This window comes from Hippopotamus amphibius, chromosome 4, assembly GCF_030028045.1.
Source record: "Hippopotamus amphibius kiboko isolate mHipAmp2 chromosome 4, mHipAmp2.hap2, whole genome shotgun sequence".
NCBI classification, from domain to species: domain Eukaryota; kingdom Metazoa; phylum Chordata; class Mammalia; order Artiodactyla; family Hippopotamidae; genus Hippopotamus; species Hippopotamus amphibius.
In genome coordinates this window covers 113,069,274-113,140,763 of record NC_080189.1, presented here as the reverse complement: position 1 = coordinate 113,140,763, position 71,490 = coordinate 113,069,274, and the positions used below count along the sequence as shown (strand labels likewise).

Here is a 71,490-nt window from a genome sequence, read left to right as displayed (position 1 = left end):
GTGTTTCTCCATCACCTGCAGCGTCTTCAGAAATGAATCACACTTCGGTTCTCTGAGCTAGATCCACACATTTTCGATGCCCGCATCCGCCGATACCAAAATGAATGTTCCAACAGCGGAGCTTCCGTGAGAAAGTTTATGATACCAATGTCTTGATTTTAAAAATGGTGACATCGGAAGCAGTTCTCCCTCGTAGAAATGAGTGTGAAAGCTCCTAAGCTTGGCAGACTCACAAATACAGAGAACAAATAAGTGGTTACCAGGTTGGGGGGGCGATATAGGGGGAGGGGATTTTTTTAAAGGGTTATTACGGGATTATATAAAGATCATGTGTGTGACACGTTTGAAAATTGTAAAGTACTATAGAATATAAAAAATCTTTCATTTAATAAAAAAACTTTTTAACTCCTTTGGGATTAAAATATACACACAACTGTACATGAAATAGATAACCAACAAGGACCTACTGTATAGCACAGGGAACCACACTCAATATTTTGTAATAACCTATAATGGAAAAGAATCTAAAAGAGAATATACACATATACACATATATATGTATATACATATATATATAACTGAATAAATTTGCTGTATACCTGACAGTAACACAACATTGTAAATCAACTATATTTCAATAAAAAAATTTTTTTAAGTACCTCTAGGGGAAAAAAAAAAAACCTTCTGCGCTTAGAAACCAGTATAAATTTTCATGGAGCAAAAGAGTTGAAAATGGACCCAAATTCAATCACGATCTAGTGCATTACACAGGCAGCATCTCACGACTTCCTATCCTTGTCATCTTCTTGTCTTCTAATTAACAATAGAATCAGATGCAATATTATTTATAAATATCTTCTTCAAGCTTATGGGATCTAATATACCACCAAGTTATGATGAGCTAGAGTATCCTTTACACGTAAGACCAGTGCACGTTCCAGCAGGTAACTGCCCCCGGAGCACACTACACACACCACGGCACTCTGCATGGAGGGACAGGAGTGAAGCTCAGCGCTACGGATTCTGGCCTCTGACCTGAACATGCTGACCTCTGAGGACATGCTCCCCTATCAAATCAGGATGGTTCACGCACACGCTGACGTGATCCGAAAACACGAGCCCATTCTCACGGTAACTTCTTCATCACCATGTAGATGAATTTCTAACCAGTGTGACTGACATGCGTGGTCAGAATGCTTTCTAGAATGATTCTGCTACTGAGAGTGTGGTTGTGGCCTGATGTCCCTAGGCTGAGGTTTCTGGAGTTTCCATTCGTGGTCTGGGCCGTGATGATCTGATTAAGCAGCACATCTGCGAAGGGTTTGAGGTGAAGGAAAAAGGGAACTGGAATGGTTCTCACCTCATCAATTCTGACCACATCCTCCCTCTCCAATTACCCCCAAGAGGGGGGAAGAGAAAAGAGAGCAGGAGTAGAATAAATGGAGGGAAGAAACAGAATGGAAGGAAAAAAGAAAGGGGGGTGGGGGGAGGCTTGAGGGAAGCCTCAAAGTGACTTATTCTCCGAAAGAGAAGCCCAGAGCCTGTCTCCAAAGACCCAGAGCTTTGCTTTATCTTAATTTCTGCTTCCCTTCCTTCTTTTCTTCCCCAATCTATCTCCTAAGTATAAACTTTTAAATGACGGTCATCTGCAATCACTGTTCACTAAGTAAATATCTCAGCATTCAAAATGGGCTCTTTAGCAGCAATAAGATTATGTGAAACTATGTTTTACGTGCACAGTGTCCTGATGCCCTTGTTATAATGGTGGCATATTTGAAAATAAAAGGTTTCAAATACAGTACGGAAGATCCTCAAAAAATTAAAAATAGGACTACCATATCATCCAGCAATCCACTTCTGAAAATGAATCCAAAGGAAATTAAAACACTAACTCAAAAAGATATCTGCACCCCTATATTCATAGCCATTTACAGTAGTCAAGACATGAAAACAACCTAAGTGTCTATCAATGGATTAATGGATAAAGCAGTTGTGAGATAGATAGATGATAGATAGATAGATGATAGATAGATAGATGATAGATAGATAGATGATAGATAGATAGATAATAGATGATAGATAGATAGATGATAGATAGATGATAGATGATAGAAAGATAGATGACATGATAGATAATAGATAGATAGATGATAGATAGATAGATATAGATATAGATATATAGATATATAGATGATTACTATCATCATTTTTTTTAAACAACCATGAAACTCCTACCATTTTTGGACCTTAAAGGCACTATGCTAAGTGAAATGTCATACAGACAAATACTGTATGATCTCACTTATATGTGGAATCTAAACAAACAAACAAACAAAAACAAAAACAAACTCATAGAAAAAGAGATCAGACTTATGGTTACCAGAGATGAAGGTGGAAGAAAAAGGAATTGGTCCAAAGGTACAAACTTCCAGTTACAAGATAAATAAGTACGAGTGCTGTCACTTACGTGATGACTTCAGTTAATACTGCTGTATGATATACACCAAAGTTTTTAAGACAGTGAATCTTAAGGGTTCTCATGACAAGGAGAAAACTGTTTTCCTTCTTCCTTTTCTTCTTCCTTTTCTTCTTATTGTATCTCCAGGAGAAGACGGATGTTAGCCGAATCCACTGTGGTCATCGTTTCACAATATATGTAAATCAAACCATCATGCTGTATGCCTTAAACACTGATGTGTGTCAATTACTTCTCAATAAAACAGGGGGAGCTCTTTCAAATAACAAATTTTCTTTAGTTTTTTAAATAAAGACATAATACCACTCTGTTGCGTCTATTATCTTTCAAATAAAGGATATATCTAAGTGCATTACAATCTCACTGGGGCAGGAACCCGGTGGAAGTGACAGGTGGGAAGGAAGAGGCAATTGCACGTCCAGGAGAAAAGATGTAATAAACAGAAGACTGTTCACTCCAACAGCACTCGAGCATTTCAAAGTATTTTACCATCTCCCTGAGCGACAGGTACACGTTATACCCACAATGGGGCACAGATTCTCAGAATTACCACTGCCATCCCATCCACTAGTTCCCTTTTTCACTTCAGGAAATAGCTGACAGGGAAATTTGCGTAACTTGCCCAAGGGCCACCCAGGACTGAGTTGGATGCAAAATTCACTTGTCCTCACAGCTTCGTGCTATTCCTGCCTCTTGACCACCAGCCAGGGCTAGCCTTTCCAATGCCACTTGAAGCCACATGGTGACTTCACAGAGTCCCTGCAGTGACAGAAAAAAGTAGCCCAACCGTGGAAAATGCAATCAACCAGTTGGCTTCATCGTCCTACCTCCAGACAACTAGTTTGACTCGCCTGAGTCAGTCGAACGGACTAATTTTTTTTCAACCCATGAAACAACACAGACTCGCTTTTTTGGCACTACGGCGACAGTCAGAGTGAGTCATGGGAAAAGAAAGTATAGCACAGTGTTCAAAACGGCAGGTGACCAGAATATTGCTGTTTCAGATCGTTGTCATTGGATTCTCACTTAGCTGTTTACCCATTCACTGAAAAACATACATCGAATTTATAACGTGTTCGCAGAACATGCTGGGAAGGGGTATCTATCTGCAGAGAAGCAGTAGACACATGTTAGTTTTAGTCACTCGTGCGTTTACTCATTTGCTTTCACTGCACTCCTACTACGTGCCAGAGACTGATGCTGTGTGGTGTTCAGAAATAAATAAATATGGCCCCTGCCATCCTGGATTTTGCAGTATAAAAGGATACTTACATATAAATTGGCAGGATTTTTTAAAAGGCTAAAAATGGAGAGTTCTAAAGCCTCTGTATGCCATTGTGGGGTCACAGGAGAGTGCTTGACCCAACAGTGGGTTCTGGGGAAGAAGCACAAGGAGAGATCAGTGTCTCATCAGGAACCTCTAGGAGAGTCGGGCGCGGGGGGACAGAAGACGTGAAGATTTGTAAAAGAGAGACAAGTTCTAATCCCATCTGGGCAACCAAAGAAACAGACCCACATAGGGAACAAGCCAAGATGGGGTTCTACAAATTCTAAATTCTCTTATGGGTCAGCACGTGAGGGAAATGAGCATGAGAAGAGTAACATCAGAGTCTTGGGTAGGAAAGAAGTGGGGGCATGGGGAGGAAAACTACACTTTGTTTATTGCCGTGTGTAAAGCAATGTGCTGGGAGCCTTACAGACGTCATCTCTCTTAGTCTTCGCCACAATCCTACAAACTGGGTATCTTCACCCCTATTTTACAGATATTTCCCAGGATTTCCAGTGAGCTTTACCAGTTTACGAAGCACTTTCACATGCACTCTATCCTCTTCATCCTCACATTCCTGCTCAGTAAGTAGGAAAGGGATCCTCATGTTATGCAAGAAGAAACTCAGGCCTTAGAACCCCAGCAGCTTGCCAAGGGACAGGGGCAGAACCACTGTGCTTTTTCCATTTTTTTAATTTATTTATTTTTAAAAGTTCACTTTATTGAAGTATAGTTGATTTACAATGTTGTGTTAATTTCTGCTGTACAACCAAGTGATTCAGTTATACTATAAACACATTCTTTTTCATATTCTTTTCCATTATGGTTCATCATAGGAGACTGAATTGTGCTATCCAGTAGAACCTTGTTGTTATTCCATTCTATATCTTTTTCCACTTTTTGATAGCCTTACACAGCTGGCCATAGTGCCAACTCAATACCCTCACTCTCTCCCCAGCTTGAGTTCACTTGTTATCTCTGTTACTCGGTCATTCATCCAATTATCTGAAATCCAGTTGATAGAAACTCAAATTTGTAACAGCAGCCTCCAAACAGCTCGTGCAAGGTTTGGAAAATTCAGCTTCATGGTAGGAGAGGCAAGTGATGAGTGCCAACCCTACAGACGGCTTGGGGGGCACACCGTTATGCCCCGTTAACTTGAAAAGAAGACCCAGTCTGAAGGTCTTGTGGGGTCTACACAGCCCAAGTGAAGCCACACAGCCCCAAGAGCCTGCGAAAGTATTGAGAGAATCCATTGCAGATCAGCCTGGAAAAAACCCAAATTGTGATTGCCCAAGTCTCAACAAAACTTAAAAAAAAAAGCAAGTCTCGCTTGGCAACTGTATGGAGACCACACCTTGTGCTGCGTGCACATACCTGGGCTTCATCATTCTTGCACAAGGGATTTCAGAACGGCCAATAAAACACTTCAAGATAAAGCTCCTTCAACTTTGAGCACTGTTTTAAAAGTCCCCAGGCAAAGCAGGCTCTGAATTTCTCCAAAACTATAATTTAGCAGCTGTAGCAAACAAGCTAGTGGTTTGATAAGCTACAGCCTACTGCCAACCGAAATCCCAGCAACATAATTTTCCATTAAATATCTCAGCCGTGTAGGTATTTACCCAGTGAAATCCACCCCCCACCCCAAGTGCTACTATCAATGCAAGAAGCATGAAATTTCAAGAAACCATACAACACGATGCCATTCATCTCTGCCTCTGGATGGAATCACTATCTAATTAAGGGTTGCTCTTTTCTCAGAGATCACCCAAATCCAGAAGAAGCCTGCGCTATTCGGTCTCCTCCAACATGTGACTTACTCAATCTCAACAGCATTCAAGCCCAAGCCCAGACTATAAACAACTCTGCTGAAAAATAAACACCACCTCAGGCAACAGGCCAAAACTACGAAAAAAAATTAGTATAAATCTACTGGGGGGAAAAAGGCAAAACAAACTCTGTTCCTGTCTCTCTCCATAGCTTTACCCAAAAAAAAAATCTATCCCTCTAGAAAGAGCCTAACGATTGAACTGAGATTACCCATAGCTCCTGCTTCTAGCGCGTGAAAGGAAGGCAATCATTTTGCTTCCTTGAGCTTCACTTTCCTTGTGTGTAAAATAGGGATCATGAGAGCTGGGTCCTATTTACCCCACAACGAAGTATGGAAGAGTAGCAAGATACTGTCAGTAAAAGTACCTTGATCTCCTCTGAGATAGGGTACTATGTAAATTTCAAGTGCATTATTACCACATTTTAGCACACATGAAATCTGACCAATAAAGGACTGGTCATCATAGGGTGAAAACAGAACAGGATACAGCGCGGGGAGAGCGGAAATCCAAGCTCCGTGTGATTCAAGCGAAAAAGGAGAACTTACATCTGACCAACAGAAGAGCCCAGTGAGAGAAGAGAAATGTGTGTATCCAAGGAGAAAAGTCGATGTCAGGACATCCTGACCCAGTTCTTGGAAATCAGTCACTAGATCAGAAGTGAAAATAAGGTGAACTGGATGTTTATTCAAGAAGCTCCTACAATCCCAACTCCTCTATGAAAAACTTGGAGAAAAGCTAGCAAATTGCCCCCACATCCACCCTGTCTGCTCTAGGGGCTCTTCCAGAACTCACCATTATACAGTTTGCACTTTCCTCTGGACTTACACTTTAATGGGAATGCTTTTATTTAAAAATTCCAGTTTCTTTATTTGATACATATCTTACATATATTCATATTTCTGCCATTTTCTGCTTTTCCTTCATATAGCTCTATTCCAATATTGTCATTTTCTAGTATCGTTCAGGCAAAGACCATGTTCAAGCAAAAGGATTTTTACCAACATGGGTCACTCGTTAATTTACTTGACCAACGTACATTGAGCACCTAATATGTACCTGAAAGAAGTTAGCAGAACGAGTAAGATGGACAGATATGTGATGCGCGATTTGACCCTGATTATGACCTTACTAGTTCTATTTTCCTTTGAAATGACAATATACTACCCCATTCATCTGTTAAAAGATAAAATAGCAATATACCTGCACAGTCACATCAGAACCATCCCAAACACAACCCAAATGCTCTAGTGCTGATGCCCCACGTCAGCGATACGTCCCTATGATTATACGGGGACAAATATAACTGAGGTTATACCTCCATATTTGTATTTCTCCATCTCTGGACCTTCCTGAATTTTAGGATAACTGGAATCATACAAAGTATTCAAGAAAACGAATGTGGGCAGTGGTATCTATTTTGTTCTCAAGACTCTTCCGGTGTAGCCTGGAGCGTCTCGATGCCTGAACACCTCCTGGTTACTCAATAAGTATCTTGTGGATTGATTCTTTGGTGACTCATGACTCCAGCAATACTCCTAGGTCACTTCCCGGGCTGGTAAGTGACAGCTCAGGGTCAAGGTTTCTGTCCGTTTGCCTTGGATTGTTTTCCCTGGTTGATGAACTTTCTCTTGCCCACACAGGAGCACAGATGCTGTTTTTCTGCCTGTTCACATTCTCTCGGGCTCTCCCTGCTCCGTATTCCCATAGAATTTTGCCAGCCTAAAGAGCCACTTGTCATTCGCAAACTGGGCAGGTTTCACGTGTGCTCGCTCTGATGTGTGGACTCTGCAGAGATTACAAGGAGACCAGTGTCAGCTCAGGACTCTAGAGCTATGCTTTTCAAGCTTGGGTCTTTGTGGCCCCAGGAGTGAGGGCTGTAAGGCAGAGAAGTCACTGAGAGTAGGATTTGAAAACAATCATTTTCCCTCAAAAAATGACTCTATTTTTCCACTTATGTAACAAACATATTATTCAATCATTACCTAGTTAGTTATGTTTCCCCTGTACCTATAAGCTAAAGAAATTGATGCAATTCACTGAAACTTTAAAAATAAAATGTTTGTATGAAATATTAAAACATTCAGAAAATGGAAACTGGGAGGTAGACTAGATTTCTTTGAGTTCCAAGTAGTTAGTTTCTTTCCCTTTGTATCTGTAGTGTCAGCCTTATTGTAAGAAAACATAAAAATAGGAAGTATTAACAAGACTAGTATACCAAAATTCCAAATCAAATAGAATAAACTCCAATGTTTTCAATGATATAAAAATTCACATTCTTATATGTGTGTCTTCTTTGGTTCCTTGGAAAACCTCATAGCCTCTCTCTTGTTTAATATAGAAGAGAGTTTGCATTTTAGGCAAATAAATATTTATGTTTGGTTCTGTGTCCACTTTGAAGCAGTTTTTTAAAATTACTATATAACATTCCTCAATGGATCCTGTGAAAAATCGTTTTGCAGTACCCACACTCCTCATTGGAAATATTGCATTGATTTGGTTTGTCTCAGCACAGCTCCTGTAAAGATCTGTGTGTCTCCTTAATGCACTGCAAAATTGACAATTTCCAGACTGACCAGCGAGCAACCAATCCTATCACGTGGGCTCATTTGATTCAATCACTAAAACAGCCTAAATACCCAAGGCATGGACTGAAACACAATAGAGCCACTTATTGGTAAGTAATCTGAATTAACTTCCAACGTTCCCTGCGTTGGTCTGTGTAGACGGAGCAAGAGAGTAAACCTCACCTACGTCTGCTTACACATGTTAGGCAGCACATACAGGAAAACAAAACCGAGACAAGATGTTGTCCTCCTTTCTTGACGTGTAGCACTTTTTTGTGTATCTGGATGTCACAGCAGGTAAGAACCTAGGAGCGAAATGGAATGTTCCTGAAGATTTTCTCTGGGAATCTTAGCTCTACCTTCATCCAAGTAGTCTCTCGCTGGCAGAAACTTTGAAAGCAAAGCTGTTAGCTGCCCCTCAGCTTTGTTTTCAAGCCTTGGGTAGAAAGGTGTACCACAGAAAATGCCTATTTTCTGTACATGGGACCCAGCTGGTCTCACGCCTGTGGAACTATGATTAAGTGATGCTTGAACTACCCTCTTAGTAAATGTTCCTACTGCAAAGCACTGCAGAGAAAAGCAACCTGCTTGCAAACACTGTGGGCGGCCCAGAGGCCGAGGTGGCTGAAAGGCAGGAAGGCAAAGGGTGATCTGGAGTGGGGAGCCCTTCACTGTATCCTAGAACAACCCCGGACAGCATGCAAATACCGTCCAAACGCATTGTCTCCATTCAAAAAGCGTGTATTCCGTGCAAGGATTGAATAACTTTCATTGGCTCCCTAACAGCATTTGCCTCTAGAGACCTTTTCACCATTTAAAAATCTCAATAAGTAACCACAAAAATACTACCAAGAGCAGGGACTAACGGCGGCACCCGGGCTGACGGGAGTGTTTTCATCTGTGGCACTGCCCCTAGGGAAGCAAAGAGAGCCCATGTCTCTGCCTATTACCCAGAGGAGGAAAGGAGCCAAGTGGAGATGGATTTGGATGAGTTCTTTCTGAGATGTTGGCGATATAAACCAGGTGCGCTTAGAAGCCTGCAGAGCGCGGACGGCCAGAGAAGCATTTCAACCGAAATGGAGGCGTCCGTTCAAATCACGCTGATCCCAAACGCAACGCGAGATGGTTTTTTGTTTGTTTGTTTCCTTTTTGGAGTTTCCAAGGAGAGTCTAATGGATTCCTTTTAAATCGTTTTTCTCTTCTACAACTTCTGTGGATACGATTCAAGGTAGAAATAAAGCTTTGCTCTTTAAGAGTCCCACAATCAGAAATTGTGCAACCCAACAAAACATCTGATAGAAATGTGTTTAGAAATGCTGTGCTCGGGAATTCCCTGGTGGTCCAGTGGTTAAGACTTTGTCTTCCAATGCAGGGGGTGAGGATTCGATCCCTGGTCGGGGAGGTAAGATCCCACATGACTCACAGCCAAAAAAACCAAAACATAAAAATAGAAGCAATATTGTAACAAATTCAATACAGACTTTAAAAATGGTCCACATCAAAAATAAATATTTTTTTAAAAAAAGAAATGCTATGCTCTACACCAGTATATGTGTCAAAATATCACTCAACAAAATATGACATTAGAATAATTTCTGAAAGAGACTCGGATGCTTAGAGAACGAACTTATGGTTACCAGTTTACCAGTGGAGAGGGTAGGGGGAGAGTAGATTGGGAGTTTGGGACTGACAGGTATCCACTGCCGTATTTAAAACAGATAACCAACAAAGTCCTACTGTAGAGTGCAGGGAACTCTGCTCAATATTTGGTAATAACCTCAATGGGAAAAAGAATTTGTATATGTATAACTGAATCACTTTGCTGTACACCTGAAACGAACACAACATTGTTAATCAACTAAATAAAAATTTTTTAACTTTTAAAAAAGATTTAAAGTAAAAAAAAATTAAACAAATTCAGAAAACTGCAAAAAAAAATTTATGAATGTTTTTCTGCAAACTATGAAGTAGAATTCTAAATTCTAAACACTCATTTTGCAAGCTTTTATTTATTTATTTATTTTTGCTGTGTTGGATCTTCATTGCAGCATGCGGGCCTCTCATTGCGGTTGGCTTCTCTTGTTGCAGAGCACAGGCTCTAGGCACGTGGGCTCACTAGTTGTGGCACATGGGCTTAGTAGTTCCACAGCATGTGGGATCTTCCCGGACCAGGGATCAAACCCACGTCCCCTGCATTGCCAGGCGGATTCCAAACCACTGTACCACCAGGGAAGTCCCTATTCAGCACTCTTCCATTCCTTGCTCTCCACGAGGCTTTAGGGATGAAACACATTCTCTGCTTTGAAAGAGCTCACCATCTAATGCAGAAGGCAAGAAGCAATCACTGTGTTTGATAAACGCTTTGACACAGGTAAACTTAAGGTACTGCTGGAGCCAGTAAAAGGGGTCTCCAACCAGATCTGGGTGGAGGGGGAGTTGTAGCGAAGGTTTTCTAGATGAGAGAACACCTGAGTCGAGCAAAGGGGTCAGCAGAGACATCAAAGTTGATGACAGGCAGCTTGAAGCGCTGAAACATGGCCCACAGGCTAAGTGGTGACTGTTGGGCTGAGGACATGAGCCCAGACCAGATAACACCTTCGCCATGGCATCCTGTGAAGCGGGGATGCTATCTGAAGACAATGGGGAGCTGGTGAAAGTTTAACAGGGAAGGACCACAGTCGTATTTGCTCTGTATAAAGCTCACTCTGGCAGCAATTTGGAGATAATTGAAGTGAAACAGATGAGAGACAGGGAGACTTGTCAGAACACTGTTGGAAAAATCCAAGTTAAAAAAAAGAAAGTGAGGAGGGTTTGAAGGGACGCCACGAGGGTAGTTCTTCAGGTAATAGCAACAGGGCTTTATGACCAATGAGAGGTGAATAAGGAGGAATCGTGGACGGCTGCCAGGCTTCCGGTTTGGGTGGCAGGGTGGCTCACGGTACCATTCGCCAAAATAAGGAAATCCAGTTCCTTCCTTCTGCCTGTGACTCCTTCTGACCTCTAGATGATCCCATTTCTCAAAGCTTCGGCCAGGCACCGGGGAGTTCTGCCCTCAGCGGGCGATGCCCGTCCACGCCGTTCAGACAACGTGGATAGACACCTTCTTTCTCCAAAAGGTGAGAACCAGGAAGAAGTTCTAACCGGGAAAGGCAGGAACCTGGGCATAAAGCAACCCACCAAACTGTCATCGAGGTATATTAGCAGAAGTTAGCAGGAGCCATATGAAACACTGTGACCAAAAAGGAAGGCTTTACTACCGAGACATTTGCCCTCATCGTGAAGATGCAACTGTTTCCAGAGGCTGGATTCCAAACTCACTGATGCCTTTGCCAAAATAAAGACAAATGTGTGTCTTTCCATTAGATATCCAGGCAGGGTGTATGTAATTAAGAGAAAATAGGCCATGAAATAAATTTATTCAATAAGACTGTATATGCCTTAGAAAACACAACGTATCTCGCTTGAGAAAGGTTGGTGCTATTTGAGAGCACAAACTCTTTGAAGATTCCCACTCATCAGGTTTTTTTTAATTTAAATTTCCATTGTTTATAGAATTTTTTTTTTAATTATTTGGCCACACCGCGGGGCATGTGGGATCTCAGTTTCCCAACCAGGGATGGAACCCGCGCCCCCTGCAGTAGAAACGCAGAGTCTCAACCACCAGACCGCCAGGGAAGTCCCGCATCAGTTTTTATTATGCTAAGGAATTCTGTCACGATCTGAATTCATTTCGTTAAAATGTCTAGATCCACCTCGGATATTCTGGTTTGGGAATTGTGCACTTGAAATGATGATGGCACCGCACATTAAGGTAAAAGATTTGGGGAAAAGAAATGTTTCCCCTGAAACCGTCACATTCTTCTCACTGGGAAGGAAGATACTTGGACCTGGCTGGCAGCAGTGTTTGGGAGGATTAATGAGTGTTTGCAGAGCCCTCCCAGGTCTGCAGATGAAAGACATCCTAGGAGCACAGCCTCTAATTGATGTTTGTTATTTTGCATGTTTCACTAAAGGACTTTTCTACATATAAATGAACGCTCATCCCAAAGCTTTTGAGAAGGACACAGGATTGAAGAGTCTCAAGTGTGGTCTTCCACCAACATGGTTTTTTTCATCAGTAATTTCAAACATGGCAATTTCACACTCAGCAGTGATTATCTCCCCTTAGGAAGAATATTGACTTCAGGTGCTGTGATTTTTTTTTTTTTAGGCTGAGTCTATTTACAGCCAAAACAACCATTTAATTCCATTTCTTTGGAAGAAAATCAAATACATAGATAAACAAATAAATAAACCCAAGCCTTCAAAGGGCTAAATGATTTACTTTCCAGTCTATTTTTAAGCTGTACTGAAATAGTTTTGTTGTTCTTGTACATTAGAGATAAACAGGTGATCAAACATCTGGTTGTCAAAGTGAATATTTGGTTTGGCTTTATTTTCCAATAAGTTGTTTTCATAATCCAAAGGTTCAAGGAAGAATCAACTCAGTTCATTCAAGTCCCAAGACAGGCACTTATGTCACTTTTAACTTAGCAAGAAGCTACCCACCAGCACCTAACTCATTGCCCCCTTTGGTCAAATGTCTGTGCATCCCGGGTTAGAAAGAGAGTTCGGAGCTGTGGCAGACCTGGCCACAAAGGCAACCTGCCCCAAATCTAAAGGGAGAAGAACTGACTCCTTGCTTTTCCCAGTCCCAAGCAACCTAACAATCTTCCTTCTCCATCCTTCCTTTTCTCCCCAACAGTTCATATTAGTATTTAGGCCTGAAGATGAATTCAAACCCACCACATCTTTAGCCTTCAAACCCACCGCATCTTTAGCCGAGCCAGAGGAATAAGTGTCCACATCAGCAGATAAAAATTAAAGGGCAGTAGGTAATTACAGATTAAACATTACACCTGTCTAGATTTTCTTGATCGTGTCGATTACTAAAGAAGCAGAGACACTCAATGAGGAATGGAATTCGGCCACCATTACACAGATCTTTCCAAATCTAATTTCACCAACCAAGCCTCAGGCTGGGTCTCCTAGAGCTGACCATTTCGAAAGAGATTGGACTTTAGGAAATGTCTCTGGGAAATTCATGACTTTATCTGTCATGTCTCTGTCTCAAAAGAAAGCAGCTGAGGTTGAGTTTGGGCTCGTGGCGGACTCATCTCTAAGTTAAAACGAGAACACCAGTCACCTTGATTCCAACCAGCGCGGGCCTGGGCTTTCATGAAGCCCATGGTGCTTCCTTGCTGATGAAGATTCGGGAATACGAGAAATGGAGGCAAAGGTTAGCCTGTCGCACTAAAAACTCTCTGAGGTCCTTTCATACACACCGCCTCCACCTGCACCCCCTTGCCTGCAATCCAGAAAGCAAAACATCCCTGAGGTCTTACCTCTGTTAAGCGTTCCCCCTTCCAAACTCCCTCTGGGGTCTTTTCAACATGATTTTGCCTTCAAAAAAGATTTGTTTTGTAATTATGTTGATTTGTATTGTATTTTAGATTCCACATGTAAGTGACATCATATGGTATTTGTCTTTCTCTGACTTACTTCACTTGATATGGTAATCTCTAGGTCCATCCCTGTTGCTGGAAATGGCATCATTTCATTCTTTTGGATGGCTGTACAGAAGAAATTAACACATTGTAAACCAACTATACTTCAATAAAATTAAAAAAAAAAAAGATGCAGGGATCTGAACAAGCAAAGCCACCCCCCCTTAAAAAAAAAGTTTGGTGGAGGGGGTCATTGCACACCATGCCTTTCCCTGGACACTGCGCTCCCTCTGCAGATGGCCTGAGTCTGGAGCCAGAATTTGGCTCCAGACAGAGTTTTATCCCAAACTGGAGGTGAGCTGGGGGGACATCAGAACCAGCATGGATCACTCGTGAGGCTGGGCGTGCACACACAACACAGCAGAGGCAACATGAGGCCGTCTGAGGAATCCAAGCACGTGCAGCTCCATCGCGAAATCAGATTTTTTTTAAATAAAATTAACCGAAGGGCAGAGCAATGATCATCTGTTATCAAGTATGCCAGTGACACTAAAAGCTTTGTATCAGGCCAGCGTGAGGAGTGACTGCTGGTCAGCTGGAACTTCTGGTTAGCTAAGGCTGGACTCACGTCGCCCCGGGAGCTTTGCCTCTTATCTCTTCTCCGGCTCTCCTTTTTAGAAATGAAAGAAAGTGTATCTGGCTTGTGTGCAAGTCGCATGTACAGTCTAGGGAGATGGAGAATTCATTTTGTTTTTCCAAAAGCAGCGGGAATCATAGGGGCCACTTCCTAGCCACCCTAGGATCCTCGCTGATCTAGTCAGTTATAGCTGGTTACCGGGGTGAAGATGTTATTTGGGGTTTGTTTGTTTGTTGCTCTAATACTTTGGGGTTGATTTTTAACTACCAAAAATGGGGTTGACTTTTTACTAAATAATCTTCAAGCGGTAGACTGTCAGAGGCACAAAAATGGAAAAAGTGAGCCTCGGGAAGGAGTGGAGATTGAGAGAAAGCTCAGCCTCCCGGGTGCCCACGTGGCTCTCCTTTCTTTACCAATTATTACCCTCATGGACTTGAGCAAGCCGTGTTGCTCCCTTAGCCCTTAATTTTCTCATCTGTGAAATGAACATATTAGAGCAAGGGATCCCTAAAGCCTTCCCAAGCTAGGGTTCCCAATACACCTTCAAGAGAGGAGACGTTTTACTCTCGCTCATCTCCACGAGCCTCCAGACGGATGTTGCCCTGACTGACCAGACCATCTGAAGATCTTAAATAAGTCACCACAGCTAGATCCCCTGGAAAAGAAAGTTGGTTTTAGGTCAAAGTCCTCGGAAAACCCCTGACATTCAAACTGAGACATGCAAGCCCACATGCGTCTGTGAATTCTCTCCATGTTGAACATATAGGGAGGTCAAAACCCGGCCTTAGCCTCTTTGCCTGAAACCAAGACTCTGCGTGTCGGAGTCAGAACAGGCCCGCCCCAAAATAAGGGCCTCCCCGCAAACCCAGATCAGGTCTGGGTCCCCATCAGCCCCGTCACACATTTACACGGCGACATGGTGTGATGGGAGACACCTTGGCTCTGAAGCCAGAAGTCTGGGTTTTGAAGCCCAGTGTTCCACTTCGGGTGTGACTTTGGGTAAATGACTTAATCTCTCTGCCTCTGAGCTTCCTCTTGCAGATGCTCATGACTACCTTTCAGAATGATGGTGAAGCCTGAATGAAATGAAGAGCCACATCCCATGCCTCGTACATACCAGACACTCAACAAATTGTGACCATTGACATTTTGGCAAGCAGCTTGGGGGTCTCAGGAATGGTTTATGCAAATCCTCAGAAAAGGCTGGAGGGAAACCAGCTTGCACCGGCCAGGGAGAGGGGTCCAATTTACCCCACAGGCCTCCTTTTTATGAGGGTAGGAAAGAATTTCTACTCCTCAGGGGAGATGAAGAAACAGAAGGGGGCAAGGTTCTCTTTGTCAAGGGACGAAGCTGACTCGTTCCTTCTGGCTGGAGGGAAGGGATGGCCCCAGAAGAACGTTAGGAATGAAGGCAACCAGCTCAGGAAGTGACACTGCAGTCTCCCTGCAGTAATAACAATGTGGGGGCGGGGGGAGAAGCACACGCATGTGAGGTTCAAATAATCCCGAGGACCACTATCTACACACGATGGGACAGACCAGCTGGAGGACGCAGGGCCCCGACTTCCCTCCTAGGCACTGATCTGCCTTCCTACTTAAAAGGGAGCAGAATGGAAAAAAACACCCTGGAAACTGATCCCAGGACCGTCAGCACCCTATTGGCTCATGCCTGAACTGCCACCTTCCAATCCCCAAACCAGAAAGGTGATGCCTGGAAGGGTCCTTTCGTTACTAGTGTCAGCCTCCGCAAACATAAACAACAGATTCCACCTTGGGTCAAGCAGCACCTGAAGGAGAGGAGAAAAATCCAGAAGGGAAGGCCCACGTCCACTGTCCTCCTGTTGAGTCTCCAGGACGTCAAGACAGGGTCCCGCCAAAGACTGGTCTCTCCAGGCATTCAGGGGCTTCACCTTTTGGTGGGGAGCCCAAAAGAAAGAAAAACCAGAAGAGCAAATGTTCCCTATACTTTGGTGCTGCCTTCTCTCTGTGTGACTGTCTATCATTAAGATAATGGATTAGAGGATCATATCATTAAGCTGAAAAGAGAGGTCATTATTTGTTACACCATCTCCCTTTAAAGAGAATCCTTAGAACAAAGAGCAATGACTAAAAGTAATTAGGCTGGGCACTCAGCTGCTGCAGACGTATTGTGGGTGACCCTGTGCTGTGCTGTAGGGTCTGCCAGACAGACCCAAGGCCAGCTCCCAGCAGGCGACAAATGAAATGGATTATTTTGTCATCAGATACACCAGAGTAGGAGTCAAGAGGCCTTTGGGTTCCATCCAGCTAGGTGGAAAATTTGCCATGAAACTTGAAGAAAACACTCCTTCCTTGGGGCCCTGGTTGGCTCATCTGACAATGAAAAGGTTGGACTAAAATGACTCTTTAGATCCCAAAGTTAGTGTTGGCCAAGGTCCTGGGCTGTAGAGTCCTAAAGCTGCATCTGGTTAAGCCCTGACTCTGTCCCTTAACAGCCATATGACCTTGGCAATCTCTATAAAATGAGATGACAAAAATATCTACCTCGTAGGATTTGGGGGACATTCAAAAATCAACGTACCAAAGGTTGTGTGTGAGCACCAGGGTGGGAGGAAAGAGAGGGTCCCTGTCTTTGATGACTTTTCAATCAGTAAATGGAACTAGAATGAGCCCATTTGGTAGAAATAAATGTCCACTGAAGGAATAATGTAGGTTTATGCACCTGTGTGATTTGAGTCCATACATTTCTTTATACGCACTCATTCTTAACTAATAATAGCTGCAATATCCTAAAGAATCAACATTAATAGTTATATGAAAGCTCGTACCTGAGCATCTGACATGTGGTGGGCCCTCGAATAAGTAGGTCAGCATTTGTGGAGAGATTAATGCATCAGAGCTAGGTGCTTAAGAAGGCAAAGATTATAGGGCTTGGGGCCAGATGCTGCCAGCTTGAAAAAAACAAGAAGGAAAAGAAATAGAAGAGAAGAGGGAAAAGAATTCTGGGCAAGGTGAAGGGAATTGAGGCAGTAAAATGGTAGCAGGAGATAAAAGAAGGGGAGCGTGTCTGCCTGGCTGGGGTGGAAAACACACGCCAGTCGACAGGAGGGTGGATAGGCTTCATTTCCAGGACCAGCTCCAGAGGACGGCCAGTGGGCGCCTGGAATCCCATCCTAAGAGCATCCTGCATCCTTCTTTGGGCTCCGGGAAGGGAGGCGGGATGGACCAGCACTGCCAGCCATGAGCAGTGCAGGCTGGTACCAGCCCTTCCTGGGCCAGGATACAGCTGCTGGTGGATGTTCTTGGGGCACATGCGGAAAGAGAGAAGGGCACCCAAAGACTCAGCAGTCCAGGGGCAAAGGGGTGCAGACTAAGACAAGATCAAAACCATTCCCCAGGAGAACAGACTACATAGCACAGGGAGCTCTACTCAGTGCTCTGTGGTGACCTAAATGGGAAGGAAATCCAAGGAAGAGGGACATATGTATATGCGTGGCTGATTCACTTTGCGGTGCAGCAGAAACCAACACAACACTGTAAAGCAACTATACTCCAATAAAAAAATTAAAAATTAAAAAAAAAATTTAAACCACTCCCCAGGGAGAGGACAGGGGAGTTACTGTTTCACGGGTGTAGAGTTTCACTTGCACAAGTTCTGGAGACGGATGATGGTGATGGTTGTACATCATGAATGCATTTAATACCGCTTAAAAATGGTTACGACGGTAAATTTTACTTTAGGTGTGTTTTACCATAAAGCACAGTCTCTCCTCGGGACCGGAGAGGAAAGCAGCCCCAGCGGGGCAGACGGACGATCGTGAAGCCACTCTTGCCCCATCCCGGGCCCCTGTGGTCTCCATGGGCCACGGGACAAGCTTTTCTGCTGGAAGAAGACAGCCACTGGAGTCGGGGAGGCTGGGACCATAGGTCTCCACAGCTGTGGAAGGAGGAGAGACCTACTTACATTCAACACTTAGGATCTAACGGGGAAGAAGCAGACTTGAAAGGCAATAAGTCTTGACAATCATATCAGAGTAGTAGAATTATGGTTAATTTTCATATATTCTCTATATTTTTAATGGTAACAATAAACCTGTACAGCTCTCATAATAAGAAACAAGCTTTTTTTTTTTCTTATTTTAACCTTCTGGCTGTCGCACCGAATTTAACGCTTCTTCAGATTCAAAGTCAACCACCGTATCCACGTCAAGGACAAGCCCTGAACCAGGACTGCCCATCAGATGTGGAAGAGTCTCTATGGCTTTATTAGGGTCAGGTTGCCTCCCCCCCACCCCCCAACTCCTGACTTCCTGAAAACCCTCCAGAGCTTGGGGCATCTGCAAAACAATCCCAACAGCTTTTGATAAAAAACACCATCAGGAATTTCCTGCCTCTAACACTCGCCTTCTCTTTTGTTTTTTGGATAGATACTTGTGCTTGTGACATCAAACCAGACTGTAAATCCCTTGAGGACAGAAACTGCCTTGTCCCTCTTCTAAGCACCCTTGGCATTGGGCACATGGAAAATTTGTTAAATGATGACTGTTCTCTGTCTGTCCCCGGCCATTCCCTGGCCCCGCTTTCCCCCCAGGTGTCCTTTGCACCTGCTGGGATGCAGCACCGTTTCTTGTTGTTGTAGAGAGAGACACAGAGATACATTTTGCTGACCTCTGCCTAAGCAGGGGCCCTCACCTGTCGCTTCCCTGGGGCCTTGGTGTTTGGAAGCACAACCTCTGTGAATGCCAAGAGGTGACTCCAAACCCATAGTGAGTCACCCTGGGGCTGGGGGCCGGCTGGTGTGGTCCACTTAACAATCATACTTAATGCTTAAACCGCCGCTTCTACGAGCCTCTTCAAAGGCTTTGATGATCATTAGCTAATTAAGGCACAGCCCTGCCCTAGTGACTACAGTTATAATTCCCACTTTACTGATGGGGAAACTGAGGCAGATTTTAGGGGAGCTGCCGCAGGCCAGAGTCAGTTTTCCAGCCAAAATTAGAAGTTGCAGATACCGATTTCTGGCTTGAAGCTGCTCTACCCCACTCCTCTCTTATTCTAAATCCATGGTTCCTGAGGAAGTGGGTGGACAGGCCTTTGCACAGGAACTGTGTCTACAATTTTTGAGGGGCGAGTGTAATTATTCCTTCAAAACTTCTGTCACTCTCCGGGCTGAAGTCGCATTCAGCTTCCAAAGGGAATGACAAACAAACAAACAAAGAGAAAAAAAATGGGCTTGCCATGGGTTTTTATTTCCTACGATACATACTTTCTGAGCAAACATGAAATGCTTATGGCAGTTTAGAGCGAATTAAATACTGTTACCCACTTCGGGCCACTCAGCAGCTTCCTCCCAGCAGAAAAAGATGTGAGAGAGACAGAAAAAGAAAGAGAAAGGAGACGTAACGAAACTGGAAGCTCTGGGAATCCTCAGTTGGTAACAGAAATCATAATTGGCCACAGCCAAGTGACATCACGTAGCAAGTGACCAGGAGGGTTACTACGTCTGGTCTTCAATGTTAAGACGCTAAGCAGGAAATTTTGATTGACTTGTTGGGCAGAGAACTAAATGACTCAAACTATCCAAAAGAAAACCCAAGGCTCCTGATGTCTGAGCGCAGACTCCAATTATTAGCTCAAAATAAAACCATGCACTTCATCCAACCTAGCGTGTTTGGGGTTTTTTATTAATACCAGGACTGGAAGCAAATATTTGAGATTCTTATAAAGGAGAAGTACCTGTCTCTGGGCCCTCTGGTCTATGGAAAGGGACTAAATACCAAAGCCCAGGGCATCCAGAGTACAGGAAAGATGTGGTGGGGTCCTGAAGGACCCCTTCTGGAGAGCCCCTCCTGCTCAGAGTCTGTAGGGACCAGAGGGTGGAGGTCATCAGGAGAGTGCGCTGAGGACATGTCACACGTAGCACACATGAAGCCACAGAGATAAGGAGGAAAGAGCAGGGGACCTGACCAAAAGAAAGGACACGAGCTGAAGAAAAGGATGTCTCTTGACTTTTAAATAAGACGATGTTCTGTTGCTCTAAAACGCACGCGGGACTCGAAGATAACAGGCCAACCCCAAAGCCTGTGAGGTACATACTTCTTGTGTTCCAAAAATGAGAAAACTGTTTCTGTGCTGCAGGAAACTCTCAAAAGTGGGCACAGCCCTTAACATTTGCAGCTTATAAGTACTTCAGTTTTAACTCCCTGAGACATGCAGCCAAATTCACCCCTCGCTCATTAGCCTTATGGCTAAAAACATATTTTAGGACAAAACTAAGATCTTCCTCTTGGGGGTCAGCACAACACGGTTCCCAAGCAGATGCCAGGAGAACAATAACTCCTTCATATTTAAGTCACAAATTCCGTCCTTAGACATGAATGAGAGGTGAGTTCACGCCAAATAAGGAATTGAAGGATTTTTTTTTTTTTTTGGTTTGGTCTGTTTTTATGGAATTAACTATTGGAATTAAAGTAATTAAATGCTATTAGCTTAACAGTTCTTGATTATTATAATAGTCCAGGCTTGAACCGGGTAAACTCAAGGTGGATTTCAGATCCCACGGATATTTGGCCTTGAGCTCTGTTTCATTTCTTGCAGAGGTGAAAGGAGCTAAGAAATAAACGCTGGGTGACTTGAAACAGACCAGGATTCAGCTTTTCCCAAACCCAAAGAGCAGTGGATATAAACATATGCTTATGGTACCTGTGCTCGGCCTTTTTCATCCCAAAGCCCCTGAACAGAGACAAGAAGGGGTACGATCAGAAAAGGAAGAGGATGTAGGAGGGAGAAATACGCAAGGAGCGTATGTTCCCAGGATCCTCTCCTATAGAAAGTGGCTGTGAGGCATAGCGTGGCTGTGAAACAGGTAAAATTTTATTTCTCACATCTAGAGTTGCCAGATAAAATACAGACACCTAGTTAAACTCGAATTCCAGATATCCCAGCTATTGGATAGGTCAATACTCATCACTGATCTGAAATTCACCTTTAAGTGGGAATGCTTTATTTTTATTTGCTAAATCTGGCAATCCCAATCACAGCAAAAGGTTTTTTGCTATGTAAAAAATGTGAAAAATCCAAGAAGAGGAATATAAGCACATTGTTTAGAGATATGAAAGTAGTACCAAAACAGCTTAAAAAGTTTAAGTGGTTTCCTCTGGGAGACAGAAATTGAGGTGAGGAAAGTTTGAACTGCCGGTTTTCTTAAGCCTTGGCAGTAGTGTTTGAATTTTTCATCTATGTATTTATATAACTTTGACACAAATTAAAATTGCTTTTGAAAAAAGAAATGACCTGTAATAACCTAAATGGGAAAAGAATTTGAAAAAGAATAGATACTTGTACATGTATAACTGAATCACTTTGCTGTACACCTGAAACTAACACAACGTTGTTGATCAACTGTACTCCAATATAAAATAAAAATTAAATTGGAAGAAAAAGAAAAGACCACCATTAATTTTACTTTAACTCATTTTTCCTCATCCAAAAAAAAAAAAATGGTATGACAAGGTTCAAGGCCATATGAGCAAAAGGTTAAAAAAATTGAAATAAAAAGAGAGACAGAGAAAGGCCTCCCACTCTTTCCCAGTTCCGTGGCCAGGTGAACGCAGGCCTCCAGCCTAGAGAACCCCCAGCGTGGTAGTGCTCAAGGCTTGTAGACAAAGTCGGTAGGAGACAGGTGGATTTTTGCTGTGGTGGGAGTGGGAATTCAGAATTTAGCCACTAATGATTGGGCTCTTACTACATGCCAAGCACTGCATGAAGAACGGGAGCCCATGATCACCTCTCATCCTCACGGCCACCCTGCAAGACATTGCAGAATCAAAGCCAGTGGAGGCCAAGTGACTTGCCAGAGACCACCCGGGTGGCAGGTGATGGAGCCGGGGTCGAAACCCAAACCTGTCTGACCCCAAACCCGTGCACTCAACCAAAATGGTCCATCATCTCCCTGGTATGATGCTGGGTGCAAGATGCTGGCAACAGCCCTGCCTAGTACTCAGGGAGCTGAAGCTCCTCACGCCCACGGGGACCATGAGACTGACCTTGCAGCATCCTCTCTCTTCTCCGTCTCCTATGGTCAGGGTTCTGATGGCCTGGGATCCTGGTGCTTTGTCTCACAATGACCCCACCCAGGAAGAGAGCGCACCCCGATAGCTTTTCCACAAGACTCTCCTCCCAGACTGGGCTTCCACACTGGGTGCCTCCTGCAATGGATAAAGGAATCTAAGTATCCCCCCTCCCCGCCCCCGCCAAGAGATGCCTTGTCATGGCCCTCTAGAAAGCCTGGAATGTTTGGGAAACATCCCCAAAAAGTTACAACATCCCATGTACATGCCTGCTTGTTTCCCACTGGAGAGTGGAGGGGCTGGGAGAGAAGTTACAACCATCATCGGGGAGTGAGGAAGGATTTGCCCCCCCCAAACCACTCCATTACCTCCAAGGCCAGGGTGCCGTTCAAAGCCAGGAGAGAAGGCTGGGGCTTGTTGTTCTGTGCCTGGGACTTTTCAAGGTTATGCTTCTAGAGCAAACAAGTCTAGGGCAGCCCAAGACAACGCAGACATCTAACAGCTGCCACTCAAATTAACACCTTTCTTCTCAGCTTTGATTCCCTTCAAGCCACACCCGAACACGATGCAATTATCTCCACAGATCTGCGTTTTGGGGGATCATTCTGCTACCTTCCTCTTTGTTGGTCCGGATTCAGGGCTGGAGAGAGAAAGAGCCCTATGATGGGGGCGATGGTGGTTGCCACGGCTCATTGTATGACTATCATTTGCTGAAAGCCCAACTGCGCATTCAGCAGGGCTGTAACTGCCCAGAACAGGTGGGGAATGCCCCCTGGTCATTCTCAGGGAAGCCAGCGAGGGCTGCCCTCTGCCAGCATCAGATAATGGCGAAGATGATAAGTTTGAGCTCCCTGGGCCCGAGCCTCCTCCAGTATTTGATCCCAGTAGGGATCTGATTCCCTCCTAATAGCAGTTCTCTTTGATGTCTGAGATTCTCCTGAGGATAAGGGAGGTGACCACAGGCTCCTGGCCTGACTCACGTTTGACTTTCTTGCAGCTCTTGAGAATGACTCCTGTCCTGATGGCCTCCTCATCCCGCGGCCTCTTTCCCAGGGTCTGCAGGGAAATTACTAGCGCCATTTTCAACACGCAAACATCAATAAGGCTTTCTCTTTTTTTTTTTTAAATGGCAACTTTTTTTCAAAATAAATTTATTTATTTATTTATTTATTTATTGGCTGTGTTGGGTCTCAGTTGCTGCGAGGGCTTTCTCTAGCTGTGGAGAGCAGGGGCTGCTCTTCGTTGTGGTGTGCGGGCTTCTCATCGCAGTGGCTTCTCTTGCCACAGAGCACTGGCTCTAGGTACATGGGCTTCAGTAGTTGTGGCATGTGGGCTCAATAGTTGTGGCTCGCGGGCTCTAGAGCACAGGCTCAGTAGTTGTGGCTCAGGGGCTTAGTTCCTCCGCGGCATGTGGGATCTTCCCGGACCAGGGATCAAACCCGTGTCCCCTGCATTGGCAGGTGGATTCTTGACCACTGTGCCACCAGAGGAGCCCAAGCCTTTCTCTTTTTTTTAAGTTAAGGACGTTAAGTCTTTAGCCACCCAATAGGAGACCACGGTTTCAAGGAGCCGAAGGGGCAGAATGTTGTGACGTTTCTGGCTTACAGACGCTCTGCGGGTCCCTGCTCTCCTCTGCTGTTGAACAGAATTTCTGTGTGGGTCCCACTGACCCGTCAGGTATCGTGCAGCCTGGGGGGTAAATGCAATACCCTATTTCACATTCGATCACAAACATTTACGAGCCACCAACCTGGAGGCCTCCATCTCTCTCTCTGGCAGGTAAGTGAGAGCTGGCTTGCCCATCCTGGGAAGGAGGCTGAGGCTGGTGGAGCTGAGCCCCAGCTCAGGGAGCTGCGCCTACGGGCCTGTCAGGTCGCTTGTTGAGTCACTGAAAATCCCCAAACCATCAAGCTGAGTCGGGAACTGTAAGAAGAAAACAGACTTCCAGGAGCTCCCCTGACTGGCATCAGAGACTGGTCAGCGGCCCCAGTGTGACTGTGCAGTCAGAAGGGGTTTATTCCAAGTGCTCAAGGTCTGGACCAGAAAAACATCCTCGCGTTAGTCAAATTCACACACACACACACACACCCACCCCTTGGGACAATCGAGAGCTTGCATATGAAAACAAGATCAGATCACAGGGTCTGCTGAGCCCTGGTGGGATGAACTGCAGGAACAGAGCATGGAACACCAGCTCAGAGGGCACCCTGCACCTCCGCCCAGCTGGGCCCCCCACACAACCAGGGACCCTCATCCAACAAGTGACCCGGTATCCCCCAGGAGGAAGGTCACTGCCTTGGGAAAAGTCAGGAAGGTGAGATGGACCAAGAGGGCGGTGGGGGTGGGGAGAGAGCAGCGCTAGACCACGGGGCACATTCCAGCAGGTCTGAATCTGACCCCTGGGACGATAGGATTCTCCCGCCCCTGCGTCCTCCTTCCAGAACCTCATCCTTCCAGATTCGGAAACTTCTAAAGTAGGGGAGACTCCAACGGCCCAGAAAATTCTGGACAAGCGCACACCCACCACCCTGAGATCTCTACTTCTTTACCCCCTGCAAACACCGCCCAGCTCCCAGCTCCCTCCTCCCTCCTGTGGGCAAGCAGCAGCTGCCAGCCCTCTGCCCAGGGAGGGGAGAGAGGCGCTGGGGCCCCGTCCCAGCAGGTGCCTGGGCCTCGCCTTTTCTCCTGGGGCAAGAAGCAAACGCAGGTGCCTCCTGCCACTCCTTCTGTCCTCCCAGTGGGAGTGGGTGGCTAGGGAGGGGTCCCAGCCGCTCCCTCTGGCCCCCCCAGGCCTGGAGGCCTAGGGAGGGCCCTTTCCTACCAACTCTTTCCTCAGAGTAGAAGGCTGGGGCCTGGAACCCAAACCTCACCCTCCCTTCCTCCTTTCCCACCAGCCCCGGCACCTCCACGGAGCTTTAGGACTCCTTGTAACATCTGCTTTCTGCACGACCCAAGTCTCTTCCTCAAATCTGCCCCCAGCCAGCGCCTGGGCTGGGGCCACCCTGCAGGAGACGGCCCTGGCCCCGAGAAGCTGACAGGCCGAAGAGCTCACAATTTGGCTACTTAGGTTTACAACCTGCCCTAAAGCTCTGGCTTGATCTCTGAGTCCTGCTTCTAGATCTTATCTGACCCCGGACAGAACAGGACTCTGGAGAGCACATCTATTCTCCCCCATATTTGGTTCCCTCACTGGGAAGGAGGGAGGGGAGAAGATTCCTCAAGGTGGAGGGTGGAAGATGACCATTAGGTCTTTTCTAGACGTTCCTCAAGGAGAACCTCAGGTCCAGAATCGATGTGTATGGCTAAGCTGGAAAGGATGACGTCAGGAGAATGAATGACACATCGAGGGCCCTTCCTGGAAACGGCCACCGTGCATGTCCATGGACCCCCGCCTCTCGTCCCTGTGTATTCAGGGCTGCCGATAGGACTCCCAGACAGACTGAGGCCAACCCATCATAGGACGATTCACCACCACCAATCCATCCCAGTCGCTCCGGAGAAGGGACACTGCTTCGTGACCCGGGAAGGGTGGGAAGGGTGGTGATTCCCCGGGAGGGAACAGTTCAGGGAAGCTGTGTTCTAAGGAAACTAGAGGCAACCAGGAAGGGCTAAACCTCCCTCATGGGCCTTCCAGAAGGAATCCCCCAGAGAAAAGGCAAAGGTGGTGGAGAAAGTGGTCCAAGGAAGGCCCCCCTGAGGCTGGAAGAAGGGCCACAGGAGGTGAGATGTGGTCAAGAGGGATGACAGAAGTGGCCTAGCCCAGAAAACCCACCCAAAAAACAGTGCCGAGGTTTACAAATAATTATAATCTTTGAAAGACCAAAAATGGTTCTAATTTTGGGGAGAAAGGAAGTTGGAGAAGCAGAAAAGGAAACGAGAAGCAGGGCAGGATGGGATTGGGTGGAACGTGTGATGGAGAAGGAAAAGTGATACAGACACGGTGCGGGAGACGCAGCCAACATGCTGCCCTTCGTGCCTCAGGCGCGTCTCAGGGCCCTCCTGTCCTGGACGGGGACGAGCTCACACCCTGTCCAGCTGGTCTGACCTTGAGCTGAAGGCCTCCGGCTCCTTTCTGCTGAAAATACAGTCACTAGGTGTTTGGGTAAAGGGGACATTTTCCCAGAAGCAGTCGACCAGGGTTTGGGGGTTCTTCCCGAAGATGATCCCTCATTATTAAGCCCCAGGCTGTGTCCCTTCTTCCGAGATCCGCCCGTGAAGCAGTGAGAATTCCTACTTTATGGAGGTACGATGTCCTTGGTCTTCCTCTTCATCCGACCCACCTTTCTCAGCCCAGCAGCCTTGACAATCAGTTTTCTCATGAAGGTTCCATAAATCAAGCTGAGAACTGACCAATGCACCGTTTTACAGAAGGGCAAACTGAGGCACTTAGGCATGCAGGCACCCCAGCAAAGAAGACCCCCTTCTCCAGCAGCCCTCACGTGACCGGGAGTCTCTAGAGCCCAGTGCCCGGGGGAAAGAACATCGATGTCCCTGTCATTCCTGCTGGGAGAAGGGGAATGTCTAAAGTTGGGTCAATCCTGGCTAAGCTACTAAAGTCCTTCCTGAAAGGAGTAACAGTCAGACACCACCATCTTCTAGAAAGGCTGTTTCTTGTCTCCCGTGAAATTCCTTAAGAGCAATAGAACTACACCCAGATAAAAGAAAGTTCCAAAATGGCTTGCGTGACTCCCGAGAGAGTCCTAGCTGCCCATCCACACAGCTGAATGTGATCAAAGACTCCATCTAGAAGGACCTACAGAGACTAGCCAGACCATACACACTCCGATTAGATAAACAGTGAGGCGTCACAGGACCATGTGACATGTTCAAGAACGCAAGCTAGGAATTGACTACACCAGCATTATAACTGAAGAAGAAGAAGAAATTAGCACTATGATAATGACGGAGCCCCTCTCTCCTAGCCTGTGTGCAGAACACTGCTGTGAGCACCGTGCTTATGAGTGTAACCTCACTGCTAACCACAGGATGAGGTATACTGTCAGCAATACCATCTTTGGGATAAAAAGTCCTCCCAGAGTCTCAAAAAAAGAGAGAAACATGACACTGGGATTCCACATAAATGCAGAAACGTGCAGGTATGCCTTACCTCCTGCAAATTCTGCACTATTGTATTCATATTGAGTTTTTGTAGGGATAGCCTTTGAACGGACTGGGGAGTTGGCCCTGGAAAGTAATCCTTTCGTGAGTCCTTTCTATTAGCAAAGCATCTTTTTGCAAAGTAAAGAATTCCTCCCGATGTTCCTAAATCAGTTTGACTTAAACTGTTGTCTGTCCTGAAGGCTCATCCCCGCATTACTCCAAGCACAGCTCAGATTCCACAGAGGACAGTCATTTGGGAGCAGCTTGGGAAGAAAGCATTTGAGGAGGAGTGGATTCAGAAGATGAATCAGATAGAGTCACTCCTTTCCTCATTCCTCCCCTCCTCTCACCAGAGCGAAGCCCCGACCTTCATGCCCTCAAAGGAAGGTTTTTGAGGAATTTTATGAAGGAAAGATAATTATTAAAAGGATGGACAAGGAAGCGGGTCTTGTGGGGGAGAATAAATGGTATCGAAAGGCAAATATTCACTAATTCTCAGTGGCATTATTCCAGCGGGAAGACACGAGAGAGAGGGACCTGGATCGATGAAGAGAAGAGAAATTCGGAAATTGATTAAGAGATGAAACCCATCCCAGGAGTCCAATTAATATTTTTAGATCTATTATTTGTTGGGGTTTTTTTTTTAATGAAGCTATAAAGAAAAACTAAAGGACCAAGGATTGCTTCCAGTGTAAACCGAGGTGGGGTCCATTCAGAGGGAGGGGTTGGCTAGCCTCCTCCCCCCCTAAAAAAATGTACACACAGCAAGGCTGACATTCTGCCGGAATTTTCCTTGTGTTCTCTGATTACGAAAGCACGTCTTGCATCACTGTGGGAAACGTGGAAAGTGAAGTGTGAAGAAGTAAGAGCACCCATCATCCCACCAAGCAGGTAACTGCTGTTAATCTGGGGGCATATTTCCGGAGCTCTTTAGAGGCAGAGATCAACCTTGCTTTCTGAAACAGCGCACAGGAGGGCAACTCAAGGGCAGGACATTGCAATTCCACACCAAGGTACCCACGGTGCTAAGGTCTGCTTCTTGCCATGTAAGACTGCGTCCCGCGGGGCAAGGGACCTGGGCTATCATAGCTGCACGTTCCCAGGGCCCCTTTCGCCACCCCCCACCCCACCCCCACCCCCGGCAAGCGAGCCTGAGCCTGGGGAGCCGCCGCCGGGTCCGGTCCCCACCTGGCCTGTCTGCAACGCCAGACACCCGTCCAGGTGAGGGTGGAGCGTTCCGCGTCCTGACAGATGGGAAAGCGTCCCCCGGGGGCACTGCCTGCTCCTACATCGAGTTCTCAGTTCAGGGAGAAAAAATAAACCAAGAGAGGAATTTTCCACGGCCCCATTCATCACGAGAGCTGCAGCCTGAGAGCAGGAAACAGAGAGGCAGGCCGTCCAAGGCTCAGGGCCCTCCCGGCCCCGCTAGAACTCTCCTCTCCCTGGCAGGAGCCGCCTTCCACTGGGTCCACACTGCTGGATGTTTTTGACCTGATAGGCGAGCGGGCGGCAGGCCGAGCAGCCTCGTCTCTTTCCACGGCTCCACGGGAGATGCCACCTGAAGACAATGAGAGCGACGCCCCCAATAGGGTATCTTCCCATCTGGGGTCCACGGTGGCTGATAGACCCCTGAGCGTCAGCTCCTTGGTGGAAGCCTTCTCCTGCCCCTGTAGTCTCTCCTGAGACAGCTCAGAACAGCGGCTAAGAGGTCACTTGACCACCAGCTGGTCATCACGGACCCTCCCTCGGCCGCACCATCCTCCTCTGTAAAATAATAATAGCATTTGCCCCATAAAGGTGTTGTGACGATTCCTTAGGATAACACGTGCACTAAACCTGGTACATGAACCCTCCGTGAGTGCTGGTTGTTTCTGTCCGTCAGCACATTCATTCGACAGCTATTTATGGACAGCGTGGCCTCTGAGGACACGTGGTTTCTGCCTTCGAGGAAGTTATCATCCGGTGGGGGAGACAAATGTGAAAAACAAACAGCTATGACATCGCATGATAACGTCTGCGAGGTGCGTGGTATAACCATCCTTTTGCAGACTATCTCATACATCTCCCCAGTAATGCTACAAGGTGGGTATTACTGCGCCCATTTTACACATGATGACGCTGAGGTCCTGAGGCTGCCGGGTTGGTTAGTAGATGCTGGTGAATTGAAGCCAGGTCTGTGGAGTCCAACCCCGTGCTCTCGATCCACGTTCACCAGTGCCTTTTTTCTCTCTCTTCCAGAGTCCCTGAAAGCTTCAGCTGAATTTCCTGATGATAACTCAGAAGACCACCCAAGGACTTCCCTGGTGGCGCAGTGGTTAAGAATCTGCCTGCCAATGCAGAGGACACGGGTTTGAGCCCTGGTCCGGGAAGATCCCACGTGCCGCGGAGGAACTAAGCCCATGTGCCACAACTACCAAGCCTGCACTCTAGAGCCCACGAGCCACAACTACTGAGCCCATGTGCCACAACTACTGAAGCCTGCACGCCTAGAGCCCCTGCTCCGCAACAAGAGAAGCCATCGCAATGAGAAGCCTGTGCACTACAACAAAGACCCAACACAGCCAAAAAATAAAATAAAATAAAATAAAATTAATAAAATTAAAAATTAGAAAGAAGACCACCCGTTTCTGATGGCTTTAAATCCTAACTTGAGTGCCTTCACTGGTCACGTGATCAGCTCTGCCAGCAGATTTCCATCCATCTCAGTTCATGTTGTCGCCACCCCTGCTCCCTGTCCTTAGAGAACTGCAGCCCTGAATGTCACTCGGGGACATACAGCCCAGGGACTATGAACGGTCACCAGGCCATTGCTGCCGAAGGCTGCCTTTCGATGCCTGGCAGTGGTGATCAAACATCACCTATCACAGGAGGATGAAGAAGCCAGGTGTCCTGCACAGATGAGTAGAGTGGAGAGCAAACAATGGGCCAGGTTTTCCTCTCTCGGGGGAGTCACTCTCTCATCTTCCAGAGGAAAAAAAAATCCCACAGTGAGAATCTGGCAGAGTAATCTAAGGGCGGCCCAGCGGGGGCAGGGGGCAGGAGAGGTTGTCTGGACACAGGGACCCACCCAATACACGAGCTGCCCACATCCCTACCTCAGCTAAGAAGGAGAAAGTAACTTTATTTCCTGTGAATTCTTATTGTCTGTCCTGCTCATTTGCATCAGGCACTCCCCTTGATGGTGGGAATCACTCACTCTCAAGACGGCTGAGAACACAATCTCAGTCTCGTTTCCCCACTCTGGTCCCAGACTTCCGGACACGGCTACAGAAAGTCCCTACCTTCACCCAGGCCCACCCTCCAGTGTGGCCATCCTTTAGTCATCGCAGGCTGACTCCCTGCCCCGCTCCTTGTGGAACTCCCAGGAATTCCCCAAAGGATTCCTTGGCCTCCACACCGCGCCTGCCCCCACCCCCGGCCTCCCTGCGGACAGCCTGGCCACCTGCCTTATTGAGAACACGGTCTTGTCATAACATCTCTCAAGTTCCCGCCATTGCCCCAAATCATAGAGATGTGATACCTGTGTGGTGACACCCTTTCCTCTGCCCCCCCAACTTCTGAATCTTTTTCCATCTCTTCTTCTTCTCTTTTCTCAGGGGAAAACTGATGCTTCTTCCTTTTTCCAAGGCCTTTGCTCCTAACCCCTCTCTATAGGGTTCTCTCCACTCAGCCCCATCTGTCTTGCACCTTGTGTCCTGTCTTCTCTCCAGCTACTCCCTCCCATCTGCTCACCCGCCTGATCCCACTCTGGCCCTCTCAGCCCCTGAATTGAATCACCTCACCTTCGCTCTGGCGGGGATTCCCCAGGGCAGAGTCTTGGACGTCCTCTTCCTCACCTCCAGCTCATCCTTTTCCTCCTAACCCTCCTGCAGCCACCATGGCCGTCTACCCGGAACTCTTTTTCCAGGTCAAAATAGCTACCAAACTCCAAAAACTAGTGGTCTTCTCTCCGTCTTGAATCCTTGATTTCTGCAGCACTTGACTTTTCTTCTCGAAGTGGCTCCTCTTTCGGCTTCCAGGAGGCAGCCCTTCCCTGGTTCCATCCTTGTCTCTCAGACGCCTTCCCCGTTAGCCTCCCCAGCTCCTGTGCTTCCTGTCTTCTACCTCTTTTTTTTCTTTTAATTTTCCTTTTTTTTCCAAATTTTTTGCCCGCACTGCAAGATCTTAATTTCCCAACCAGGAATCGAACCCATGCCCCCTACAGTGGAAGCACAGAGTCCTAACCATTGGACCACCAGGGGACTCCCCTGTCTTCCCCTTCTCACATGGGGTGATCTTCAAAGTTATGTCCCCATTCACGAATCCATAATCTCTACCTTCAAGCTCTCTCTTTGTGACCTCATCTCCTTATCATGGCCTCAAGCATAACTCTACCTAGATCACCCCCAAAAGTTCATCTCTTCGAAACTCCAAGTTCATGCCTCTCACTGCCCGTTGGACAATTTGATCAAGATACCCCACTAACAACTCAATATATCTGAGGCTCGGTTTATCATCCTTTCTGGATTCACTGCCTGCTTGAGACTCAATGTACACTCCTAAGAGGCACCAGGGGTGTTCTGGAAGGTAGAGCAAATGAGGATGGTAGTCATGTTTATTGTCACCCAGTGGAGACACTCACTCTACCTTGGCCCATCTCTCCTAACCAGTTTCTAGGTTCTACTGAGTTTTCCTTCAAGAGATCTCTCCCGTCCATCCCCACCTCCTCTAGCTGTTGCCCTGAATTAGATGCCACTTATTACCTTCTCCCTGGGTGCCTGCCATGGTCTCCTGGCTGGTGTCTCTTCTCCCAACTTTCTGCCCCCACCCCATCCTATTCCCACTACCACACACACAGCTACGATTGGACCGCTCCGCTGCTGAAAGACCTTTCACACCTGCATACTGAGGAGTTAAGAAAGTCCCAGCTCTCTGACCTGCCACTCATCATCTGGCCCCGACGTCTCTTTTTAACTTTTACGTGTCCTCTATAGTCTTAGAAACCTGTGCAACTCCAGGTAAGAGCCCTCCTCCTTTCCTGCCTCCGTATGTAGCTCATCCCTTTCCTCTACATGCAGTGTTCAGCCCTTCACACTGCTCTGCCTAGTAAAATCCTACTCCCCCTCCAACTCAGTTCAGATGACGCTCACTCTCCACAGTCTTCCTTGGTCTACTCCTTGTCATCTTCCTTTTCGTTTGCACCTTCCTTATCAGACTTAAAAGTGTGGTTATCTATGACCATCTTTCCTCCTAGATTCTAAGCTCCTGAAGGTGAAAGGCCATGCTTTTTCGTTCTTGAGCACTAAGTCTTGCCTTGTGCCAACTCTTGGGAAGTATTTGTCGATTCTACGGCTGGAAACTGTTCTGATCATTCATTGAACCTATAGAGTTCTTGACCCAAACCTCATGGTCGCAGACATCTTGGTTTTGAAAGACATCCACATAGCAGTAACAGTATCATATTCTTTTTCCTTTTATACATTGTCTTCTCTCTCCTCATCGATTTTTTAAAAATTTTTATCTTGTGGTAAGAATATTTAATGTGAGATCTACCCTCTTAACACTTTTTTAAGTGTACAGCATACTATTATGGACAGAGGTGCCATGTTGTACAATCCGGGTACAATCTCTAGAGCTTATTCATCTCCATCAACTGAAACTTTATGCCCATTGATTAGTAACTCCTTGTCTCCCCTTCCCCGCCCCTGGCAGACCACTATGCTACTTTTTGATTCCATGAATTTGGCTATTTTAGATTCTTTATGTAAGTTAAATCACACAGTATTTGTCCTTCTGTGATGGTTTAGTTCACTTGGCATAAGGTCCTCTTGGTTCATCCCTGTTCTCACATACTGCAGAATTTTCTTCTTTCTCGGGGCTGAATAGTATTCCACTGTAAGTATAAAGCACATTTTCTTTACCAATTCAACTGTTGATGGACAGGTAGGCTGTTTCCACATCTCAGCTATTGTGAGTAGTGCTTCAATGAACACAGAAGAGGCGATATCTCTTCAAGATCTTGATTTTAGTTCTTTTGGATAAATACCTGGAAGTGGGTGGAATGGTCGTTCTATTTTTAATTGTTTGATGTACAAATATCTAATTTCTCTACATCCTCACCAACACATTATCTTTAACATCATTTTCAAAGGTATCAATCATACGGATGGTGAGCCTTTCTAACAATGCTAAGAACAGTCACCATCTGTTGAATAGCAGGCACTAGGCTAACTGTTCTACCTGCGTTATCTCACCTAATGTTTATAGGAACCCCCCTTTTACAGGAGGGAAAATACAGTTTTTACAATCAAAAACATCTATGAGTCAACGATTCTGCCCCTGCGAGCTCTACTTGAGCTCTGGAAGCCTGGGGAGTGACCTGGAACTTAGGCTCGGTGCCTATTTTTTCAGAATATCTGAGTTTGTGCCGCCACTAGTTCTCTTTAGGAAGAACCATTCACATGGAACTCGCCACTGCTAATAATCAGCTCAGCCACAAGTCAATCTGATACCAGAGCCAAGAGAAGCAGTCAAACCTGTTTGTCATAATGTGTCTGAATCATTTCTTTTTCGGTTTTGAAGTTTTATGCATCTTTCAAACCATCAGATCACCACTAACGGCATAGCCCAATGTCTACGACACAGTGGGTACTTCATACCTTTAATGAAATTGTTTTTCTTTAGGATGCAATTGATATATTGCGCGTGTCCAGCTATAATATGTAATCAGCCAAGTTTGCCTTGCTCAAATGGAAACATGTCTTCCAGTCGTACAGAGGTGAAAGAATGAGACTCCTCATCCCTTCTAGGGCTCTGAGATGCTTCTAGATTTTGGGAGAGTCAGAGACCTGAGTCTATGTGACGGCTGACTGCAGTCCTTACCCGGATGCTTTAGGAAACTGCTTTAGATAAGAGTTCAGATCCTTGGTTAACCCTCACAGGACTCCATAGGAGTTCATGGGAAGCATCGCGGGAGCTGGGGGCCCGCAGCTCCACCCAGAGCAGAGCTTGTCTACTTGTGCGTGTCTCCCCAAGGAAGAATCGGGTCTTAGCGTTCTCGCCACTTCCAAACATTAGAGTGGACATCACCAGCCTTTTCCTCCAGAAAATTTAGCCCTCCCTAAAGAGAAGGCAACCCGGAAAAACTTTCTCTTTCCTACCCCAATATCAGGCTTCTGCTGTCTTCTCTGATGGAAAAGGAAAAAGACATGGGCATTTGAAGATCATAAATAAACCTAAACTAATTGATACTTGGATTGGGAAAGTCAAGATAAACACACAAATATGCAGACACCTGCCCATCCTCAGGCAAACACGTAGACACACACACTCTCAGACACAAACACCTACTTTTGTGTCCACCCTCAATACAACTTGAATCCGATCCTATTATTGGAGGCCAACGTCTTGATCATGCTGAGTTTTATTAACTTTTTATTTTTCTGAGGATCCCCCTGGATACGGGCGGGGCTGATGTCCAGGCTGATATCCACGCTGCCAATGTGGTACTCTGGATGCCAAAAGTATTTTATACATCAGGTTAAATAGCACGTTGGATTCCAACATTTTTCAATATTGTCCAACAACTTGACCTCACCCTTGGCTAAACCAACAACCCTTGGGGGAAACAAAATAGACCACAATGGAGTTGCCAACACTTTCCTCTTGATACGCCCTTCGCCAAAGGACCCATAAGCTGTAATTACCATAATATTCCATGGTCTCGAAATGAGGAAACTGTAGCACAAGAAAAGTAAGCCCCTTGTCTGGTCTCACGTAACAAGTGAAAGTTACGACAAAGACTGAGCATCTCTAACTTTCTGGACATTTTTCATTGCTTTTGGTCATAAACTAAGCAGTTCCAAGAGGTAGAAAAGAGAAGCTGAAAAATCAAATCCAGCCCTTGGTGGGCATTCATTTCTCTTCATACAGATGCTGTTACTTCTTGCCTCTTCACGACACTGACAGACAAGGTACAAACGAAAACCTGGATTGTACTTGCCATTGCGACACCAATCCTTAGGATTCTAAGGATTTTTTTAAAGGAATTTCAGACAAACGCCAATAAAAAAATTTTTTGAAATAAATTGAATAAATAATTTTTTTAGAAAAGGAGTTTCAGACAGACGTAGAAATTTGACTTTGTTGGCCAATTCCTGGCGTGGGGCAGCCTCCATCTTCCTATCATTGCCTTGGGACAGCGGATTCTGTCATTGTTCCATCACTGCCTTTGTCGAAGGGCAGTTGCCACCTCTCAGAAGGCCAGTCATCTTGACTCTCATTTAATTTGAGTCATGTCATGCTTCTATTTGTCCCGCCAGCCCTGGAAGGATACAATCATGGCGTGCCGGCCTGGAGCCACCCATTCAGCACAACATGGAACCGTTTGGTTTCAGGGGTGCTCTGGTTTTCAGAGTAAAGACAAGATTGAATCATAACACCAGGCTTATCTTAGATATCACGGATAGCAACTGGTCGCCTTCACCACCACTAAAATGAACAATGGTTGACCTCCCTGGGATGCAAGACCATTTGACCACCCGAGATGCAAGACCAGTCTTCAGTTGAAGCTTTTTATATCACTCTTGTGGTTTCAAACATGCCTAGAGACATAAGTGCACTAAACCAGTCTTCCCCAGTGGCTCTGTCCCAATTCTGCAGCCTCAAGCCTTCCTTTTAGCACCCATCCTCCATGATTCCAACCTCCACGCTGCCTACAAAAGGTCTCCCAATCTGGGATGTTTATCCTGAATTATTTTCTAAAGCACTGGGTTTGAGATCACTGAGCATCTCCTGCACCCCGCTCCCACCTCTCCCACACGTGCCAGAGCAGGGGTTTCAAGTCCCCAGCCCTCTGGAGGGCCTCGCACAGAATTGCAAATGGCAAAGAGGGAACAAGGTAAACCTATCTTTGTAGCCCTCTTGCTCACCCCACCCAAGGGATCCTTTCCCATCCAGGGTACCTCTCCTGTAACCCTGCCATTAACTAATCCTTGCCAGGCAATCTGTCGGCAACTAAACTCTGGAAAGACTTTGGTAGTTAAACGGATAATGATAATTCTTCAATGTTGTAGCTGAATTGGTGTCCAACATAGTTCTAAGGTATATAGTGTTTCGTTTAATCCCCACAATGACTACATGCATAGAATATTGCCTTATTGCAGATGAAGCAGCTGGCATCTAGAGAGGTTTAGTAAGTTGCTGTTAAGTGACAGAGCCAGCATGTGCATCCAGGCCACCTGGCTCCAGAATCTGTGCTCTTTACCCCTCTGCCACAGCTAGAAAGGTGAGCGGACACATGGCTGCCTGTTCCAGGGCTAACCCTGACCTTGGCAGCCTGGTTCGCAGGTCCAGGAATCTGCCTGGACCTTCCTATTCTCATCTCTTCCCAAATCTCCCATCTGATGGGTCGCTCTGGAGAATGCGTCCCTCTGGCTGCCACCCCTCCACCCCAAATGCGTGGGGAATATAGAAATGCACACCTGACACCCCACTTTTGGAGAGTTTGCTGCACATGCTGGGGCCTCCCCTTCCCCTTCATTCCTTCTTCCAAAGCAACAGCAGCAGTGATCTGGGTCCTCTAGAGCCCATTTCAATCACTAACCAAACCTGCTTCTTGGTCAAACCCAGCAAACCTGGGGCTAGAAACCAAACACACCCAGAGATGAAGTACACAGCACCCTAGGCTGAAAACAGGCTTCTGAAATTCTGCCCTACAGAGTTCCCTGGTGGTCCAGTGGTTAGGACTCCAGGTTTTCACTGCCAAGGGCCCCAGTTCAATCCCTGGTAGGGGAACTAAGATCTCACGAGCCACATGGTTCGGCCTAAAATAAAATAAAATAAAATAAAATTCTGTGCTGGTAGTAATTCTGTTCAAACCCCAAAGGGGGAAGGAACCACGTTAAGCCCACCACCTTCCTCAAAAGAAGGCAAGACTGGACCCGAGTGTCACAGGAATTCAGTGACAAAAGACCTGACAATTTTGGGAATCCTGGAATCCCAATCCTAGAAGCTTCAATATAAGACTTTAGAAGGTGCTCAGGTCCTCGGACAAAGGCTCTGGTGTTGCATTTCCATCTTCATTTTGGCCAAGCCAAGGGGCACCATTTATAAAAGCAAACAAAAAGCAAAAAGCCCTGCTTCCTCTTCTAGAGCCACACATAGTCCTGACCGGGCAGCTCACATTAATTAGCATTAGCCAGTCACTCTCAGATCTGAGATGAAAGGCAGGAGGCCATGTACCGTGTACCACTGTTCATATTGTTATTATTATAATTATATTTTATGGCAGTTTCCTTAACCCCTACTGCTCAACACTGGTTAATTTCTCCATTATAAAAAGTGGGTTATTTTATTTGACTGAGTGTTTTGTGATTAGTTCAGTTGCCTTTTACCAGCCAAGACATAATTAAGGGCTGCACGTCTCCAAGTGGGGCCTGAAACCCCGCTACCGGTGTGCGTGCAAGCCCGCAATTTGAAAGGCAATGACCACACTTTGCAGGTTCCAATGGGAAATCGTATCCTTGTTCAGTCTTGGAAGGGGATTTTTTTTTTTTATTGAAATATAGTTGATTGACAATATTGTGTTAGTTTCAGGTGTACAGCAAAGTGATTCAGAACTATAGATAGATATATAGATATAATCTTTTTCAGATTCTTTTCCATTATAGGTTATTACAAGATACTGAATACAGTTCCCTGTGCTATACAGTAAATTCTTCTTATTTACGTATTTTATATATAGTAGTGTGCATCTGTTAATCCCATACTCCTAATTTATCCCTGCCCCCCCTTTCCCCTTTGGTAACTATAATTTTGTTTTCTATGTCTGTGAGTCCGTGTCTATTTTGTAAATAAGTTCACTTGTATTATTTTTTAGATTTCAAATATAAGTGATGTCATATAATGTTTGTCTTTCTCTGTCTGACTTAGTATGATACTCTCTAGGTCTATCCACATTGCTGCAAATGGCCTTATTTCATTTTTTTTTATGGCTGAGTAATATTCCATTGTATATTTGCATATACCTCATTTTTTTAATCCATCCATCTGTCGATGGACATTTAGGTTGCTTCCCTATCTTGGCTATTGTAAATAAAGCTGCTATGAACACTGGGGTGCATGTATCTTTTCAAATTTGAGCTTTCCTCTCCGGAAGGGGATTGTAAAATCAGACCTTCCATGCTGAGATTATGCTGGGCTTCCGAGAAGACCATCGATGACCCGCAAGCAATCGAATTTATATATAACCTGCCTCTGCTAAGAACATTCCCTGCGGAACACTGGCCCTGAGTTCTGCCTGTGAGTTTTCATCCTGGTTTTGACCTTTGCTGCCATGAGATGTTGGGCAAGTAACTTAACCTCTTGGGAGAGAGGGTTAAACGGTTAGGCTGCCTTTTAAGGGAAAAACTGCAAGATGAATCCCTCGGCCTAAAGACCCAATGGAAAATGCTTCCCCCAAAATTCCAAAAGCCTGGGGACATGGGAGCACAGCCTCGTTTCTTCAGCTCCTGGTTTCAGTTGAGGAGGAGCTCTCAGAGTGGGAAAAATGCAGCAACACAGCTCCGGAGTCTGCATTCATGACCGATTTAGCTTTTCTAAGCTTTGTCCTCTTATGTAAACCAGGGATGATAAAAGAGTAATACCTACATCCCAGGGCCATTGGGATAATTGAGAAGCATATGTAAAGCACATAGCAAGTGCTCAGTATTCAGGGGGGCCCCCAAGTCTAAAAACACAGGGAAATACACCACTGGTTTATTGATAGCAATCTCCTTACATGCTAAAATAATTGCTACGTTTCCAGTCTTGGTGGCCTTTTTATACATCAGCTGATATGATCATTCAACAGATAGCAGTGAAAGACACCAAAAAACCCTTCTGTCCAAAGATATTCTATGGTCCCTGGGGCCTAGAATTCCCAGGGGACTCTCATGCTTGGTTTAAGTTTTAAGGCAGTAAAGGCTCCTTTGACATGGAAAGCACAACAAAGAAGGGTAAGTTTAAGCCATTAAGGGCTCATCAACACCTTTAGCTCAAAAGGGTGGAGTCAACGTAGAACCAGAAACAGTGGTTGCCAAAGGGTGGGGGTGGGGAAAATGGGGAGACGCTGGTCAAAGTGTACAAACTTCCAGTTTTAAGATGAGTTCCAGGGATCTAACGTGCAGCATGGTGACTATGGTTAATAATACTGTACCGTATACTTGAAATTTGCTAAGAGAACAGATCTTAAATGTCTCGCCACACACACAAAAAAGGCATCTATATTAAATTATGGCTTTGTTAATTAACTTGATTGTGGCAATTATCTCACAACGCCTATGTATATTAAATCTTCATGTGGTACACCCTAAATACATACAATTTTTATGTGTCAATTATACCTCAATAAAGCTGGAAAAAAATTTAAAAAGAAAAAAAAAGAGTGGAGTCGGAGAGATCAATTGACACGGCCCAGAGCACAAGGCTCTATTGGCATCTGGGTTCCCAGGCTGAATGAGGGGACAGGACCTGGGGCTCAGCTTCACGGTGAGAGACCCCAAAAGAGAGTAGGTGGAGTCAGAAGCGGTGATGGAGGTGAACCCACAGCAACCTTCACCTCCTTGAATAAGTCAGCTGAGAAATCCGCCATCTCCCCGCGTCAGTCATGATTCTTAAAATCAATATCTCACAAAATAAATGCGTACTCTGCCCTACCAACCTCCACGAAAATAAACTTTCTTTTCTTTTCTTCTCTTTCTTTCTTTTTTTTTGGAAAAAATCACTGTTCATCCCTCTCTGAGCATAGAAGTCCATTTGCCAGTGACATTCTCAGGCCAGCCTTGGTGGGACGTCTGCAAAAGAAGCTCCTAGATCCCTGGGCACTGATCTCAGACATAGAGTAAGAGACCCCTCCCCCTCCCGCACAGAGCCTAAAGAAGCTGTGGACGGTGGAGTTTGCCATGTTGTTGTATGACCTAAGCCTTCTTTAAACATCCTCTGGAGGTACCAGGCCATGAGTTCAGCAAGGCTATGCCTACGTAGAGCTCTAGGCAGGGTGGTATCCACCAGGAAGCTGGAGCCATGTTAATTACAGGGGCAAAAGGTTGGGCTGAAGGCGTGCATGGGGCTTCTGTATTAGACATTCCATATTTCATGTGGACGAGTTTGATCCTTTAAGCTCCGAAAACACCCAGAGGGCAAACTGTCAGCACCATGCACAAGAATTTTGCCCTGAACAAAATGACCTTTGAGTTCTTAACTGGTTTCATATTCTCCGGGTCTCTGCATATATGTCCCTAGGTCGGTCACTCTCCACATCTTAAATGCACTTATTTGCTGGTGGGGTTGGCCCTCTCTGGCCAACGGCCACTGATTAACATCTAGCCTGCAAACCGTGTAGAAATGTAATCCTTAACAAAATGGGGAAGTTCCGAGCAAGCCAACACATTGTATTGATTTGCAAAGTACAGCCCACAGTGAGCATCTTTTCTCACTAAACTCCGGCTGTCTGTCTTCCGTGAGGCTCCGTGGAGACTCTTAGGATCAAGCCGGCACTCTCTCTTGTCACACATCACAGACATTAAATTCAGTGGCTGATGGGAGCAAAGCACGGTGCTAAGACATCCACGGATGGGAATGGGACCTTTTGTTTAAGATGTGAAATCAAGGTGACATCTTCCATCAGAGGTATCTTTTTCTAGATACCAAACATCATTTTCTCAGCAGTAAGTAAACCAAAGCAACATTTCCCTTACGTGTTAAGACTTATAGTGCAGGCTTTTCTGTCTTTTATTGTCAAGACTGAGAACAGATATGCCAGCACTCCCACGGTCTAGGACAGGCCCTTGGGGACAGGCTTCTCTGTGTCTTTGGGTAACTCAGACATGCCCCTCCATCTTCTGTTTCCCAGGTCATGACAGCGAGGAAACGGGCCAGCCGTGTACCTCCGAGGACCTCGGAGATGGAAAAAGTGGATTGATACATGCCTCTTTCTTTCCTCCTCTCCTTTCACCTGGGTCCAGCCAGCTGGCTGTGAGGGTGGACATCCTGCCAGCTCTTCTATCTGCCGTAATGGAAAGCAGACACCTAATCCCCAACCTTCATCTTAGACTCTGCTACCGTTGGAAACCTGTACCTTCATCAGAGCTGCTGAGACAAGCCCAGCAAGGTGGCAGAGATGTTTTGCTTTCCTTTCCCTGTCTTCGAACAGGTGAGCTAAGGAACAGAGGGGCAGGCTGGCTCTGGAATCTCTACAGAAACGTTGCAGAAAGGGCCTGTCTAATCCCCAAACTGGATAGTCAGGCTCGGATGGAAGCGGGGGTACAGTGAATTAAGCCCCGAGTTCCATGCCTTAACGCCAACCACCCATCCCAGGTCGGGAGCCGGAGTGGCAGCTCCAGGCCCCCTGATCCAATTAAGACGGCAAGGTCCTCTGTTCTCCTGGTTACAAGCAGAGGATTGAGCCTCAGAACCTGCTCAACCAGTGAACAAGATCTGCATTCCCTATTTAATTGTTCTCAGGCCCATCTCTTCTCCCCAAAGAGGCTGTAAACCTCTTAAAGGAAGGGTTGACTTCACTCATAGTTGGGTTACATGCTCACTTGCTTAGTATAATTTGGGGGAAGCTGAGAGAAGGCTCTTTCTCACCCCGCTAGAGTCTCTGCAATTCCATTCCAAAAAACTGTCACGTCACGTGCGTGAACTGATGTCCCGGAAATGCCCTCATTTATACCCAATTAAGGACAGATTGGGAATTCCCTGGTGGTCCAGTGGTTAAGACTCCACACTTCTACTGCAAGGGGCGTGGGCTCGATCCCTGGTTGGGGAACTAAGATCCTACATGCCACGTGGTGCAGTCAAAAAAAGGCGGGGGGAGCACACTCACAGGGTCTCCATCATTGACTTACACTCCACCATCACAGGAAGGTCTCAAGGAGCAAGAAAATGGAAAAGGCGCTATCCCTGCCCTGCTCACAGGAAGCCATGTCATCCACCTGTCTCAATACCTTCATCACACAATGAAAAACTCACTCCCACCGCACGTTGGAGTCCAAGAAACCCAAGTCGCCCTGTGAGATTAGAGGCCGTATCTAAAACTGCCTTGGACTCGGGTAAAGGAATTTCTTCCTTTCCTTGTCTCTCTTGTCAATACCTGTGTATCAGAGTCTGCAGCAGCCCAGGAGGCCAAACCAGTTGATTAAGGCCTGATGCCAGTGAAGTTCAGATCAGAGGCCCAGCTTCATGTAGCATGGATAACCCTGGGGGCGGGGGGACCCTTTCCCCTACGGTAACCTCTGAGCTGCATGTTTCTCCAGGGGGACAGATGGCTACTACTAGTTGACAAAAGAGGAGCAGGAGATGTGATGACGGGAGCATGGGATTGGGTGATACAAGGAAGGGGCCATGAGCCAATGAAGGCAGAAGGCCTCCTGAAGCTCAGAAAGGCAAGGAAACAGGTCTTCCCTCCGAGCCCCCAAGAAGGAGCACACCCTGTGACCCCGTGACTTGAGCTGGGTGAAACTGACTACACAATTCCGACCTCCCAAAGTGCGTAGTAAGCCAGCAAGGCTGCAGTAGTGTTACAGCAGCAGGTGGAAACGGATTCAGACGTTGGCTTCCTAGAGGCAGGGGACCTGACGTTCCCCAAGGGTTTGCCTGGGAGACAAAGCTGTCATTGTTCCTGTGGACCTGTTACCAGGCCTCAGAGGAACTTCAGATGCATCCTGTCTGCCTCACACACCCCTATCCCCTGCTCCCCCATCCAGAATTTGGTCAGATTGGAAGCCACTGTGTCCAACAAGGGATTTCAATTTCTCCTCTGAGAGAGGCACTGATCTAGGTTCAAAGCAGCACTGCATAGTCGTTTGTGAATCCAACAAAATGTGTTGCGTGTGTCTTAGGTACCAGGCACTGAGCGGAGCGCCAGGGGCTCTGCCCCTCACGGGCCTGAGCCTCCGTCCAGGGGCCAGCCGTGCACCCAGCGGGGTAAAGTCTCAGCAAATCTCCTCACCGGGCGTGTGACCTTGGGCGTTCCTCGGCCTCTGCACCCTACCGTTTTCTCATCCATCAAATAAAGAGGTTACTCTTCTCACTGGACACGGCTTTTCTGGGAACCAGTGAGAAAATCCTTTGGAAGCACTGAACGCCGTGCCTTCCATAAAGGATGTGCAGCGCTCACTTCTCTGTGGTTTGGTGGGTCCTGGGCTTTGTTGGGGAACCGATGTGTATTGTGGCTTCCAAGCCATGTTCTCACTCCCATTCCTCTCATCGTCCAGTCTACGTGAGCCCTGAGGGCCAGACCAAACAGATGACCAGCCCCGCCCCCCGTCCTTCTGGGAGGCCCCCATGGTTCCAGGCCGTTGTCAGGAGTCCTGGGGTCTTCAGAAGAGTGAACACAGTGGGTTAGCTGTTGGGAAATTGGGAGTTTTCTGAAGGAGGTTGAGCTTAAGACCATCAAGGAGCCCTGGAATGTTCCAGATGAAGGACAGGGGGTTTCATGCACTCGGCTCTCAAGTTCCTAGAAGACAGGTCCGCTCTGGGCCTGCTATGGAGGACCTGGGAGGATTTCTGACTCAGTGTCCAGGCTGTCAATGATGAGAGTCCAGGCAGCTTCAGCTCAGAGTCGACAATGACTGTGGGCAGGGCTGCAGCCGAAGAGGCTGATGTGATCAGAGTCGCCTGTTTTATAAGAAGCACAGCAGCTGTCCTGTCCAGCTGTGAGAGGCCGACCGGATAAAGGGGGGGGGGGGGGCGTGGGGGGGCTGAAACCTCCTCAACACCAAGGAGAAAATAGCTGCCTTTATCAGGTGGATTTTACTTAACGACCCTCCCAATTCATGAGATGGAGTTGTAATGACCCTCAAAAAGCACATGCCGTACCCCCCACCCCATCCCACCCCACCCCCAGGGCCACCAGGTTCAAAAAGTGATTCCAGACCCACTATTGAAAAGACTGGACCACACATGGCCCATTCAACAGCATCCAAAAAAGTCCTGTTTCTCCTGCTTCTTTTTTTTTTTTTAATTGGGGAAAAAATTAAATTTTAAAAATTTGAGAGGGGACATGGGAGTAACCTAAATGTCCATCAACAGATGGATGGATAAAGAAGATGGGGTATATGTATACAATGGAATATTACTCAGCCATAAAAAAGAACGAAATAATGCCGTTTACAGCAATATGGATAGACCTAGAGATTATCATACTGAGTGAAGTAAGTCAGACAGAGAAAGACAAATATCATATGATATCGCTTATATGTGGAATCTAAAAAAAGGGTATAAATGAACTCACCTACAAAACAGAAACAGAGTTACAGATGTAGAAAATAAACTTATGGTTACCAAGGGGGAAAGGGGGGAGGGATAAATTGGGAGATTGGGACGGACATATACACACTACTATATATAAAATAGATGACTAATAAGGAATAAGGACCTACTGTATAGCACAGGGAACTCTACTCAATACTCTGTCATGACCTATATGGGAAAAGAATCTAAAAAAGAGGAGATATATGTATATGTGTAACGGATTCACTTTGCTGTACACCTGAAACTAACACAACATTATAGATCAACTATACTCCAATAAAAATTAATTTTTTTAAGAAATTTGAGAGGTATTTTACATGTTTGGCCAAGAAGTATTAACTAATTCTCCAATCAGAAAAAAACAAAGAGGGGGTGGGAGGAGTGTGTATGGGAACTCTATACTTAGTAGTCTATTAACATGTATTTTACATATCATTATACATAATATTTCACCTATGACATTTCAAACTTATTTTTATATTGCAATACCCACTGCTGATGAGGATGAAATCTATTCTCCACTCAAGGCTTGAGTTATCTATTTTTTAAATTACATATGTATTTATACGAAAGAAAGAAAGATAGAAAGAAAGAAAGAAAGAGAAAGAAAGAAAGAAAGAAAGAAAGAAAGAAAGAAAGAAAGAAAGAAAGAAAGAAAGAAAGAAAGAGAGAGAGAGAGAGAGAGAGAGAGAGAGAGAGAGGGAGGGAGGGAGGGAGGGAGGGAGGAAGGAAGGAAGAAAGAAAGGAAGAAAGAGAAAGAAAACAAAACTTTCATTTCCGGGAAGTTCTTTATGCCCACTGGCCTCTCTTCCAAAGAAGTCAAACCAGATTGGCTGATGTCTTTGTCGACTACCTGGTAGTTCTGACATGAGCCAACCCCATCCCGAATCCTTCTGCAGTGGGGTCCCCTTCAGGACAACGCACTGAATTAGGAGCCAGTACCAGGAACCTGTTGCTCTGTCTCCACACCACATCCCTTGATTTACCAAGGCTGGGCCCAGAGTTGCTTCCCTAGGAACCAGCAACTCCCCTCCAGGTGTTTGCAAGCCTTGGGGCTGTCCCTGGGCCCAGGCAGCTCAGCCTTTGTACTGCGCGCCTTTTGTTTAGCCTGAGACCAGAGGGGGCGGGGTGGGGAGATGGAAGAGGGGGGAGGGAGCCCGCTCTCCAAATCCCCACGCCAAACTGTGCACACAGACATGACAGGGGATTGTAAAAACGCACGACAAACAATGTGGCTAATGTACCAGGATCCCCTGCAAAGAAGGTCAAGGGTGAGGGAGGAACAGTGCAGAGAAGCCAGAATCCGGACCGAGCACCCCAAAAGGCAGCTTTGGGGGAACATTGATCTATGTCCTCTGCTGACCCCCTTCTCTTGAGAAAGAGAGAGACAGCATGTGCACAAGGGAAAATAAAGGCTGAACGCTGGCTATCACCCTAGAATAGGCTGCAAGCGATTCAGGCAGAATTTCTTTACACAATGGATGAGTGAAATCTGAACCACCCTGCCAGCATCAGCAGGACAAGCAAGTCCTGTGGATTCCGCTCAAGAGCGGCCTGGACACATTTCAGAAAGAGCACGGAATCTGCAGGCTGGGACGCTAACTCCTGTCCCGGGGGAACAGTCACAAAATACAAATTAATTTGTGTTTCACAAGATAGTGCTAAGGACAGATGAGAGTGGAATGACCCCAACCCACCCGGAATCTTACGAACCACTGTCGATACAGGCTGAGACAGCCTGCTCAAGATTCTAACTGGAAAGTGAGGACATCTTTCCTAATAAAGGATGTTCTCCAAAACAAAATTTAAAACTCCAATGGAATTGGGACTTCCCTGGTGGCGCAGTGGTTAAAAATCCGCCTGACAATGCAGGGGACATTGGTTCGATCCCTGGTTCAGGAAGATCCCACATGCCTGTTCGCCACAACTACTGAGCCTGTGCTCTAGAGCCTTTGAGCCACAACTACTGAGCCTGCGTGCTGCAACTACTGAAGCCTGCAAGGCCTAGAGCCCATGCTCCACAACAAGAGAAGCCACCGCAATGAGAAGCCAGTGCACCACAATGAAGACCCCATGCAGCCAATAAATAAATAAAATAAAATAAATAATTTTTTTTTCTTTTAAAAAGTGAGGCAAAACAGAACAAAATGATGGGGAAAAAAATCCAATGCAATCGTGGCAGTTTTCTTCCCACGTGGGTCCTAGATAGCATCTCTTCTAATGATGTAGTTAAAGGGCCCACCCCCAGAGAAATCAAACAAACCGCCCCAGAGCATCCTGTTCGTTGGTGGCACAGCCAGGAGCACAGCCAGGAATGAAACCGAAGTTCCCAGGCTCCTAAGGCAGTGGCAGTCAGACGTTTCAAATGATCAATGAATGTCTCTGAATTCTGGGGTTTTCCCTGTATTGGGTTTTTGCAAAGACGTGTAGACAAGACCCAATCGGAGGGTGTGTTCACACCAATTTGAGCAAGATGGAATAAACGAAAATGAAAATGTTTTTCAGAAGTTCATTTCATCTGAAAGTGCAGGAAGGGGTTGGTGTATTACTCAGCTGTTTTGGATTAAGGTTACAATTTCTGCACTGTGGATAAAACAATAAAATGCTATAGTTCAAATGTTTTCTTCCTGTGAATTTTAAATTTTTAATTTAAAAAAACTTTATTTAATCTCTGCTTAGGTTGGAAATGGAAGGGAATGTCTCTACAGAGGAGTCAGTAATGCCTGCTGCCTGGGAAGGATCACAAAAATGGTTCAAGGATTCAGGGTTGAGAACAGGGGGATAGAACATGGGAGAATGTGGAATCGTAAAGCTTCTAAATCTTTGAAAGGTAAATGGGACAATTCACCATCGTGAGGAAGATATCAGAGGGAGGAAACAGATGGCATTTGAGTTTTTGAGTTTGAATTTTGTGAGCAGGTGCTTTACTGAATTCAGGTCCAACATGCATTACCTGGGAAGAATTTGCTCCTTTCACATCGTTTCTAGACTTAGGAAATACTAAATGATGTCCTATGACATGGCGTCAGCTTTAAAAATAATTCTAAGTGCTTAGAAAGGTTCAGAAAATAGACACTGCTCTCAGAAGGCAGCCTCTGAGTGTCCCCACATGTGTCACACCTTCTACCTACCTAGCGACCGACCCAGGGGCCCAACCCGGAACCTCACCACAGTTCACGTAGTTCTTTTCAAAGGGGAATAACCTGCAAACGTCACAAGACTGAGACACTGGAGCCTTCGTTTCTCTATTTCCTAATTTGCTTTAAAAAAAAATAGTAGTATTTAAATGGACCTCAACCTAGATCCTCAAATAGGTATTTGTCGAAACAATGAAAGAAGTGCTTTCATTCAAAATTTTTACATCATGCACATCCACGGTTAGACACAAGAAGAGCTCATAAATAACAAAACTGTTCAGTAAGTACGTAGTTTTTTTTTTATCTATTATGTTGGCTTTTAAAATGTTTTCAAAAAATAATTGAAATGTGCATATATATACCCATGGATGGGCTAAATGCAACCATTTCAAAAGTGAGGCAGAACAGATGGGAAACTAATTGGGGTACAATTTACTCAAGAATATTGGAGTAGTGGGGACTTCCCTGGCGGTCCAGTGGTTAAGACTTCCCCTTTCAGTGCAAGGGTACAGGTTCGATCCCTGGTCAGGGAGCTAAGATCCCACATGCCTCCCGGCCAAAAAAACCAAAACATAAAACAGAAGCAACATTGTAACAAATTCAATAAAGATTTTAAAAATGGTCCACATCAAAAAAAAAAAAGGCATATTGGAGCAGCATTTTAGATATACAATCTTGTTCTGGTTTTCTAGAGGAAACCCTCCCCTGGGTCGCTGTTCTATTGTGTTTTTTTTAAGTGAAGAAAAAAAGAGAAGAAAGAACAAATATTATAACATATGAAAACATAACATTCTAAAGAGGAAACTGGAGAATAGTTATACAGTTTTCTTAAAATCTTTCGCATCATCTTCCAGAAATATCTTAGAATGTTAAACCCATGTACAGAATGACAAAATGATATTTGTCTGAAGTAGGAACAGAATTCAAATGTACCATTATCGCTATAGCACCTAAAACAAAATGTAGCTGGAGTGTTCAGTTTGGGATTTTTCTACGGGTACCCCCAACCCCCACCCGCCCTTCTCCCACCCCCAAGAATGTCAGGAATTTGCACTCCCTGTTCTTAAGGTGAAAGGGCATTAACTCAAATCTGTATGAAGGGAAAAAGTGGCAAATCCTGAAACATTGGAACTCTCCAATAACAGCTCCCAAGTTTAAGAAGGCAACAGATGACCACTGCCTTGGGTGCTTCACGAGTAACCGGAAACCACAACCGAATCAGGAGCCAGTCAGATCTTCATTTGCATCTCAGTAATTCTCTACTTCTTTATTTCAACATTGAGCTTTAGGTTTGAAATATTTGCTAAGAAAGCAGAGAGGCGATTAACAGAGATTTTTCCAATGTGTGCCAGCTGTTACACATTCTGTCAACAGAGTAAGAGGAAATATACATCGTAAGTTACAAAATGGTTATTTTTTGTTTCACAAACATTCCAGTCAACCCTCACTGTGGTGTTATTCGATTCAACAGTAGAAAAGCAAAACAGACATGAACTTAAGAGCCAGCCCAGCTCCTTTCCATCTTACAGAGAACCGTGAGGATTCCATCAGCTGCAGTCTGTCCGAGAATCTCAGTGAGGGAATCCTCCCATTTCTCCTGTGAGAAGATCAGAAGATCGTCTCTTTGAGGCTAGACAAAGAGGAGGGAACGGCAGCTCAGAGGGGACCACAGAACATACTTCATCCCAGGGATGCCTTCCTCTGGGCTGCATCCCGTGGGCTTCAAAGATGCCCAGTTTCCCAAACGAATTGATGCTGACTATCTGGGGTTTGCATTATCTGCTAGTGAATAACTGAACAAGTTTGGGCTTTGTGATTTTGTTTTGTTTAAACTCCTTTTGTTTCAATTAGCTACAGCTACCAGATTCTAGAAGAGCTTGGCCACCACTCGATACGATGTTATTTGGTTGTTTTTAAATATTTTAACTTTATTATCTTTTTATATTATTATTCCAACAGACTGCATGAAAGGCAGCGATCACTAACACAGAACACAACAGGCGCTAACATTCAGCCAGGCTGCTCTCAGGACCCGGGCTGCCGGGCCTGAACCGCTGACATGCAGGTGGGTAGCTCATACACTGCTACCCTCATAGCACAGGCTGCGGGAGAAGGGACAAAGGACAGATGCTCTTGTACCCATAGAAGCTATTTAATAAATATCATCGAGAAACAAAGTGGGGAGAAAAAAAAAATCAGCCCTGTGGAGCACAACCACCTTAGGTCAACTGAACGTCATCTAGTTTATTCAACCAAAAATTGAAAGAGAAGGAAAATATTAAAACGGAAACGAAAACCAAAAACAAAAACAACAAAAAAGCAGTTCTTAACACTAGCAGGAAATAAATTTGTACAACAATTCAGTCTGTATAATATGATGAAATAAATCTACAACTTTTCTTATTTTGGTGTTTTGAATTATACATACAAACAACAATTACAGGGACTTGTTCACAAAGCACGGAGGCCTGGGAAAGTCTAACTGAAGCCTCCACGGCAGGAGGGGAGTGTAACGCGTTGCCCGGAGGGATAGAATTTCCCACGCAGAGGCCCACCGCTTTGAACGAATGATTTGCCTACAATTTTTTTTTTCCTTTTTTTTTTCTTTTCTTTTAATGCATCAAACAACTGTGACCAGGAAAAGGAAACAAAACTGGCAGTTTGTCCATTTGGATATCAGAACTAGTTTCTTCTTAATTTCCACACTTGGATTTTCACCCATCGTCCTTAAAATGCACGGCGTCCTTCGTGCCTTCCTGACAGCTACCCAGAGGCAATAAAGTCTTCTTCCAATGTACAGTATTTCTTACAATATAAGTTATATGCAATGTTCAGCGATTTTTTTTTTCACAGCACTAGAGAGACCCTGTTCAATAGGGAATATAAGTCTGAATGGCTTATTCACAAATGGTATCCAAATTCAGGGAGTGAGAACACAGACACCACAGTGGGCTCCTCTGTCCAAGTGGCAAACATCCTGTTGCTTTCTGCCTGCAAAAACATATAGATCCATCGGGTTTCGGTTTCATGATACTGCTCCTGCGAAAATGCACGTAGAAGGGGCTGGAGGGACTCTCGCCTGGTGACCTCTGAGCCTCGAGCAGGGACCCTAACCCATGGCGGTGACCATACTGGAAGGGTGGTGAGGTCCGAAGGAGAGGCTGGATGGTGGGTGCATCGGTGTGGGCGTGGTCAGCATGTGGCTGGAGTGGCTGAAGGGCGAGATGTGACTGAGGGAAGACATGTGTCTGGAGAGGGCGGCAGGGTTGAACGAGCTGCTCTTGGGGAAGTCCTCCAGCGTGTCATGCACCTTTTTGCACTTTTTGGATTTGCTAGACATTTTTCGGTTTCTGGTCTGGATGCCTTCCTTCTTCATAGTCAGGGGTCTGTTAATCTAAACAGAGATCAATTTTTTTTTTTTACTTTTTTTGGCTGGCTCTGAAATGCTGCAGACTTTCACACCCCAGCACAGGTTCCTCTGACTGCCCCAGATCAGGGATCTGCTTTCAGGCGGCCCCTTCCTCCCCACCTTCCTGCCTCCTTCCCAGGGACCCAGAGTCCTGCAGGCTAGGGTTCTGCGGTGGGGGTCTGTCAGCCTCTATCAATTTCAGAAACCGAGAGGCCACAGATAAGGTGTTCCAAGCAGGGCTTCTTCATTCTGTTCCTCTGCACCATCCTTTGGGAGAAAGTTTGCCTCAGGGAACTTTCTATCTCCAAGGACCATATTCTCGAGACCCACCCAAGATGGTTGTGTTTCTCTTCTAACTGAAATATAACTTGTCTTCTTCCTTTAGAATAACCTTAAGACTATTTCATGAGAATGAAGGGATTTTCAAACGGGGAAATAATATCTTGTCTACTGGTTCAAAATCTCCCTTAGGACTTTGCAAGCACCACAAGGCAGGTGCTCTTAAGTGTTTGTGTCTCTGCCTTGAGAAGCTAGGACTGCCTCCCTCTTCACTGTAATGTCTGGTTGTCTAGAGGTGCTTGCTGCAAGATCTTCCCCTGAAATTTTGTAAGCTCTGGTGTTGGAATTTAACACAATGTGTCTTTCCAAAATGTAATCTCTTGCTCATATCATAGCACCTGTGATGACTGAAAGTTGCAATTTCTGGGTTTCCCTGGTGACGCAGTGGCTGAGGCTCTGGGCTTCTAATGCAGGGGGCCCGAGTTTGATCCCTGGCCAGGGAACTAGATCTCACATGCATAAAGCGACTACGAGTTCACATGCCACAACTGAGGAGCCCACCTGCTGCAACTAAGAGCTGACACAGCCAAATAAATAAATAAATATTTTTTAAAAAATATAAAGAAAGTTGCGATTTCTACCTGGTACTGATGATCCACTTCTAATTAACTAGACAAACAGTACAACAACCAATCCACAAGAATTTAATATCCACTTAAGGGAGTGCAAAGCCCTGTGCTAGTATGAAAGCACTCTCCTCCTAAAAATCAAAAACCAGGCATGAGGGACTTCCCTGGTGGTCCAGTGGTTAAGACTGTGCTTCTACTGCAGGGGGTGTGGGTTCCATCCCTGCTCGGGGCACTAAGATCCCACATGCCACGTGACCAAAAAAAAAAAAAAAAAGACCAAATACAGTTCCAGGGTAAACAAAAGGTTTTTAAAAATACAATCAAATCAGAAGACGAGGCACAAAGCTGAGGAAAGAGACAGAGGCAAGCACCCCTCTTGTGACCGCTAGTCTCCGGGACCTGCACAGCATCTCTCTTCCTGATAACCTCATGTGTTTTGTTTTTAATACACATTTGCTTTGGGGGTTGGGGGGCAGAATCAAGGGAGGGGTCCTGACAAAGCAAACTGAGATCTCTCCCCACAAGGAGTCAGAATCAGATTGACCTCAACAGCGGCCAGCTGCCCCGTAGAGCAAACCAGCTGCACATCTGCCCACGTTTCCAGGGCAATGGGCAAAGGGACTGAGCAGGGAATGTCAAGGTCTGTCATTCCCGACTCCCTCGGGAAAAAACAACTTCCCCGAGGGTCCTCAAGGGTGGAGGAAGAGAGGAAGATGGTATGGCTCGGGAATCTGCCTGTTTGCTCCGAAAGCTAGAAACGGATAGTTAAGAAAGAGAGGGCCAGGCTCTGAGAACACTTCTGGGAACAGCAAACCCACAGCTTCCCGGAGCTGAGCTGGTCACCTGGAGAGGGGTACAGAACCGCTCCGTGGCTGACACCTGCTTTGCCCCTCGTGCAGGAAGGCCACGTGAGTGATGGCAGAGGACCTAAAAGGTCGTTGCCCAAAGAACATCTCAGGGTTCCTTCCTCAAAGTTATAATCAAGATAAAGATGCAGCCTACAGAGGCGATAGGAATCTACTGTCACATCAAATCTTCCCCCAAGATACTGCTCTCGGGGCTCTTTATGCTGATATCCAGATATACACAGCCAGGTATCTAAATATAATATCTAGTTACACAAGATAGCCACACAAAGCCAGATAACTAGTCCCGACACTGATACTGAGATAGGTAGTTATCTACACACCTAGATAAGAAGACAGGAACTAACTTAGGGCATGCATGGTATCTCGATGGGCAGAACAAAACACAACAAGAGGAGAATGTTAATAGATTATTATCTCATTGTTAAATACACAACAAATCCGCCTCCTTCTGTGAATTCTCACTAAACCAGAGGAGGCAGAAAAACCACTCTGGTGGAAGAACACACTTCTGTCTCCCAGCCACTGGACCCAGCCATGAGGTCGGCAGCTAATTAAGAACAGGGTGGGAGTGAGGAGTGAAGAGGGTTCCTTGACTTTTCTTTGATTTAATGAGAAATTTGTATTCTTCAGAAACAGACATTTTTTTTAGATTGGACACCATTGGGATCCTATCTCACTGTGACTGCATAGTCAAAGAAATTTATAGCTGGTTCACTTCTCATAATTCTTGTACTTCTGTGGAAGTAGCAAAGAAGTGTGTCCACACACATGATTCACTGCTTTGGACAGAATGTTGGTATATTCTAAAATGAGAAGGTGCTTACTCTCCCCTGGTTCCTCTTAGTCCTGAGGTTACTGATCTCCCCACAAGGCCCTTTGCATTTCAGAAATCTGTCCTGGCCCTTTTACTTCATCAGCCACGATCCCTGCTCCTCTGAGTCATCATTTCTTCAAGTAAAACGGAAATCAGAATAATTTCTGCCCTGCCTACATCAGGGGACTCTTTGCAGCTCAAATGTAATCAAGTAACATGAAAGTTCTTTGCAAACCATACATTACAATCCCCAAGACCATTTTAGCGGCTGTGCCAACCACTGGGTAGCTCACAAACCCGAAGGCCCCAAATCTTCCAGATTTTAATCATGAATCTGCTTCTCTCCACAGCAGTGAGCAAGGAAATTCCCCAAAGTGAAAACGGGCCTGGGGTTTCGTCGCTGATAAATGTACACAGACCACAGTCTGAGGATGTGGGGGAGAGAGACCGTGGATTGTAATAAGAGCCTAGTACCCCCACGCCGGGCCCCGCGTCTCAAGGGTGGATGCCACGCAGGCAAGGAGGTGAGTGTTATGGGGTCCCCGGGAATCAACTCACTCCCAAGAGGCACAAAAGGACTAGATTTCTGGGGTCCCCCTGGGAAGTTCTGCTGTGATTCAAGAACTCTAACCAGAAAGGCTTCCTACCCAGCTCCCAGGTGTTTCTGGGTAAGACGTGTTGTCGGCCAGAATGGCCTTGAGCAAAAGGCCTTCTCCCTTTCCCCAGTTCACTCCTAGACACTGCCAAACTCCGACTGGCCAAGAGACTTTAGGAGAACCAGACAGAGCCACAGAGATGATAAAAGAGAGACAGAGAGACAGGGCAGGACAGACAGAGACAGACAGACAGAGAGACAGAAAATTCCCTCTGTGGGATTAACATAAACTTCAGGCCTCATTAGGGTCATGGCCTGTCAGCCAGAGTTGCTGCAGGAAAAAAAAAGCTAGAAAAAAAAAAAGCGGTTTTAAAGATAAAGATATTGCAAAAATGGGAGGACTCCCAAATTGAAAGATTAAAAATGACAGAGCCAAACCCACATGACTGTCTGACAATTATCATTCTGCTAACATGATCTAGAAGGAGGAAAGCATTCTTTTCCCCCGCTAAGGATAACCTCCAGCGGCTGCTCTGCAGGAGTTCTCCTGGTGAGGACAAAGTCAGCAGACGAAATCTCCCAGCCATTTCATCTCCTATCTTTTATACAGAGAATTCCATTTAAAATTCACAGCACAGGTTACGCCAAGCCTCTCTACCCCTCAGTGACGGAGTCGCCCTGAACGACGGCACCACACATAACAATCCTATTTACCTTTCTCTTTCACTCTCTGGCTCACTCTCTTTTTTTTTTTTTTTTTTTTTCAAAAAGTTTAAAACGCAAGGAAAAATATGACTGGTGACTATTTTTGGTTTTCCAAGTGGAAGGTTTTTTTTCCCCTTAAAGACCCAGACCAGGCCCACCACGACTACTGTTTCCAATACCAAACTAACGGGCTGGGTCATCCTGTTTTAAACCCTTCAATCCTAGCAAGGCCAAGTCCTTTCCTACACTGGGTCCCACTGCAATGACTTTTCTGAGCCTTGTCATTGGGTGAGTCCAGTGGATAACCAACAAGGACCTACTGTATAGCATGGGGAACTGTACTCAATACTCTGTAATGACCTATATTGGTAAAGAATCTGAAAAGGAACAGATGTATGTATGTGTATAACTGAATCACTTTGCTGTACACCTGAAACTAACACAACATTGTAAATCAACTATACACCCATAAAAGTTTTTTTCAAAAATCGAGAAGGGGACCAGGGAAGGGGAATGCTGTGCGCTGGGCATCCCCCAAAGGGGGCGATTCGGGCGGGGGCGTCCCCGGGACACTTACATTGTGCAGCTTGTAGTACAGCCCGCAGGCATTGCAGACGGGGTCTCCATTGGCATTTCTTCTCCAGAGAGTCGTAGTTGTGGTTTGACAGTTTGCACAGGACGTACCTGCCCTTCTTGCTGCCGACTGGGGAGCGGGGAGAGAGGGGAGGATAAAAATCAAAACAAATGTTAAATGGGTTTGTAGAACTACGGAGACCGACTTAAAAAAATTATCATTGAAATCAAAACTAGCAAGTGGCCCACATGAAAGTAATAAAGATCCCCAAAAGCTGTGCCAAGAAGCAACATACAGCAGATGCACCCGCGAAGGAGCGGGTCAGACGGTAGTCCCCTGGTCAGCATGTAGCCTGCTGTCCCCCGGGAAAGAACTCGCGAGGACCAGAAAGCTGACACCACCTCTCCAACATAACGAGCGCCCCAAAGTTTGTCAGACGTTTCATTTTTATGGGTAGCAACTGTGAATTAACCAGACGCGTTTGGGTACCAGGCTCTCAGTGGCTTTCTTCGCCAGGCCTAAGGAGGTCTTTTCCAAGAGCAGCTGCCCAGAAAAGCAGTTCTCAACAAGGATATTGATCATCGAAAGGAAGAACAAACCCAAGCATCAGAAGCACTTTCTAGATCCCAAAGAAACACGGGGTAAGGAAAGCAGAGTGCTGACAGAACGAGAGGATGTCTGTGCGTGTGACTGGGTCACAGAGAAAGCCCCAAACCAGACATTCTACATGAACAAGACCCCGCCAAGCTGCAGCCGTCCTAAATGTGCACGGCTCACGCTTTCAGATTTGGTCACTCGTGGTGACAGCTATCTTCATCCTCTTTAGGTGGCTTTCAGTGAGACAAACTGAGAAGAACAAGGAATTCTGCAATCCGCCAGGAACCCTGGCCCCGCTCCTACCCTCCATCTCATCCCTTCACCCTCTTGAAAGTAGGTGTTTCCTATCTGCTGTTCACAGAGCACAATGCTTACAGGTCGGATGTCAGCCCCAGCCTGGATTTTCATTATTTGATTGTGTCGCTGCCTTCATTTCCTTTAAAAGGGAGATTTTTCTTTCGCTTTTTGACGTACCCACGTGTATGAGGACTATTCCCTATGTTCCTATGTTACAAAAGAAAACTTAAGCTCAAAAACTTTTGAAAGGAAATGAAGTTGGGTCACTTGTAACCTCTCTCATCTTTTCACACCCCCACCCCACCTACCGTAACATAAAAAGAAAATTTCAACTGCAAAAATGGAAGTCCATTATTTCTGTCCCTGGGACTCAAAAATATTATCAAAGGCAAGAGATGGAGTAAGAATTTAGCTGGTGTTTATTTGTGATCAAGAAAATTCTGGCATGGTTATGAAAGCACGGAACAAAAACGACAGGGATCAGGGCACGCTTTTCCATCAGTGTTTTAACCAGCAAGAAGTTGGGCCAAACACCCGAAGCGGCCAGATATGGAAAACCCAGTGGCAATTCTGAATGAACCAGGCTGATTCCTTTCCTTTCAAAGCTACTAAATTGTTCCATAGAGATGCTGCCCCTTCTTACAGGTTTAAAGAGCGGAGCTGTGCCCTTTTTTTTTTTTTTTAAAGTAATTCTTAGTTTCTGTGTTGTGAGGAACTACTGAAGGAAAAACAGCCCTTCTCCCTCATAATTGAGAAGGATCTACTTTTGAGTTGTCCATTTGGAAAATAATTCGCCGCAGTCCAAGAGTGCTGTCTCATTCCAAATGCCTCTGTCCACCTGCCTTTATGAAATGTGATAATTCAAGACTTAACCGTTGCTCTTGTGTACTCTTGGGAGGAAACTGATAGATGAAATCGGTGCTAAAGGATTTTGACAACTACATTATCATGTGATTATTATTATTGTCCTGGACTGGTTTTCCCCCTTTAAAATGAAAACCTGGACATAACAGACTAATATCTACTCAAGCACCGGATTTCCCAGCCCAACAACTGCGAAGAGATGGTATAAGCACATAACTCCAACCGATATAATAACAAGAGTTCTGAATAACCATGCCCCAGGTGCAGCCCTTTGCAATGTGCCAGTAACATGAATCCAAGCAGGCTCAGACCTTCTGCAAATTTATACACAAACTCTAAAAGTTACAGTTCGCTTCACTAGCAGAAGACAAAGTATACTAAATAAAGCAAGCTAGTCCTGAGATTTGTGAAAATCCTGCAACACTAGGAGAAAAAAAATTCTGTGGGTCTTCCCTTCTCCTGTTTCCTGCATGAGTTTATTCAGATATGCATCTACAGAAGAGCTAACTACAAGGTGTGGGGCGGGGCGGGGGGTGGGGGGTGGGGGGGGGCGGTCTTCAGCAAGTCTGCAAATGTGCAAAGCTAAACCAGCACACTGGAGAGACAGAGCTGGGAAGGAGGGGCAGGAAATATAGGAAAGAAGAAAAAGTTCTAGGTATTCAGAAGTCAAACACATCTAAGGGCTAAAAATACCCGTAAATATATCCTGAATGGGCCCCCAGTGTTTCTCTGGAGCATATAAATTCTATGGAAGTAAAAATATAAAACCACCCAGAAGAGATGAGTAAGAGAGAGAAGACAGCTCCACCTGTGACAGCAAAGGAACTCTAGAATTAAAAGTAATTATTACTCATAGAGTTCTAGAGATTTCTTATGAAAGGTGAATGAAGACAAAATTATATAAAATGGAAGCCCAGCCCTCCTGTGCAATCTACCCAGACAGAAGAAACCCCAAGAAAATGTCAAACACACTCTTGCTTGTCAACCAGGCAGACTACGGTGTCTGACACCCTACTGCTCTTTTTGCTTCTTTACTTTTAGCTTAAAAAAAAAAAAAAGGCCCAATTATAATGGTACCATGATTTACTTTCACAAGAAGGTTTTTGCTGTTAGTTTTCTTTTTTTTTCTTTTCTTTTCTCTCTCTTTCTCTCTCTCTCTTTTTTTTTTCCCTAAAGCCAGGTTTTGAGTGATTCAGAACATTCTTTTGTGGTGTGATCATATTCATTCTGCACTAACACCTCCAGCCATTTTTTTTTTTTTCAAACACATCTTGTTCTGATACGTTCAAACATCTTGATGTTTAGGTTGGGGAAGCTGAGTTGTTACTGATGAGTTATCTCCAGAGCTCAGATATCCGGCAGCTTTTTCCTAGGAAGTTAGCTTTGCACATGAGAGAAAGGAAAAAAAAAAAAAGTACCAAAGAGCATGGGGACAAGTCCGGGGAAGGCTGAGAAAGCTGGAGAAGGGGCAAAGATCAGAAAGACTAGAGCCTAGAGACCTGGGATTGCCAAAAACTAAAGTCACGTGCGCACGGCCATCCCTAGAAAGATTTTCCTTCTTCTGAAGAGGATGTGAAAGGTGTTGATTTGCACTCAAATCTGAGTGGGGGGAGACAAATAATTCTTTAAAAAGAATGCAGAGGGTTTGGGGGGTCCAGCTTAGAATTTGAGGGATGCTGTTTCATCTATTAATCTGCATGGGGAAATTCCCCTCCTCCCCTCACCACTTGGTGAATGTCATCACCACAAAAAGCATTTTGATCTCTTGACTGTGGTTGCACTTATCATTTGCCAAGCCTGCTTTTATTTGTCTGTTAACATACACTTGCTATTCAGTCTGGCCTGACTTTCCAAAGACAGGTTTGCAAAGGAACCTCTCCCACTAGTTTTCCTTGTAAACGCTTGCCAGTGCCAGGTTTTCTCAAGTATTCGTAGGGGTCAAGAGGTTTAATAAGGGGACAGAGACGGGGGAGAGAGGAAACTATCCCCCGACTGGCAAGAGTTCAAAGGGAAAATAAGACCAGACACGAGGGGAGGCCAAGAGGCAGGACAGGAATCACACAATTTCCCCATGGGAATTACCTGTGGCAATTCCTCAATTCTTCAGACCAAGGAGGAAGAAAAACTCCACGAAGTCCAATAGCTGCTGCTTGTGAAGTGCACTTAATTAGCCCCATCCATCTTCAAACCCCCGCACAAGAGATCTCATCCGCGGCACTAAGGCAGCCCTGAGACTGTAATCATTTCCTAGGAGCCCACTTCCACTTCTGTGACTTCGGAAACAAGTTCTGGGTGGCACCTGGGACGCTCCATCCCTGTACTAAGTTTCTCTGTGAAACCGTGACTATCAATGTATCTTAAATCAGTCACCCTGGTCCTGTTAAAGCAATCACTCCATAGGCGAAGACATTTAAGATTTGATGACCCAGAAATCAGCATCTTTAAAAATGTGATAAGTGACTTAAAAACCATGGAGGGGGGAAGAGACAGAGAGAGAGAGAGAGAGAGAGAGAGAGACCTTTTTTGTATATCTAACTTGAAAAAAAACAAAGAAGGGGGAAAAAAACTATCCCAAGCAAGCGGACATGATTTTGAGCTGTCCTGCCAATTTCCTGCAGAAAGCTCTCCTTCCTGAAGAGAGGAAATTAAAGACACAAAATGGAGAGTGTTGGGTCAGTGCTTCCCGAGGACAACTCACCAGCCTTCGCTTGGGCTTGATGAGGGGCCGGTTCTGTCCGTTCATCTTGTGGTAGAGCCCGCAGGCGTTGCACAGGTAATGCCCTGTTCCATCTCGTCGCCACAGTGGGGTGGACGTCGCCCCACAGTTCACACACTCCCTGCCTTCTGGAAACAAGATCACACATAAGTCACTTATGGAAGGAAGACACACGGAAAAGCTGCCAGCGGAATTAGGAAATGAAAGTTAAATGGAGAACTTTTTTTTTCTCTCTTTTTTCTCTCTGGGGGAACTTTCCCACCTCTAGCTCTCTTGAAGCTGTCTCCTGAATTGAAGAGAGTTACTGTGTGGTCCTTTCATGACCTAACCATTCCCCGTGTGTACACACACACACACACACACACATACACACACACACACACACACACACACACAGAGGAATCAGTAGCAGCAAAACCTTGCCCTGGGCCTGCCCAACTTGATGGGGAAGGTCAGGCAGAGCCGAGGAGGAAGGTGGATTTCAACTTGAAATAGTTCCCTGAGAAAATCTGGAGCCCCAGACGATGGCAAAAGCCACACATTCCATTCACTTCCCTCAGAGGAAAACAAAGATGATCCCTTATCATCACCAGGTCTGTCTATGCAGATTGATTAAATAATGAAGATTAGGATGGGGCCAAAGGAGAGTCATCCGATGGCTAGATAGAGAAACAGATAATAAACAGATGAAAGGATGGATCAATCGGCCGATTGATTTTAACACCGAGGGCCTTAGATTTTACTTCCAATGAAACGGTAGAGGTTCCCGGCTGGCAAGGAATAGATGAAGACCCAGCAGGGTCCACTCATCCCCCCATCATCTTTTTTGCTCTCTAGAAAAGACCAAGGTTTTCTGCAGTTTTCCAGCCACTGAGGCTCCAGTCTGAAGGGTGGAGGGAAACACTGAGCAATCTTGAAGGTAAGGAAGCTGGAGGTGGGGAGGGAGGGAAACAGAATGGGGGGAAGTGCTGGGAGGGGTGATTGAGGAGCAGATCAGGCCAGTTTATGGGGGGAGGGCACGGGAGGGAGGCCTCAGGTCGGCTCATTAACCAAGACCTGCCTGCAGTGGCTCTTTCTCCAAAAAAACAAACAAACAAAATCAACAAAAAACCGGCCAGGCCGGGTTGGAGTAGCGCTCACTCCAGGGGCTGGAGAGGGACCCGGAGCCCCCTGCGGAGGGAAAGCCACCCCCGCAACAAAGAATCCTTCCAGATTTTATAGGACGCGGGGAGTTTGCTCACAGTTCTTACGGTTTCTGGGAGAACCTGCCCGGCTCCTGGGGGTGGCTGGTTCTCCTGGGGAGGAGGCAGCAGCTTCACTGCCAACTGAGAGGGACGCAGGAGGAGCCCTCCGACCACAGGAGCCAGTGGCTTCACTGGAGCTGGTCCCCTCTAGGAGGAGGAGTTTGGGAAAGGGTTTAGGGGGATGCTGGAAGGGGGCTTGGGGATGGGAGGGAAGAAAGATGAGTCCCTAACAGTTGTTTTAAGAGATTAATCAGCTGACCCCAAACTACCAGGAAGACTGGGTGGGGGAAGGGACCCTGCAGGCGGAGCACTTGGGAATCTTGACTCCCAAGGAGGGCAAGGCCAGCCTAGGGCCCGGGACCTGCGCAGGTTTAGGACACCCCCAGACCAAGTAGGAGGGTGGCAGGGAATCTACACCCCTGAGCCTGGGCTCTTCTCCAGGGACATGCTCTGGGGAAGGAAACGGAGTTTTGGAAATTGGGTGTTATCTCCTTTTATACTGGAGTCATGTGGAGTAGTTTTTGTCCACTTTGCCTTCTCAAAAAAAAAAAAAATGTTAAGTAGTTAAGAGATTTCCTTTTCTTGCTCCCAATTCCAAAAAGGTTCTTAACCCAGGGTCTACCGAGAGCCTTCCAAGAACCCCGGCGATTAGTCACAGAAACGTGGCCCTCGTGGCCCAGGAGCACTTCCTAGGCTCCCAGCAGCTTTTAGCAGGCTCTGGGCTGATCACATCCAGATACCTCTCTCCTCTGGGGTCAGAAGCCTGCGGGATGTGGCCACCGGAGGTGGGGGAGGCATGGAGGAAGGAGGAAAGGGTGAGTGGGTGAGGAGGTGCAGCCTCCGGCGCAGCCAGGGCCCTGCAGTCCTCGTGCCCCCGGTGGGCGCTGGGTCAGCCTCTTCTGGGGGCAGTGACACTAGCCTGGCCTGGCTGGGGCACCAGGCCCACTGCCCATCCTGCAGAGACAGGGGCCTCAGGCTCCCAGCACTTTTGTCCCAACCCTTTGGGGGGGGTTTCTCGGGCTCCAAGCCCCCTCCATTCCCAGCAGCTCAGGCTGGACCGCCCCGCTCCTGGGCACCTGGGCTGGGGGATCTCCCTGCCTGACACAGATTAGTCTGATTTCCTTTCCTTTGTCAGCCGGTGGGGAGGATGACAGCTTCCTTTTCAGAGGGACCTTGAAAGCCAGCAACGGCTGCCTCTTGAGCGAGGCCCTGCACACTAGAGCAATTTTCTGTCTTGATTCACTCGGCAAGCTTGTGATTGCCTCGCGTGGCTTTTTCTTATTTTTTTTTTTCCTCCTCTCCTTGTTGCCTCTAATCTGTGACTTCAGCAAACAACCAATTTTCCTAACGGAGGCCCTGACTGTCTCCTGCTTTCTTTCTCCTCGCTCACTGCCTGGGATGAGCTGCTCAGACAGACACCTTGCTCTTAGGTGACAACCACAGCGCCGGGAGGCCTCTTAACATTCAACAGCCATTTTCAAACACTTCTTGGCCTCCGACTGAAATCCTGAAACTGGGGCTGGACCGGAGGGGTAGGGAGGCTGCAGAGAAAAAGGGGGAAGACGCATGCCCACAGCGGAGGGGAGGTGGGGGAACTAAGAAATGCACATCCACCACCCACCCACCCCCTCCAGCAAAAAAGACGCGTCTGCAAAGACACATCCCAGCCCCCGACAGCCCGGGCGTTAGAAAAGCAATAGGTGCTCTAAACCACAGCTCAACCGTTTCTCCAAAATGCGACAACCCTCTCTTCTCTGGGCTCCTCCTTCAGACGATTGCAAAGAAGAGGTTAAAAGAAAAAAAAAAAAAGAAAAGAAAAAGCAACCGCTAAAACCAAGAGAATCCCCTTCTCAGGAATTCCCACCCCTTCCACCCTCCTGAGGAGTCTCGAATCTTCCCCTGCACACTCCACACTCCCGAGAAAGTCCCAGCTGCCTCACTGCCCAGGTGCGCTGCTTTGGGTTTTCTGACTGTGAGAAAGGAATGAGGAGGAGGAAGTCAAAAGCCGAATTTAAATTGGCTCCTCTCCTCCCCAACCAAAAAAAATATATATATATAGGTATATAGGTGCCCCTGGTTCTGGTTTAGGGAAACCGCAGCCCCCGCTCCCACCCCTCCCCAAATGTTCCAAGCCTCGAGGGAAGAGACAGAAAAGCCAGGCAAACCCCAAGGCAGAAGGTGTGCATGACCAAGGGGGAGAAATCAGATGCGGAAATGAGGGCAGAGGACAGAGGCATCTGGAAGAGTCACTCTGTCCCCTCCCCCGACACAAACCACCAGCCCAGCCTCAGAGACCACGATCTTCCCCCCAACTTTTAGCCCTACCAGAAAAGAGAACTTAAAAAAAAAAAAAAATCCCACCCCGACCTCAAAATGCACAGGGTTTGCTCTTATTGCCTTCAGCCCTCGAGCCTAGATTGACACCCCAGCCCCACGCCCCCCCACCCCCCAGCTTTAGTGAGCAGAGCTGTACCCCCACTTTCTGGGGACCCTCCACTCCCCGCCCAGGCAGTCAGGTCACTTTCCTGCCCTGTTCTCCCTTCCTCTTGCTTTCTCTTCGGCTCCACCAGCGAGCCTGCCTCCCTCTCCCTCTGCCGACTTTCATGTACTGAACATGCAGGTCTGAGTGTTTCTGTCAGCCTAACCGCATCCGGGCTCTATTAAAGTTCCTGGCTCGGGATAAACAATGCAACTGTCGCGTGCAGCAGTCTGAAAATAATTGGATTAGCTAAAACATATCAGCTAAATAGAGACAGTCCGGCCCAGGCAGTCGGAGTGAATGTCACCCTGGAAAAAAAAAAAAAACCCTGGAAACTGATCTCATGGTCACTGGGCACCCAGAGCCCTCCCTCGGAAGTTTTCTAAACCCGGGTTTTGCAAGCTCTGTTTCAAGACTGGTTGTCTTATCCAGAAAAGACAAGTGATTTCCACCACTCCTGTGCATACAGAGTCTCTACAGAGACAGGGCTGGGGGGAGCCCGTGGGGATACACCAGGACAGAGACACCCAGCCTGGAACGGACACTCCCAAGAAGACACACCGATCTTCCCAAAACCATCTCAAAAAATACCGTGACGTCTCATCTCACAGAATCCCCGACTCTGATTGAGCTGCTTTGACATTGGTGGTGGATTATTTTACTTTTAAAGCAAAAATACTTTGTGTGGGCTTTACGTTTCTTTTCATGCCAGCCTCTACACCGAGAGAAGAAAAATGCAGCTCGCTTTTAGCTGGGGTGTGCTTTCCTGAGAGAGGATGGACAGAGAAAGCAGAGACACACCTGGGGAATCTTTCTTGGTCCTTCCTAACCCCTCTGGCTTCAGATCAGTCGGGGAGTAGGTCGTAAGACACCTTCCTGCCCCTGCCCGGGCTCCCGGCACTAGAAGACACTGCAGGTAACTAGCCCTCCTGACTTTCACTGAACGGTCTCCCCAGGGCAGAACCCACCTCTCTACCCAGAAGTCAGGATGCGAGCCCCTTTTTCCGTGCAGAGAATGTGTGTCCTGCTTTTGCCACCATCCCGCCCCCGGCGAAAAACATACACATGCTTTATTTATACACGTCTGTGTAAAGGGCTGTCCTCTGGTGACGGTGTGACCCCCCTCTGAGCTGAGCCGAGGAGAACAGTCAGGGGCAGAGGCCAGGGGGGGTCAGAGGAGGGACCTGTGTTTGTTTGGGTTTCAGGAGGTTTCGTTTTAGCATTAAACACTAAAGATTTATTTCCTCGCCTTCCATTTGGGCTTGGAAACTGACTAAAGGTTACGGCCAGCACCCAGAAGTTCCCTAGCAGGACAGGCAGCAGATGGGGGTTTGTTTTTGTCTGTCTTTTCTCTTCCCCGGCTCTTGGGGTGAGGGGGGTGGTTTAAATCAGGTCCCACTTGCCCTCTGCTCTGAAGACAGAATGAGACAGGACACATCTCATCCTTTCCCCGCTGGAAGAATGGGAAGGAATCAAATCTCCAAAGGGTTGCCAATGCCACCCAGCTCCCTCCCAGGAGGGGCCGGAGGGTGTGCTCTTGTCCCTGCCCCCCGGACTCTGGAGCAGGGAGGGGGGCGAGGGAAGAGGTCTCCAGGGGTGAGAAGGTTCCTACCTGTGCTGGACCTCGCCTTGGGCCTCGACTTGCATCCGAAGCCGGTGGGGGAGCCCCCGAGTAGGCTGCTGGGCGGGAAGAGTCCGGAGCTGTACTCGGGCACGTAGGGCGGGTAGGTGGTGATGGGGTGGTGGGCCGAGGCGGCCGCCCCTCCCAGGGTGGTCATGCTGCCACGAGGGTGCGCAGACTCGAGCTTCATGCTGTCGGGCAGCGGCACCTGGTACTTGATGCACTCCTTCTCGTCCTGGCGGCCTGAGCCGGCCGAGCCCGGGGTGGACAGGGACGGGTCCGGGGAGACGTCCTTCGGCGGGGTGGGCGGGAAGGTGAAGAGGTGCGGGCTGGAGTGGCCCGCCGACAGGGAGGAGGACGAGGCCGGGGGGTAGACCGACAGGGGCCCCGGGGAGCCGTGGTGGATGGACGTCTTGGAGAAGGGGCTGAGGTTCCAGGGCGAGGCGGTGTGGTGGCTGCCCAGGGCCTTGCTGCCGTCCAACCAGGGCAAGGATCCGTGCAGCAGAGGCGGCCGGCACACCTGGCTCCCTGCGGGGACGAAGGGGCCAGAGAGAGAGAGAGAGAGGGGCAGGCGGGTGAGAGCAGCCCCCAGAGGCCTTCAGATAGCTGGACATCCCCCCCCTCCCCCTCACCTCCCTGGCAGGACAAGCCCGACACAGACGGGACCCCACGCTCCCTGATCCCCGGGGCCCCAGCAGCGCCTCCGCCAGCACACCCCCTTCACCCTTGCCTCCCCCACCAATGTCCCATCAAATCCAGGGAATTAAGGGGCTGCGTCTGACACCCAAGAAGCGCTGCGATGGAGTGAGCGGGCCCTGGCTCCCTTGGCCTCTCCAGACACACTTTCTAAATCACAGCCCCGAGGCCCCTCTCTGGAACCTGACCTGATTTATTGGTTTCCTTCAACGGCCCAGCGGCCCCCCAGCCCAGACTTAATCCCTGGCAGCCTGATAAGAGGGTGGGCTGTGAAGGATGAGGCCTGAAGGAGTGAGCCCGGCCCCCAAACCGCTCAAGACCAGGAGAATACATAGACCCTCAGAGAGGCCCAGCTGCGGCGCCAGCTCCCCACACCCAGAGCAGGAAGGAGAGGGCTTGCAAGAGAGGAGAGGGGGCGTTTTAGGGTTACTTCCACGTAACCCCACTTCACTGCCTGCTCCTAATTGGCCTGGCCTGAAATGGGATGTGCAGGGACATTAACGACTCAGGCTGTTGCAGAAAGTTTCCAAGGCTGGACCCTGCGATGGCACTTGTACCTGCCATTCTCACCATCCCAAATCCTACTGGAAAAAATAAAACAGGCCCCTGTGTCCCAGAGCTGTGATCCCACCAGTGCGCTATGTGAATTTTCACCTGAGCCCCTGAGACACAAAATCCCAGTTTCTGTGTCTGTTTCACTCATACACAGTAAATGGAGCCTTCGTTTGAAATGCAGAGTTTATAAGGCAGCCGTAACTCAGACCAGAAGATGCTCCGAGAGGGCTAAGTTTAAAAGGCAAGTGCAAATCCACACACTTATTGATCTTTTAATCCAGTACCTGTCTCAGCATTTGACATTCTATTTAACCATTAAGAACAATACTGAAACTAAAATCTTGAGAGGAAGGGGAGGGGAGTGGAGGGGGAAGGAGAGTTCTCTGAACACCAAGGGTCAAGCTTCACATTATGCAGGAAGTCGTATAGTAAATAATATTAGGGCTGCATCTACCGCACTTCCACTTAACTTCTGATCTGCACAGAACAAGGGCAAAGAGCGCCCCATCCGCAGAAACAATTGTTTAAAACCTGGTGACAGCAGGGGGGAGAACGCCTGCTGCTCGAAGGGCTCTGTCATCCGCCCCAAGCCCGGGATCTAAGTACGAGAACCAGGGCAGACCTCCACTCAGAGCGCCTCCGCCTAAAAGGTTGCTATTTCTTCTTTGGGAACACGGTTACAGACGGAAGGTGTTAGAGCTTTTTCCCCCTCAACTACACAGGGCTGGGTTTCTCTCTACCCTTTCAGAACTCTCCTAAGCTTCTCGAGGTGAAAGAGAAAGAAAAAAGAGAAAAGAAAAGAAAGAAAAGAAAAGGCAACTGGAATCGCTCCACCATAAAAGGAAACCCTGATGGATGCTAAATCTTCTTTGGGAACCTGATGGGTCTGTTGTAGGCCGGAGGACCGAGCAAGGCAAGAGTTGCGGGGAGCAGGCAATGAGACAACCAAGAAGCGCAGACGCAGGGAAATTCTGTGTAGCCGGGAATCTAGGAAACCCCAAATGTCTCGAACTTAAGAAGGTAGTCTTTCCACCAAATCCCGGTCAAGCACCAGACTTCCCTTCCTCAGAGCCTAAAAGGTAGGAGATGGGCTTAGAAACTAAGTTTTCTAGTTTTGGGGAAAGGCCGCAACACAGCGGTGGGAATAAATACGTTTCTCGGGCCTTTCTGGAAACGTGCCGGAGAAACCTACCGAGGCACGCCGGCAGGAGCCCCGAGAGAGAACCACGGGGTAACTGGGGGAGCGAAGCCCCTAGAAAGAACCCAGCCGCAGCCCCAGCCAGCTTTGCCCGGGGCCGGATGCCCGGCGGGGGGAGCGGTGGCCGGCGGAGGCGGAGGCGGAGGCTCGGCTCCCCGCGCGCGGGACCTCCCGGGCCCCCGGACCTGCGGCCGCGCGGGGACAGAGGGCTGCAGAGCGGCGCCCGCCAGGTGAGCGCCAGGCCCGGGGGACCGCGGTCGCACAGAGGCGCCTGCTGCGACTGTTTTGAAAAACAGACTCTCGCGACGATCGAGACGCCTTCCTTGCCCATTTCCGGGCCCCAGTTTTTTTAAACTAAGCAGTAACGGCACTTGGGGGCTTTGGCCGGGGCTCCCCACCCCCTGACCCCTCACTGCCTCCCCGACGTGGGAGAGCCGGGACAGCTGGGCGGGGGGTCCCCGCACCCGGGGCGCACTCACCGTGGTGGGTCGGAGGGTACCTCTGCACGGTGGCCCTCACCGAGTTTCCGTAGTAAGACGGGACGTGGTTGCCTTGACCGTCGATGTTAAAAAGTACATCCACCTCCTCGGGCAGGGGGTACTGGGCCGGGTCCATGTAGGAGTGGCCGAGGCCCGGGTGGTGCGTGTCCGGGTGCTGCCCGTTGAGGACCGCGGGGTGGTGGTGGCTCACCCAGCGCGGCTGGTCCGCCGTCACCTCCATGGCCCCGGCTGCGCTCGCGCCCTCTCGCCGGGCCCGGAACCCGCGCGCGGAGAGGGAGGGCGGTCGAGCTGGGAGGTCGGGGCTCCGAGGCGCTGCAGGTGCTGCTGCTGCCGTCGGAGGCGCGGGGGTCGTTTAAGGATTTGTTTTCACGGGGCGAATGGGAAAGCTGGGAAGGAAAGGTGAGCAAATGAGATTTAAAAAAAAAAAAATCTTTGCGGGGGAGTTTAGCAAAGAGAAGAAGAGGAAGAAAAAAAGAAATTCCAAAAATCAGGTACGGACGGATAAAAGGAGACCAAATTGTAAAAAATAAAAAGGGTGAGGACTGGTTGGAATTCTGCAAGTGAGGCTCCTCTGCACTGGGGGCTCCTCGGCGGCTCCAAGACTGAGTCTCTCCCGGGTCACCTGCAAAGGAGAGAAGGGGAGACCTGGATAAGGTCCTAAGTACTTAGCACCTGAGTTTAAGAAGAGGAGCCACCTCCCCCCCCCCGCCCCCCGAGACGCCCGGCCCCGCGCCCGCGCCCCCGGGACACGCACTCCCGCGCGCACACGCGCACGCCCCCTCCGGAGCTCGGAAAACCCGGAGGCAGCGAGGGACCAAATGACTCCCAAGTGCCTGCCCAGCAGCCCGGCTCTCCCGGGAACCCGGGACTGACTGAGCGGTTCCAACTTGGACGACAGCTCCCTCCCTCCGGGGACCGAGGTCCCAGGACCTACTTTCCAGCCTCCAGAAACTCTCCAAAAGAGGAGGTTTGAGTTTTCAACGTTTTAAAGCCCTCCCAAATGGAGAGAGAAAACAAATGAAACCTAAAAAAAAAAAAAATTCGCCCGTACCAACCTGGGTAGCCAGGAGCAGAGAGGAGGAGGGCGAGCAGGAGGCGTGGGACCTGGGAGAGCTGAAAATGCCCGGTCAGATTGCGTGGCTCGCTCTGTCTCGCGCGCTCTCCGTCTCTCTCTCTCTTTTCCTCTCTCTTTCTCTCTCTCTCCCTCTCTTCAGTATTTTTTTTTTTTTTACAGGGAATGCATTCTTTCTGAAAGTATCAAGACGGCGCCAGGCAGCTCAGTGTTCGCAGACAGCTGTGGCGCGACGGAACTTAAGGAGGTTCTAGTGTCATCCGCGCCGACGGGGGAGGAGCCTGGCGCTGGCAAGGAGGGGACAGGATCACCAGCACAAGGAAACTGCAACCCAAACCCGCTCAGGGCTTCACCGCGCACCCCCCACCCCGCACGCCCACCGCTCCTCCCGCCCCTCCACTGACCGGAAAGGGGCACCGCGGAGGGCGGCAGGGGCGGAGGGGCCGCGGGGTGGGTGAACGGGGCGCGCGGACCGGGCTCGGGGCGGAGGGGGCGGGCAGGAAGGGAATTCGCGCTCTGGCCCTTTAAATGTGGGTCCCGCTCCTGCCAGTTCATTCCGGCTCGGTGGATTATTCCGTGCCTGCCCCATTCATAAACTTTATTTCTACAGGCGGTCTTTCTTTTTCAGACTTTTTAAATGCGCATTTTTTGTAGTCAATCCAGCGTATTGGGTAGTTTATCCATGTTGGGGGGGGGGTCTCTGTGCAAGTAAAAGTGATCAGGAAAAAAAATATGTGATGTCAAAATACTTGGAGATGTGCCTCTCTGGAGAATTACCTAAGAGATTGAGAAATTGGGCAAAAAAAAAAAAAAAAAAAAAAAATCTGCCCTTGATTGAAATGTCGGTGTTGGTGGTCGTGAACATTCTCCCAGCCTTCTGCGTGAACAAGCCTCTCGAATGAATGTTTCAGCTGTTGCAGCTGTCCCTTCCAGATCTGATATTTGTAATCAATGTGTGCTTCTGACTTGAGTGACAAGAGTGATGGATGCAAAGGAGAGGGGGCGAGGGTCTGTCTCCCCACGCACAGAGAGAGTGGGTGGGGAGAAAGCACTCGGGTCTTCACTCCGGTCACCCAACTTTTTCCCTTCTCCCCACCCAGAGCCCTACTGACTCCCGCTCCCGGCGTTTTTCCCCAGACCCCTCCTCCGACCCGCCCCCCACCCCGGCCACCGGGCAGGATAGCGGCGACCTCCCCCGGGCCCCGCAGCTCGCGGGACTCGCTGGGTCCGGCCTGGCAGCCCCGGGGCGGAGGGAGTGGGGATCAGAGACTGCCCGGCGAGGGGGCGGGGCGCGCGGGGCGGGGCCGGGAAGGGGCCAATCAGCGCGCGAGGCTGCGGCCCGGCCGCGATTGGCCGGCCCCGCGGGCTGCAACCTCCCCGGCCTCCCTGGGTGCTTTGAGCCACTGCATCCCCTAGCGGCGCTTCGGCTCCTGCAGCCGCCCGGCCCCAGAACGCAGCTCGGGTGTGCAAGAGTTAGGCGGGAAGCGCAGACTCAGGTTCCACCCGCGCGGACCAGCCCAGGGCAGGGTGTGCGAGGGGAGAGTGTGGGTTCTCCCGCAGGCTTTCCCACGGACGGTACTAAGAGCTTGATTTGGGGTTTTCTTTGAAGGCATCATTCCCTCTTCGTTTCTCTACCCCACAAAAGTCCGTACAGATAAACACACCCCCAAAAATCTAGATAGAAGAAACCGTCCCCAAAAATCAGTTCTGCAGGATTCCTTTCGTGCGGTGAAGGAAACGCATCAATTACTCAGTCTTAACTTGGTGTGTGTGGGGGGGGGGGGTCCTGCTTTAATATACAATTCTCGTAGAAAGACGAGTAAATTTTATTTGGAAGAAATGGTGGAAACGTGGAATTGGAGTTTCTTTTGCGTCTCCGTCTTAAATCTGATGTTAGGAAATCAGGGTTGAATTTCTAGATACGGAACAAGAATAAAATCCCTAAATTAACCCCCC

The 71,490-nt window shown here is 47.3% G+C and overlaps 1 protein-coding gene across 3 annotated transcripts; it reads right to left on the bottom strand.

Moving 5' to 3' along the window:
- Positions 1–50,045: 50,045 nt before the first annotated feature.
- On the bottom strand, positions 50,046–69,757 carry GATA3 (GATA binding protein 3). 3 transcript variants are annotated; one of them, XM_057731739.1, is made up of 6 exons: positions 69,518–69,757; positions 68,442–69,084; positions 65,505–66,041; positions 60,152–60,294; positions 55,699–55,824; positions 50,046–51,215 (listed from the first exon to the last, which is right to left on the bottom strand). In XM_057731739.1, exons 2-6 carry the CDS (start codon positions 68,680–68,682, stop codon positions 50,931–50,933), a joined length of 1,332 nt encoding a protein of 443 aa, XP_057587722.1. In that variant the 5' UTR covers positions 68,683–69,084; positions 69,518–69,757; the 3' UTR covers positions 50,046–50,930. The 3 variants fall into 3 exon arrangements, with proteins under 3 accessions (XP_057587722.1, XP_057587720.1, XP_057587721.1); XM_057731737.1 differs by having other exon boundaries at positions 60,152–60,297; positions 69,518–69,756; XM_057731738.1 differs by having other exon boundaries at positions 60,152–60,297; positions 68,442–68,848; positions 69,518–69,756.
- Between the last annotated feature and the right edge of the window lie 1,733 nt (positions 69,758–71,490).

Excerpts from the sequence above, each read along its gene's own strand:
- GATA3 (XM_057731737.1), bottom strand. The coding sequence starts at position 68,682 with ATGGAGGTGACGGCGGACCAGCCGCGCTGGGTGAGCCACCACCACCCC. Across the intron at positions 60,298-65,504 it reads CAAGGCGAGGTCCAGCACAG|AAGGCAGGGAGTGTGTGAAC; the intron begins GTAGGAACCTTC and ends TCTTGTTTCCAG. Across the intron at positions 51,216-55,698 it reads TGTACTACAAGCTGCACAAT|ATTAACAGACCCCTGACTAT; the intron begins GTAAGTGTCCCG and ends ATCTCTGTTTAG.